The following is a 68,721-nucleotide window of genomic DNA, read 5'->3' as shown; positions in this document are numbered from 1 at the left end:
GACAACACTGGTAGTTAGGTTAATTGTATAAATATTATAAATTTTCAGTGGTCACTCTCTATTTGAATATTCTAAATATTGTTATTTAATTCACCATGCATACTTGACAATTTAAAATTCATTATGTGTATTCTTATTAACCCAACACTTGGTCACTGTGTTTATTGTGAGTGTGGTCATGTGGAAACTAAGATCTTAAAATTACCTCAAAGGCATGTACAATATGGTTTCCAATCTATACTAATATTATAAAGCTGAAGGGTTTGTTTGTTTGAACGCGCTTATCTCAGGAACTACTGGTCCTATTTAAAAAAATTCTTTCGGTGTTAGATAGCCCATTTATCAAGGTAGGCTATAGGATATATATATATTTATCATCACGCTAAGACCAACAGGAGCTGAGCAATGCGAGCTGAGCAAATGCTGAGCAAACCGCAGAGCACAGCTAGTAATAATATAAAGTATTATTTTTATTAGCTATTTCTCAAGCATACTATGAAGGCATAAGTTGGTGAGCCTTCCTACTTGTTCAATACCAATATCTGAAAATAAGTGGATGTAGAATATTAAGAGTAAAATACACATGAAACCATTATCACTCGTTTATTAAAATATACTTAGAAATAATACCTATATGGTAAATTAATGTACTATTGGTCCTAGAGGTTCTGCTTTAATATTTCCTAGATCTAGTCTGCTGTCTATTGATTCATCAATTTGGCCCACAATTGCAATATTGTCTCCTCGAATAATGTGCAATCCCAACACAACTTGTGCTACTCCTGTCGAGGACGAAAATACTCTTTCATGTGACTCGTCCAAAATAATGTTTATAGTCTGGTCAAAGCCTTTTAGCGTGCCGATAAAATTTCGCCCATCAGCAGTTATCACTGATACTGTTTGATTTATGTAATTTTCTAAGCCTGACGCCATATTATAGTAGAATCGCACGTACAAAAATATGTTTTCTATTTTGATATTCACTAATAAAGCGTCTCAACCCTCAGCACACCGTTTGTAAATTTTCAATCTTCATTTGTCAATTTTGGCATTTCTGAAATCTGAATTCTGATTTCAAGTTCTATTGTCAACTGTCATTGTCGCACAACACAAGTAGATCTGTGGTCGTACAGAAATGTGTGTGTAGAGTCCATTTCAAGAAAGAAGTCCCGCGGTCAAATAAAAAAAAATAATAAAATAAAAATCTTTATTTACCTACCAAAAAAATTTAAACATTTCATCATTACAGGAGACCCAAACTAGGCTGTTGCCTGTATCTTGGGTATCAAAACGGAGTACAGGTTTCTAGATATGTCGAGTTATACCTTAACTATAATTAAATTTAAAATATAAAAGATAAGTAAATTTAGCGATATGTGTCTAAGTGGATTACTATGTGTGTGTGTGTATTTGTGTGTGTGTGTAAATGTATTATGTATACGAGTGAGTAAGTTTGGGTGTGAGAGTATTTGTGATTCTGTGCAGATACGTGAGTGAGTGATGTGATTCTGTGCGGATACGTGAGTGTTATGTAAGCGGGTGAGTAAGTTTGTGTGAGAAAGTATTTGTGATTCTGGGCGGATACGTGAGTGAGATCAATAAGTTGATTGTACATTTTAGACCAGATCTTCGGTGTCGCTGTACGTCAATTCATGGAGCCAGGTTTTAATTATTTTCTTACATTTATGCGTGGTGTAATTCTTCAGTGATTTTGCCTTACAGACATTGTTGTAGGTGTGAATGAGTGAATATGATGGGCTTCGTCTGGCTATTTTTGAATTGTATGCAGGGAGTGGGATTCGGAAAGTTCTTTTTCTTGTTAGTTCTTTGTAATCGGGGCGCGAAGCTACAGATTTATGGGTTAGGCAGACTGCTGATAATATGTATAATTGACGAACACGTAGTACATTAAACTCCCGATATAGTTCGTTAGTAGGGAATCTATAAGGTTTTTTTAACGTCACTTTGATCAGTGCACGTTGCGCTCTCTCCAACTGCAGAATGTGAGATTTGGCGGCACATCCCCAGGGCCCAGACCGAGATGCTGTAGTTTAATACAGATTGACACAGAGATGTGTATACTTGTCTTAAAATATTAAGAGGGGTACAGTTACGAAGTTTCTTCATTATGAAGATGAGTTTTCTAGTTTTTAATGATACCTCTGCTTATATATATGTTGTTTATAGTTTAAATTACTGTCTAAAGTCACTCCTAAATACTTGATAGAGGTAGTGGCCTCAATATGATTACAATTGCATGTTGGATAGATAATTTTGTCGCTAGTGCAAGAATGAATTTTGATAGACTGATTTGGCGAAAGTTTGGTGTGTGCAGATTTTTTAAAGGACAAGTATTTAGTTTTTTGGAGATTTAAAGTGAGTAGGTTTTTATTGAGAGCTTCTACAATAGTTAATAATCCAGATTCTGCGATCTTGTGTGTGTTTTCCCAATCTGTACCATGAAAGATAATGGCAGTGTCGTCAGCGTAAGCTATTAAGTGGGAGTTTTTTATTGACAGTTTTAGTATGTCATTGATGTAAATAATAAAAAGGGTTGGACCGAGAACGCTTCCCTGAGGAACGCCGAATTCTATTTTTAGTTCGGAGCTAAGCTTTTTGTCAATTTTAACACATTGCCTGCGGTCAGTTAAATAGCTCCTGAACCAATTTAATGAGGTGTCTCTAATACCAATTGACTCTAGTTTCTTTACAAGTAATCCGAGAGATATTGTGTCGAATGCTTTAGCTAGGTCTAAGAAGACGCCAATGCAACAGTTTCCGTTTTCTAAGTGTGAAGATATGGTGTTGGAGAGCAAAGAAGTTGCATGTTCAGTAGATTTATTTTTTCTGAATCCAAATTGGTTGTCTGAAATGAGTTGAAATTTATCTAGGTATGAAGTCAGTCTGTAGTTCACGATTTTTTCCAGACCTTTTCCGAGAATACTTAATAAGGCTATAGGTCTGTAGTTTTCCGGGTGATTTTTTGTTCCACTTTTATAAATTGGTATTACAACTGCTGTTTTCCAGCAGTTTGGAAACACTCCCGATTCTAAGCTTAAATTGTATATGTATGTAAGAGGATTGATGATTTCAGGAAGAATGGCTTTTATCGTTTGGACTGTGAGATTATCTATACCAGGAGAGCTATCATTATTCATACTGATTATAACTTTACGTACTTCTGTTTCGTCGGTTGGGGGGAGGAAGAAGGATTGCGAAGCAGAGTTACTTATTTCATAGGATTTTATTAAAGCTTCTTGAGATGTGTTTAGTTTATTGAGGATTTTGTCAGATAGAGTTTTCCCGACTGAAGTAAAATATTTGTTACAAATGTGAAGGGAGCTGTTAACGTCACTATTAATTTTGAGGAGTTCGATCGGAGAGTTCGACTGATTTGTAGTTTGGCTTATATTTTTGATGGTTTTCCATAGTATTTTTGTGTTAGATTTATTTTGTTCTATAAGATTACTATTGTACTGTATTTTGACATTTCGGAGAACTTTATTGCAGAAGTTTCTGTATCTTTTAAATATGTGTTGACGGAGTAGATCGTTAGGAAAAAGCTTGGAATCTTTGTGTAGTTTATCTCGATGTCTTATGCAACGAATTAAGCCAGGTGTGATCAAGGGCGGATCCAGCTTTAGTGCCAGGGGGGGGTCACATAGACGTGGTCAATTTTCAAAAGCTATATTTTGGTAATTTAATTGATACGTAGATTTAAAAAAAATGGTCAAGTGCGAGTCGGATTGGCGAACCAAGAGTTCCGTACAAACATTTATGTTTTATTATTAAATTTATGCTTTTTGCGATTTTTCCTTTATCTGTGCTATAAAACGTAAGTTTCTATTAAATAAAGATTAAATATCAAGATTCTGTGTTCACGGGAAGTACCCTGTAGGTTTTGATTCCTGGCAACACTTGCGAATGTTGATAAGCATGAAATGTATGTTTTAACAATTTTTCCTCCATCTGTGCTGACATTGCTTTTAACCAAATTTCAGAACTCTGTGTTCACAGGGAGTAGTACAATACCTATAGATTTTGATTCCCTTGCTATAATGTCGAAATTTGCGATAATTTACGGCATAAATGGCTGTATCTTTTGATTGCGTTGGCTTATAAGTTTGATTTTTTCACAGCTATAAGGAACCGTAGATTTGAGTATTCGGTATGAATTTCAGATTGATACCTCCACGCGTTCCTGAGAAAAAGGGTCTTCACAGGCAGACAAACTTGAAAAATATATATTTTCTGCAATTATTCCTGTATATGTACTATAAGATTTTGCTTTGTACCGAATTTCAAGATTCTGAGTTTACGGAAAGTACCCTGTAGGTTTTGAGTTTTGATTCCCTTGCGAATGTCGAAATTTGCGAAATTTTTCGGCATTTACGGCTGTATCTTCTGATTCGTTGACATAGAAGTTTGATTTTATTATAGCGTAAAGGTATTTTAGACTTGAGTTTTTGGTATGAACATTAAGTTAATACATAATATCAGCGTTCATGAGTAACAGGGTTGTAAGTTAAATTTTTTTTTTAATATTTTTTTTATATTATAATCTAAGGAAAAATTCATGCTTTTCGCAATTAGTAAACAAAGTCGTTGTCTCTGTGCCTATGTCCCTATGTATGATTAAATCTTTAAAACTACGCAACGAATTTCGATGCAGTTTTTTTAAACATAGAGTGATTCAAGAGGAGTAGTATATAATTTATAAGCCGCGGGCGGTAAGCTAGTCTGCGTTATAAGACGTTTGATTGTACTAAATTTCATGACTCTGTGTACTCGGGAACTACCCTGTAGGTTTTGATTTCTTAGGGAGTGTCGAAAAATTTCAGCAATTACAGCTGCATCTTTTGATTGCGTTGGCTAACACGTTTGAATTCTTCACAGCATCAAGGGACCTAGACCGTAGGATTTCGACATTAGCAAGGGAATCAATACCTGCAGGGAGCACCCTGTCCCGTAAACACAGTCCTGAAATTGAGTAAAAAGTATCGTGTTATAGCACAGTTGTAGTAATAACTGCGAAAACCCCACAACCCTAATTATTAAATTAAATTAAATAAAAATATATTTTTAAATAATTTTAAACTTACAATCCCTTTACTCATGAACGTCTACATGTATTTAATTGATATTCACATCAGAACTCAGGTCTATAATAACTTAGATCTGTTATTTAATTCAAATTCTATGTCAACGCAATCTGAAGAAAAAGGCAATTAGAGCCGCATATTCTGTAATTCGCAACTACTTGCAAGGGAATCATCAATCAAAACCTACAAGGTACTTCCCGTGAACACAGTCTTGAAATTTGGTTAAAAGCAACGACTTAAGCACTTACAAGCACAGATAAAGAAAAAAATCCTTTAAACAAAATTGTAAGATACAACATAATGAAAAAATATGTTTGCTCGGAGTCCTCGGTGCGCGAGTCCGACGCGCACTTGGCCGATTTTTTGTTGTAATTTGACTGTATTTTATAGTGTTCATTTGAAAAAAAAAATTTGCTATTTTATGTCTTATCGACGAACTGGGATATTTCGATATTTGAGGTTTTGTGTGAAAAGTGTAACAGCAAAAGTTGTAGAAAAAAAATTAATTACATACAACTTTACCATTACACTTTATTCACAGTTAAAGTTTTTTTTTAAATCGGAAAACCTGTTATTTGTCCTTAAATTACGACCACAGGTCGACCCTAATAAACTTTTTCTATAATTTTTGTTATATTCTCTTCCGTTTGTAATTGATTTCATTGTTCTATATTATTTTTATGTCTCAAAATTCAATAAAAACATCATATTGAACAGTATTAATTTGTTAATTTAAAAAAGTTAATATTAAATTAGTGGTCCACTTAGGTCGTGGACCTAGCCCAGGGGGGGGTCATGACCCCGTGACCCCCCCCCTGGATCCGCGCTTGGGTGTGATCCAAGGCTTAAGATTTGTGAATTTGCGACTTATTACCACTTTTACCGAGTACTTTTCTATGCTTTTAGATAATATTTCATAAAAAGACGAGGATGCCTCATTAACTTGAGCGGAATAGACAGTTTCCTTCCAGTTAATAGATTTAAGTGTGTTTATAAGAGCGTCAATTTCAATTTTCATTCGCCATCGAGGTTCTTTTTGAAATTGCTTTGTCTTCACAACTTGAGCTATAACAATATCGTGATCAGTAATACTGGATTGACATATTGAGCCATAAATTTTTCCAGACGCCTTAATAAAAATGTGATCGAGACACGTTTCGCCGCGTGTAGGTTTAGTAATAGTAGGAAGTAAACAGTGAGATGACATGATACATAAGTAGTCTATGGATTGCTGAGTTGTTGGGTTGCAAATGTCGATATTAAGATCTCCAGCCACCACAGCTATGGGTTTATTGCTAAAGGTTTGGAGTAGAGTATCTAACGAAGAAAGGAAAGAATTGTTAACTGGAATGGAGGGGGTACGGTAAATTCCAACTAGTGAAATATTTTGATTTATATTTAGTTTTAAACTATCTGCATTTGCAAATGAGGAATATGGAACTAATTTAAGAGATGGGGAGATCGGCCAATACATATATATCAATTGTTTTTATCTAAATATTCGAGTCGTAGTAGGTTATAAAATGAAATTAAATGAAAGATACATACTTTCCCCCACAGATTTCCCCACATTTAACCCTGCCAAAATTATTACGCGCGCATACAGCGCTGCGTCTGCGGGACTTCTTTCTTGAAATGGACTTTACCACGGGTGTGTACAATATATTATAACCACGGATTTTATCCATTGTAGTTGTAGAAAAATTAACACTTTAGTTTAGTGCATCATAATATATTACTATTCATGTACCTATTTGTATTTTAGACAGTGCGCGCACGAGCAACTTTGTCTCCGCAACTATTTTGTCTCTCCCACCTATGGGCTAGTATGAAAGTGCGCGCACGTAGCGACGCAACTCCCCATACAAATTGATGGGAGAGACAAAATAGTTGCGGAGACAAAGTGGCTCGTGCGCGCTCGCTCTTATAATATTATCTGGTATCAAATTTCAGACAAGAGAAAATAATGAGCTATTTTCTAGTTAAGCTTATTGCATAGCTTCTATCGCGGGCCTTGAGCGCGGGGACCGAATCCAGAAATTCTGTAACGAAAAAATCTCACGCTCCCCACTCCGACGGGCGTGGAGGTGTGGCTTGAAGGCATAGCTGATAGCATGCAATAGCTTTACCGCGGCAGTGACCGAGTGCCACACGTCTTTTTTTAGTTTTTTGATTAATTTAAATAAAAAAATTAGTTGTTTTTAAAGTAGGCTTACGATCGAGATGTTTACGTGATAACATAATGCAGTGGCAGCACTCGAGATGAGACGGGAGATCGGTCCGTCTCTCTCTCGTTATACCTGCGATCGCGCTCGTGAGGTTTTGGTGTGACACAAGTTTCTGAACATGTCACCCGACTAAAACGATTTTAAAAACGTTATCACGTCAATATTATATTACGTGATTCATCAACTATATAATTGGGTTTATAATAATGCAGGGATAGAATATAATCATTTTATATTTTTATTTTTTATAAAGTTATATTTCCTCTTGAAGGTCTCTTTGTCAAATTCGCCTGTCTATGACAGTCTGTGACCCTTTCTGGTATGTTATCACTTACAGTGCGACACAAAAGAGATGAAAATAAATGAGGGCGCCACCGTCGCTCATATAGCAACACTGATACTGCGACGCAAGCGATCTTGATACTATAGAATAAAAATCCAAAAATCTATATATATAATCTAAAATAAATACCGCGATTTAAACCGTTATAATTGTTTCATTGTAGCAATAGTGTAAATTCAAGACAAAAATACATTAGTATTTTAATTGACCTACCTAGGTCAAATTTTACTTATATGTATTTGGAATTAGTTATTTTATAAAAATCGGTCAAGTGCTTAGACTGCAGAGGCGCACATAGAATCAAACATACAAACAAACAAGCATACATGCAGCTCAAACACATTACCCTCTTTCTGGGTCCGTCGGGTAGAAAAAAACAAGGCGATTTGAAAACCACATATTTTTATTTTTTTTTGTAGATAAATTTTGTACATTAATATAATTCATCAAAATCTAAATATTCTACTCCTTCAAAGGACTGATCATCACTCTGTTTCGAAGTACTGGCAAGAGGGTACGGGGCATCTTCAGTATCTGTAAATATGATACAGTAAATATGATTTTTTTTCTTATGGTTTGATTGATTAATAGATAGATAGCTGTATGAAAACAGTTATCACTATACTATGTAGTAAAATCTAAACTAGGTACTTTATTTGAGGCTGGTTGGATTGGATATAACTTCTTGACTCAAATTGTGCTGGTCGCACTATAAAAACTAGTTTTTGTTTACATACAAATAACCTCAAATTAAATTGCGAAAACGTAATAATCGCCATACATACATACATTAAACACTCGTCACTAATGGAATATTCTATTTTACGTAGTACTGAGCAAAAATAAATGGAATCTCACCGGTATATTCTGCTGTACGTTTGTAAACGTTTTCCAAATCAGTCAATAAATTTCCAGCTTGAAATTCGGACAATCACCGAATAAAAACTTTATACACCACATCACGGACACGGCTACGTTTAACCTTTTTCATGATGTCTCCTTTTTTATTTAAATTTCTTGTTCTAAATAACAATTTTATCTCAATAATTCTCCACTTCACGAAAAAAACAACAAATTTTTATTCAACTTGACAGCTACATTGCCAATTCAGGGTTGCCAGGTAATGAAAAACGAATTAGTTCCAAAATAATTAATTTCATCTCTTTTATGTCGTACTATATCTGTGTTTGACATTTGACATTGACATTTGATAGCTGCTGAGAACTTTCAGAAGTTTCAGAGCCCTCTATTTTTTTATTTTATATTTTTATCTCAATGAAATTTAATTTAATTACATTTAGGAATTATTATTGAATAAAGCTATTGAACATGATATTCACAGAACATTGAAATTACTCGTCTAAGTGATCCCATAGCCGTTACTTATAATTATACTGATCAAACTTTATATTGATTACGGAAGTTATTAAATTATGTCGAGCTCAACCGTCCAATATATTTTACTTAGGAGCGATTTACTAAAAGACTTGGGTTGGTCTATCGGTGCCCTGGTGGCGCAGGCCTGCCATGCTTCCACAGCTGTTCTTCATGTATATAGAGATGATGAAAACACTATCAATTACTTAGGTGATTTAGATAATATGCATAAAGTAGTATTAGAAGTAAGTAAATGCATATAAAATATTAAAGTTAGACGATAGTTTGTGCAGTTCTAACTGCTTCAAAATGATATGCTTGAAAATTGTTTATATTGCATTTAACTTTTATGGGCTATAATGATTTCAAAATTGCTCTTTATTTTAACTTTATTAGATACTATAACTAACATAAATATTTATAATTTTAGGTACCGAATGAAGAATCCCTTAAAAAGATTGCGGAAAAGTTAAAAGAAAATTCAATTGATCATAAGTTATGGATTGAACAGCCAGAAAATATTCCAACCTGCTTAGCGCTCAAGCCATATCCTAAAGAGGAAGTGAAGAAATATGTAGGGAAATTCAAATTGTATAAAGCTTTGTTGACCTCATGAATTTATAAGTTTATAAGTCTTTAATGATGTAAAACATTAAATATTTAATCAAAACTGCTTTATATCACTACAAGTATTGTATTGTACAATATATGTACTTCTTTTTTAATCATTTATTAACAGATTTTTATACATTTTGTTCACGGCAGCCCTATTGTAACAAACACTCTTATGTTAACAACCTAGAAACGTTAAAAATATTATTAAGTAAATTTTAAAAGAATAAGTACATAAATTGGATAGTTATTGCATTTGTAAAATACTGATAAATTGTAGGTAATGTAGATAGAGGAAAGATTTGAGTCTTTAGAGTCTGTAATTAAATTATTTTAACATGGATGGCTGTAGCGGTGGCTTCGCCATGGTAAGTCGTAAGATGTCATGTAGGTAGTTTGTAAACTACAAATGCTGCCAAAAAAAAAAGATCCAAATATATTTTAATTTTCAAAATATAATAAGAGCATTTCTATAGATACTATAAAACTAAAAATTGAAATTATTATGTTTCGAATTGGTTTTGTTATGTACAGAGCATAAGAATTATAATATTTTGTCGTCGCCATAATCAGTTTTAAAACAACTATGTACCTACCTAGTTACCGCAGGAGATATTATGTTGCTAGGTTATTTTGTAAATTATATTTAACTAGCTGCGCTTCGCGGTTTCACCTGCGTGGCTCCGCTCCTGTAGGTCTTAGCGTGATGATATATAGCCTACCTATTACATAATAGCCTTCCTCGATGAATGGGCTATCTAACACCGAAATAATTTTTCAAATAGGACCAGTAGTTCCTGAGTTAAGCGCGTTCGAACAAACAAACTCTTCAGCTTTATAATATTAGTATAGATGCCGTAAAGAAAACCGATCAGTGAATCAGGTGCAACTTCTTCACTGGCATGTATTCAAAAAGCCTTGTATACAGATCATTCGGGATTATAAAAATTAAAAAAAGAGAAACGTCAAATATTTTCAACACAATATGTCAGTTTATGTTTGACGAAAAACAGGATTTTGATGTTAAAATAATTCTCATTTTGCTAAGTTAAAATTATCCATTATCCTCTGCGGAGCAAATACTTGGGATTAAAAATATATAGATTATCTTGAATGGTACGTATAATATCAATGCTTGTACTATACTATACAATACAGTACTATCGTCATTGGTAATTTTGGATTCGTCATAATTATTATTCGAAGAAACATTTGATTTGATTTCTATTATGTTTCTGCTATCATCAGCAAATTTTTGTTCTATTTTGTAAACTATTTGGACGTATAACGATGAAATAATCCGAAATAATAATTTAAAATACTTCGCATATTTGGTAGATGACTCACTTATTGAGGACTCTATCAACTCAATTAAAGTTTGTTTAATTGTTTATTTGATTAAAGAATAGTCTTTTTTATTGAAAATGTATTTATTTCATCATTAAGTATATACTTTCAGGTAACAAAAAGGGTTTAAGATGACCTCATCCAATACCTTGCAAAAGGCCATCGATCTTGTCACTAAAGCTACAGAGGAGGATAAAAACAAAAATTACGAGGAAGCCTTAAGACTATATGAACATGGCGTGGAATACTTCCTCCATGCAGTGAAGTATGAGGCTCAAGGTGAGAGAGCTAAAGAGAGTATAAGAGCTAAATGTTTACAATATTTGGATAGAGCAGAGAAACTTAAGGAATATCTGAAGAAAGATAAGAAGAAAAAGCCAGTAAAGGCAGGTGAATCCAACTCAAAGAGTGATGAAAAGAAGAGCGATAGTGACAGTGACTCCGATGATCCAGAAAAGAAAAAGTTACAGGGTAAACTAGAAGGTGCCATAGTGGTTGAAAAACCACATGTCAAATGGAGCGATGTAGCTGGCCTCGAAGCAGCTAAGGAAGCCCTAAAAGAGGCAGTGATCTTGCCTATTAAGTTTCCGCATTTATTCACAGGGAAAAGAATACCTTGGAAGGGTATTCTCTTGTTTGGCCCACCTGGTACTGGTAAATCTTATTTAGCCAAGGCTGTAGCTACAGAAGCAAACAATTCTACTTTCTTCTCAGTGTCTTCATCTGATCTTGTATCTAAATGGCTTGGTGAGTCTGAAAAGTTGGTGAGAAATCTCTTTGAACTGGCCAGGCAGCATAAGCCCAGCATTATATTTATTGATGAAATTGATTCCTTGTGTTCATCTCGATCTGATAACGAGTCAGAATCGGCTCGTAGAATTAAGACAGAGTTTCTGGTACAAATGCAAGGAGTGGGTAATGATATGGATGGTATTCTCGTACTTGGGGCTACAAATATACCTTGGGTGCTCGACGCTGCTATCAGAAGGCGATTTGAGAAGCGTATCTACATAGCTCTACCAGAGGAGCATGCCAGACTTGATATGTTTAAATTGCATTTGGGTAATACACGACACATGCTGTCCGAGCAAGATATAAAGGTGTTGGCGACTAAAACTGAAGGTTATTCCGGAGCTGATATCAGTATTGTTGTGCGAGATGCGTTGATGCAGCCTGTACGAAAAGTGCAATCGGCAACTCATTTCAAGAAAGTCACTGGCCCCAGTCCAACTGATCCTGATTTGATTGTTAATGATTTGTTGACGCCATGTTCCCCTGGTGACCCGGGAGCTCTGGAAATGACCTGGATGGATGTACCAAGCGACAAACTAGGGGAACCACCTGTCACTATGTCTGATATGTTACGCTCGCTCGCAACATCTAAACCAACAGTCAACGATGAAGATATGATCAAATTGAAGAAGTTCATGGAAGATTTTGGACAGGAAGGTTAAGATTTTCGATTTATCGTGTTTGAGATCATTAAATGTTAATTGTTAGAAGCACTGAGCTTATATTTGTATAATATGCGGTTTATTTTTGTAACTAAATATATTTTAATTTGCTCTGCGTAACTTCATATGGATAAAAGGCCTAGATCCCTTTTTCTTTAAAGTAGATAGTCTAATACAGGTATGTTTTAAAGGTGTCAACATTACCTTATAAATATTTATAGTATATCAACTACCAGTGGGAAATTATATAAGAAAAACAACTATTGGTGTTCAAAGTGTACCTTTTAAAAGATTTTAACATTTGTAATTATTAAAGTGTTATAGCAATTAAATGATCCATTATAACATCAAAAGTAATTTACTTATTTTAAAATATACAATGCTTCTGCATGTTACTTCTATTTGCTGATTTTCAAAGAACAAAAAATAATAGATCGATGGAAAAAATATATAGTGGATATAGTTAATTGTAAATTGTACTAGCAATTTTTGTGCAGGTTTCTTGGAATTTTATCCTTTAGTGTTTAGTGTATTGTATGCATAATATAAATATGGACATGAATTTTTGCTTACTAAAATTTACAATTAAGCTTCTTTCAGAGTATTTTATTCTGTGTCCAATCCTTAATAATGCGTTTTCTTAAAAGAGCTTGGATTTAGAATTACTTATACAGTATACTATTAAAATTTGCTTATTGTATATTTTAAGAATTCTAGAAAACTGCAGGTATGATAAAAGTTATGAATTCTTGTAAAAAATAAATAATATACATTACATAATATTATGTCATATTTACATAGAAATTATTGTTCTAGAGTTTTTTGTTATTTCGACCAATGTTGGATTATTTTTATGTAACTTCTTGAAAAAATATTGTGATTTTATTTAATTTTTATTCAATCTAACAATAAGTTTGTAGATCTTAGTTCTGTATTTGAATTAAATATATTATCTCAAGTGTAATTTCCCTTATTATGTAATTGTCTTTATTTTTTTATGATTAAAATTAAATATTCAATATTTGTGACTTTTAATCCGTTGCTAAGACTTGTTAAGTTTTTATTATAATACTAGCGGTCCGCCCCGGCTTCGCCCGTGGTACATATGAAAAATAGATGTTGGCCGATTCTCAGACTTACCCGATATGCACAGAAAATTTCATGAGAATCGGTCCACCCGTTTCGGAGGAGTATGCAGACTAACATTGTGACACGAGAATTAGGTTTTTATTATAATATAATGAAATATTATGTAAAGGTATCAGTATATAATATTATGCTATAAAATAAATACAGAAACTTGCATGCTATCTACTTTAAATATAGGAATGTATGTTGAAGCTTATCTAAGAAAATATTACATCAATGCGGTTGAAGACACTTGTAAGCTGTCCACCTGAGTGCAGATGAGAATTCAAAAGTACAGGTAGAGATTTTTTCCTCTTGTCTCCATGATTTATGTACGGCGTTGCAGAATAATAGATTAAAAGCAGTATTGAAATAGTATGACACAGATGCCGTACAAAAATGGTGGTCCACAAAGTCGGAATTTATTTTTATTTTCCAACAATTGCCGGGGTAAAGGTCATTTGATTTTGAACGGCATCTGTGTCATACTCTTTCTATACTGCTTTTAATCCATTATTCCGCAACGCCGAACAAAAATCATGGAGACAAGGGGAAAAAATTCTACCGGTACCTACTTTCGAATTCTCATCTGCACTCAGGTGGACAGGTTAGAAGTGACGGCATAGTGATGAATCTTATTATTTTATGCTCTTAAATCGTTCTAGATAGGTCACCTGGTGGTTCAATTGACCCATAATTTTTTCAACATGGGCCTGTGCCCTGTAGTCTATTACCATGTCTTCAAAATCCTTTTGAAGTGCGAGTTACATACTTATATAGGATTAGGTCACGTAAATTCAAAAACATTGAGGAGGAGATGACTTTATTTACAAATTAATTTAAATTTAATTTTTACTAATAATTTTAATTAATGCATCAAGATATCTTCTGATATATAATATTGCTGGCGATGAAAATAATTATTAAATCTAAGCTAGCTTCTAGTTGTCCAGGCGATGAATTGGTCTCTGTAAAAAACAATATAAATTATTATAATTGCAATTTTTTGTTTCTATTTTGCTTATTTTACTCTCCTTTGCCATAAATAAATCGTAATTGTTCCATATTAAATTAATATGATGACCAATTGATATAAAATATTACCAATATCTGGCAAAGGAATAATACTAAGATTTCCAAAACCTTTTTCGATTTGATCTACTCAATAAAATTGAGAAATCTTTAACTTAGCAATAAAATACCACCTAAAAGTGTGATAGCTAGTTAAAATAATCTTACGGATGAAAATGGTGCGTTCCCTTTTATGATTTGCCAAGATAGCAACGCATTTCAGTCGTAAATGTGGTTTGGCAGGCGCTCGCAAACCCAAAGTCGATATAAAAAAGCCCTGGGACGTGGTTGCTGGCTCGTACTCTATCAACCATGATGGTTCTGTTACCTATAAAGATATAAAATATATTAATTATGAAAATAATGTTAAACGGTTCGTCTACTGGCACATATAGGTATAATATGATTTTATAATATGGGTTTATATGCTGTGGGTATAAGTACCTACCTATATGATAACATTAATATGAGAGAAATGCGTGTGTTAAATTTTATAATTTTCAAACTTCTAGCTTTTGATTTATTTCAAGTACTTGTGAAAGCTGAAAATTTGCAGCTCCTCAGAATTTTATTTTGAGCGACTGAAAAGTTGAATGTGAATAACCTTTTGTTTTCGTTTGCTGCATTCATCGAAATGCATTTTGTACGAAATAAAGTTCAGAATAGTTTATCGGCCAAATACATTGGATAGGTAATTTTGTAGTTTTATATTTGATAGAATATTTATTGTGCAACAAATAAACAATAATATGCACGATTAAAGATTGCGCTGTGTCATATCTATTTTCGGAAAGACCACCTATTGGTGAATTGATAAAGTTTGCAAAGCGTTGCAAGAATTTTTAATTATATGTATACTATGATTTAAGTATGTACATTGTAGAGCATTGTGAAAATGTCCATGTGCTCGTTGAATTCTCGCAATATGGGTCCCATATCCATTCCAATTCCATCATTTCAAAATTGAATTTAGAGACAAAATTAATAATACCTACAACAATACAGACACTGGAAAATTTTCATAATAACGCGAACGGTATAAATATTTTGGTCAATTGGTACATGAGTTAAAATTTGGATAGAGTTTATTCTGTAATTCATTCATTCGGAGTCCTCTTATTATTTCATTTAGGTACCTACATGATATTGCTTATCGTAAAATTTTGTAATCTAGGCCAATTTTTAATGTTCTAAGAGGCCAATGGTACCTATCCTAAAGGTAGTATTCAGAGGTTTTGAAGGCGCGCGAGTGTCAAAATACTGCACAACTAATTGAGTACCTATGTACCTACAAACAACTAAACATAATATTATGTTCCCAACGGTTGTATTAATTCAGATACAGGATCCTTGTCTTTACTTTGAACCGGCTTCGCAAGGCTTCGCTGTTGTAAAAGTGTAGCTTTCTAATAGTGAATGAATTTGTACAATAGATAGAGTAGTTTTTGAGATAAATCGTAAAAAAATCTTGCTTTTCTTTGTAAAATTAGTATAGTTTTATCGTACCAGTTGTCCATCCACATGCCATTCCAACAGTGGTGGTGGGAACGCTTTTGCTGAAGAACAATTGACTTCCAGTGGTTCATGTATTTGGTAAAGTCGGTCGTATCCAACTATACGAGGATTTTCACGGGAAATATCTGAAAATTAACAAAGCATATAGATAATTGTTTATTTTATAAGTTAAACACAGGTACATATAGTGATTATTCAAAAAATATTATAAATCTATAAAACTCATATACTTAAGTAAGTTGTCCAATTCATTATTAGTTCTATTCAATATTTATACATTTTATCACAATAAACTTTAGTTTTATATACCTATACAATGATGATTCGAGACCTGAATTTCCCGGACTAAGATTTATATTAATGTGCTCAATATCTAAATGATACATCGATCGACGTTTGAAAAGTTATTTATAGATATGTAAATGGAAATGAGTGTATAATCAAAGTAAATTCAAAGGACAAAGATAAAATCGTTTAAAAGATACAATAAAGATCTTTAATTTTCCATATTTTCATAATATTTTATTGTGATCTTTCGCTCCAAAGTTACCGAAATAAAAATAAAATTACTTATAAGGGTAAAGGTAACAATGCGTAGGTGTTCGGTACTTATAGGTATCTTTTCAATTTTGAAAACTTTATTTATAGTTTAACAAATTGTATCAATATTTACGTATTTATTTACGGAATCGCTTGCAATATTTTCATTACCAATAATAATTTATAGAAGTAAACTGTAAACGTTTAAACCAAAGCAAAAGTAACTAGAACATAATTAAAAAAACCTCTTTCACACAATACACGAGTATTTCATTTAAATTCCTTAGAACTAAACTGTAAGCTTCTATATACAAATGCTTAAGTGTTACTTACAATAAACTTCCATGAAAGCCTCTGATTGTGCTGAATGAAAAGATGGTGCCTCTTCAGACACCTCGCAGCGGTAAAGACCTCGAGATTTTAATGTTAAATCCCGCAGGTGAACGCGGCGAGCGCTTGACCTCTCCATCTAAATGAATACATTAATGGACGTTACTCTCGCTTCTATTTAAATAAAGAGATAGGTCACTTATGGGGATCATTATGGCGCAAGTAGTCTGGTTACGTATTATTTTGTGTTGGAATGTGCTAAATTAAGTTAAATTTAATTTATAGAAATATTGCGAGTTTGTGTTTAAGAAATATGTTTAAAATATTATTTTTTAGTTTGATAAGAAGGTAATTTGCATCTATATTTGTACAATCTGTGACATCTGTGACATCGTAATACATAATATATAAGATTTTAATAGTATATGTACATAAGATGTATATTTTCTTATGGTAAGTTTCAAAGTAAAAGTTTTTCAGCTTAAAGAAATGAACTTTGTAATAAATTCCATTTTATTTTCTCTCGTATTATAAAATGAACTGAAAACTGTGGCATTAGCCGAGCTAGCTTTCTTATGTAAAAGTCATATTCTAGGTACTTATAATAAGTTTTCTTTTAAGTGTTTCGAGTTTCTGCAATTCGCTGGTTATGTTTTATTTAATTTATTCTTGTTTATTACTTCTGTCCACGTGCTATAAAGAAGAATTAATATTTAATTCATCAATGATTTAGTTGTGTAACAAAGTAACTGTTACTAGTAACTAAAACATTTTTATTTATTATGTTTACTTATATTTTTTATACGTACACTTTTTATATGGCGATATTTATCATGAAATAGGTTATGTACCAGGAGCATAGCTGCAGGCATATTAAGACTAACTCATCATATGAAGGGAAAAGCTAGAGATCCCTTCCAATTTAAATTTTATGATTTTACAAAATCCTGTCTGCTCTCTCTTCTCACCTTAAAATATTCGAAATCGGGTTTATGGATTAACGTGAATGACATTACTATGCAAATCTATTTGTGTTGTTGCATAAAAATGTGAGCTTCGAACATGTAAAAGAATTTATTTTTAGCAGTCGGGAGGAATTCCAGTCTTATCCCTAGATCAAACACGGTGCATACAATATTGTAAACAAGTTTTGTGTATGAATATTTTATCCATCGTATGAATAGACTCACCGCTTCAATGCCGCAGAAATAATTCAGTATACTTACAATCAGAGGTTTAATGCTTTTTCATTTTCATAGACACGAGGGTTTAGAAATGCAAGAATTCAAACAAAGTTTTGTCTGTAATTTTATGTCGTGAATTAAAATTTCTGCGTTCATGTTTCCATTTGTACAGTTGACATATTTTATATTTAATTCAAATATATTTATATTTAACCGCAATATAAATAACAGAACAAAATATAATTTAAATAAATTGAAACTTAAATATATTATTTATTAAATTAGACGTCTTCTAGAAGCACATTTGAATCGTCATAATATAGTTTTACCAGTTACAATAAAATATATTATTTATATTTAAAATGCAGTTAAAAACTCACGTCAACTTTAACGCCTTCAACTCTATGCGAGTGTTGTGGCGGCTTCAGCCGGGGCATGTATCTGTAGAATTCTTCATTATCCTTGTACCATTTCACAGAATACAGTTTACCGCCCTCGAGGTCATAATCACAAGTCATAGTAACTGACTCCCCTCGTTGCTTTAAATTTGGTATGGACACACCGACGATTTGCAGACAAATGGACGCTAAAATAAAAGCTTAACTTTATATTCTGGTTGGGTTTAGAAAATTATCATGCAAATAAAAGAGCGTCTAAATTTGTTAATTAGTCAGGTTCTATTTCACGGTTATTGTGCAAAATCCATTTTGAATTTAACTACCACGGTACGTTAATTAAACGTTAAAATAGAACATGATTTTAAATAAAAGGTTCTAAATTGTTAGAGGCTTTACAGCATTGTTGCAATAAAATAAAAAAATTGACTTCTTTGAGAATAAATTTTCCACTAAATAAATAATAAATTAAATGCACGACTTGATAAATTCAACTGTTCCATTATTATTTTATTTTAAACAATACATACTAAAACTATATAAAAATACTGTTAACTGTGTCGAATTATAAAATACGTACACACGAATAATAAATTTAATAACTTTTGCATTTTTTTTACCTTCAAGATAAATTAGGAGTAAATAGCACACAATTATTCGTAGCTGCATTTTACACTTCAAAAATATAACTTTACATAACTTTGTAGTTAATGATAATATTATACTTTATAAACAGTTAACTTTTAACTTAACATAATAAATCATTCAATTGAATATCATTGCGCTTGTATAAGTAAAGTCTTTGTTTCGTATTACTTCGTAGCACCGAAAGCGGGTGCAGCGTAGCGGGCGTAGAGAGCAACTGTTGCTACGACGCGGTAATGCTACGGGCTACGTTACGTTCATGCAACTTGAATAATACGATTATGCACGTTCTAAATTTATCGAGTTAGACTTTGACTCGAAAACTTTATACTTTTTTGGTTTTGAATTTAATAAAAGTTTGTTTACCATATACCGTTTAAATATCGCACAACTTGAATGTTTTTGAATATAAATAAAAATCATTTTTTTATCCAATAATTTATTAATTTAATGATTTATTAGTATAATTTTAACTTTTTAGGATTTTTATATTTCACACTGTACAGAAAAGCCCTGAGATATTTCAAATATTCGCCACAAAAAGTTCTTAACTTTCTTATAACAGCCCCATAAATCTACGGCTTCTATTTTCAACCAGGACCATCGGGACGTATTAATTAATTAGACCCTTAAACATAAAACAACACACCGTAACATTAACCTGAATCTTTTAGCTAGAAAATATAGAATTGCTCCATTTATACTACTAGAGCATACATTATCAATTCCATGAAATAAATCAAAGCAAAGCTTTTCAAACATTCAAATTCTTGTTTTGCGTATACAAATGCAATTGCAATAACACATCCCTCCTTACTGATAAGGTTAATTAGTTTGGAAAACCCTTGTATTAATGTATACTTAAATTTTACGATTTTCCAATAAAACAATCTTTTATAATAAGACTTAAGAGGTCATTAGGTCGTCAGTATTCGTTATAAGATAAGCAAAGTACACATAAGTAGAGTCTACATCACAAGTAATAATTATCAAAGGTCGGAAGTAATTATTAAAGAATATCATCCTCCATTTTCGTAAAGTACCTTAATGAAAACATTATAGGCTTAAAGAGGATTCATTTGGGGTTTCGCGCCATTATCGCCGTATCAAAGTGCTGACCGCTGGATTAGTGACAGATTTAATAAATAGATAATTTGCTAATGGCGTCTTGTTATCCATTTCGTGGACGCAAGAGTAAATAAATTTGGCACTCGTTTTGAATAATTCACCACAGATTTTGCTGGATTTCTATTCTGTTTAAAGTAGGTGCTTTAAAGAAGGAATTGTGAATGAATGAATGAATGAAAATTTTATTGTACAACAAATTACAGACATTACATAAAATGGAATAGGTACACATAAATTTCACAATAGGCGACCTTATGGCTACAGAGCCATCTCTTCCAGGTAACCCAACTTGTATGTTAAAATACTATATTTAAGTTAGAATTCTTTATATTTATTGATGTTGTAGTTAGAAAGCAAACTGAAAATTACTAAATATAAAAACTGCATGAGAAAAGAAACCAACATAAAATACTATCCCGGATCTGTAATAATTTTAAAGTTCAATAATAATCACGTGCCATTTTAAAATGATACATTTAAATGTTTTTCCGCCAGAATATATCCTAGTTAATACCGAAATCAAGTTCTTCCATAACAATACCATTGCGCGCTATTCAATAAATCGTCTCGACTTCACGATTTCTTTATACTTCGTCCCACATTCAATGTAATAAAATAGTAGGGCGTATTATACAATATTTCGATACCAATGGAAAACCTCAGAAGTACGTAAGATTTATTGGTAGAGACGATTCCCTTTGAACTCGCTGGTAACGACTTCTGTGGGGACTTTGCATAATTCCCGAGATTTTCTCAAATCTACTGGAATATTCCGTAACACAATAAGACGATCTGATTAAATGTTGTCAATGAGACGGATTGATTAAAAATGCAGTTGAATCTCTTTGCACTGGCAGCTTTGATAAGATGTTTTTAGTAATTCAGCAGTTTTGCTGAGTTAAAATTTAATTACAAGATCTTAGCAAGTTAATAAAATTTGTTGTACTTCGAAATTATCTTCGTATCAAAATAGTAGTTCTAAATACTGTAGATATTGGAGTCTTACTCAGAGCTGACTTTCAAATTCTTGACTGCAAATAGTTATTTTTTTAACTTTCCACCATAAAAAAAGGAAAGAGAATATTCATGACGTAGTACTACTTCTGTTGAAAAATTGTATTTTTTTTATTTTTAAATCGCAAAATGATGTTGAGACTGAAGAATCTAGATAATAATAGAAAAAAAGCTTTTCTCCTATAGAGTATCTTAAAGGTATATGAAAAAAAATATATATAAATGAACTATAATATTACAACGCCGAGTTACACGCGCTTCCATAGATGCCACTCTTTCCATTAGCGTCGCAGTACACCAGAAATAAGATATTTATGCAAACGACAAGGATAGTTGGTAAAGTGCAATAGTAAGTTGTTTATTAGGTTTCCAACTCGAGTCTTGAAGCCTTAATAAAATCAACTTATAAACTAATTTATTTGCTTGAGGTCAATATTAAAATAATGGAAAAAAAACCTATATCTTATTCCTTTGCAAAATATATTTTATAGTAATAATGTTATCCTTGGTGTTTGTTTAAAGCTTAATTTATACCGAGTATTTTTATAATTTAAAAGTAATCTGTACATTTAAATTATTGGAATTCATTTAATTAATGACATTCAAAGACTTTAAAGTAATATACGAGGAAAATGAAAGAAGAAACATGTCTAAGTCGTTAAGAAACAATATCAACTTACAAACATTTATTAAATTACTTGTGACATTTATTGTTTTAACTCAGAATCTCAGACGCATTGATCTCCATTTAAAGTATGATTTGAGTTAAAATGTATTTTATTATTTTTTAACATTCTCTGATCGATCTTTAAAGTATGTTCGAGTGACGGAACGATTCACAGACCTATTAAAGATACTAATAACGAAAATTCTTCTTAGTCAATAGATTTGAAATATCCTTAGCAAAACATTGTGAAGGCGAAAAGAAAGAATTTTATTTATTATTATATTATATTTATTACCTTATTGACAGCACCAAATAATATTACTGTAAATTCACCTAATCCATTGAAAATTATCGATTGTTATGGAAATTATTATTTTAATATTGCAGTATAATTAAATATTCATGTTTATTCTGTAGAAATTGGGAACGCTGTAGCTGACATTTTTAATTATGTTTATCCTTCGCTTTATTATGATCGCATTAATATTTAATTAAAACGTTATCTAACGTCGCATATTCCAAATTTGGTTCAAATAATCTCTATGTTAAATATACGAAATAAATAACGTGTGCATATCAAAATTCAAATTTGTAGTTGTACGCGGGGAATAACGCAACTAATAACTAAATTATACATTCATCGGAAGCCAAATCAACTTAAATAGCTTATTATGATCGCTGCCTGAAATTGCTTTTTGGTATAATACATACATTTCGGTTTTAACGCGATATGGGCATTATGCTTTCAAGAGGGTCGAATAATTTGATGCTATCGTGGAGGACGTTCAGAGTTTTACTTACCAATTCGTTATTCAAATGTTATTAATTTTTCGTACGTACGTGTGATTAATTATCTTGACATTTATTAAAGCAATTATAATTTAGATAGATATATGTATAAATCCTCATGCTTATGTGTCGTTCATCCGTTTTTTATTACTCCGGGTTTTATAATATAACAAATACTTAGTTAATATTTATTCTGTTTGAAGGCGAGTTACCATTAAACTTCTCATTTGTCTTTTGTTGTAAAATCTGCGTCTGAACATCTTATTAGTACTACTACTACTACTACAATTTATTATTATTTAAGATTAATGGAAACACATTTTGTTTGAGTTTCATATATTGTGATTCTAAAAAATTGAAAGCGTTCGATATATTTTCGCGTACCAAAGAACAAAAGCAGTAGGAGAAACAAGATAGAAGCAAACTACTCGACAAGTGAAATATAAATTTAGTTTAAACAAAAGGTCTCATCTACATTTTAATATTCTTTCGACCATCGCGAAACTAGATATTAGATAATAACCGTTTATCCAGTTTCAATAAGACGCCTTTGTACCTGTCTAGTGCTGACTCTATCAAGTCTAGGAAGTGTTCATTTCGTACCAGGAGTTTCTCGCTACAAATTGGGCACTTACCTTACTAAATACACGTTTAACGGTCTTTGTTTAAAAACTTTCAAGAGAGGTATACTAGTGATTATTCCAAGAATAACCATATCAAAATAGGCCCAATAGTAACTGAAATTATTTTTGTAAGTACCTCTACGTCAGGATGTATATTTTCTCTTCACAAAGTATGTAAAGATATAAACATGCAATACCCAATTATACCAATAATAACTCACGTTTTATGATGTACATGAATTTTGCTGGTCAACACACTTTTAAAGTTAAAAAGTAAAGACAGTTCCTAATAGTGGGACTATATTTCAATATTTTCAACTAATTTGCAAGTACTGATACAATCAATTAGAGCATACAAATGCAATCCACCCGTGCATTATCGCTATTCAATAAACTAAATGCGATGTACGATCCGCTTCATTTCATCTAACGTCAATGGGTTTGATCGCAGTGAAAATTATCCAGTATGTTAATTCGGTAGCGACCAATAGAGGACAGTTCATTGAACTGCTGCTGTTGTATTGCACAAGTTAAACTAGTTTACAGGGTTCCTTTAGCATTGCGATGAAAATCGACCTTAATGGTTATATTATTCTTATGATCTATTTTTCTTGTACTTGTTTGGGGGCCGAGTCACCTTCGTCCGTAGGAGTTTACCCGGAGTTTGGATACCCTACACGTGGCCCCTGGGTGGTGCTAATCAGGTGACATGGTGGGAGACAATCGTCGCGGCTATAATGACCACCCATCAGCTGAAGCCGTGTCGCCAAGCGTCCGCGTTCCGACACGATGAAGCTGATGTAGCCCATGTGAAGACGGGTCGAATCAGTTGCGCTTATACAACCTGGACGATTTGACGCACACTTATGTTGTTGCACCTGGAGACTAGTCATGGAGGGTAGCGGGATCCGAGGCACGGTTCACCGCTGGCCGACCGCTAGTCAGTAGGGGGCCCAAGTAGCGTGCTAGCCACATGTGAAAGGCTGCCCCGCCAACTAGCGAAAAATCCCAAGATGCGCCATAGTGCCGGTTGGCGACCGGACGAGAGGGCCCTATGGACATCCTTGGGGGGGCTCGGGCGTCCCCGCAGTCTCCAGACTAGTCCCCATAAGTGTAGCTTCTGAATGTGCGTCTCAGGTCTAGAAGTATAGCGCCTCGATTCACTGCCGTCTTCACACCTACTTCACTCTCCATTAAAATAATGAAAAAGACAAGGTACAAGAAAAACGTTGTACAGCGGCAGCACTCCCTCTCGCTGAAAGTAGACCTCACTAACATCAGAGGTCTACACTCCAACCTCGTTGCAGTCCACTTCCACCTAGAGACTAGCAAGCCTTGTATCTTGTTCCTCACGGAGACGCAGATTAGATGTCCGTCTGATCAGGCGTACCTATCGTATCCCGGCTACACCCTGGAGCATAACTTTAAAGCTCGGTCAGGTGTGTGCGCGTACGTACGTGACGACATCTGCTGTCGGCGTCTCCGTTGCCTTGAAGACCCCCATTTCTCTGTACTTTGGATGCTGGTGGACACAGGCCTAGAGAAACTCATCTATGCTTGTGTCTACCGAGCGCACAGCGGAGACCAGGAGACGATCAGGCTCACAGAGTACCTAAGTGAGGCGGCGGATGCTGCTCAACACAAATACCCTTCCGCTCAGCTAGTGCTTCTGGGGGATTTTAATGCCCACCACCAGGAGTGGCTATACCCATACCAGTGCACTGACCTCGCTGGGAGAGAGACGCGTAAACTCGCTATAGCGTTAAATCTCACCCAGCTGGTTCAAGGAGCGACGCGGGTTCCTGATGTTGAGAGCCATACAGCCAATTGCTTGGATCTTCTGCTGACAACCGATCCAGACCGTTACTCGGTAGCGATTTCATCGCCGCTTGGCAGCTCCGACCACTGTCTGGTGAAATCTGTATCTGTCTACTCGCCGCCCGATCCCAGTCCCAGGGGCTCTCGGCGCGTGTGGCGATACAAGTCAGCAGATTGGGACGAGATGCGTTCTTTCTTTGCATCTTATCCCTGGCGGCCTGTTTGCTTTTCTTCTGAAGACCCTTCAACCTGTGCGGATGCTGTGACTGATGTGCTGCGGCAGGGAATGGAGTACTACATTCCATTCTCCGATGTAGCCACGTCCAGCAAAGCTCAACCCTGGTTCAGAGCTGAATGTAGACGCGCTGAAGCGCTTAAACATGAAGCATATCTAGCCTGGGCTGATGCTCGACACCGCAAGGCCAAGGACGTATCTGAGAAGAAGAAAGCCTTCAACCGGGCCGCCAAGTCCTGCAAAAAGGCTCTACGGAAAGCTCGATTTGACCACGTTAGCCGTATAGGGAACAAACTGGCTTCTTGTTAAAAATAATATCTAATATGTTATATGTGAACTTCTTACTGTACTGGCTGGTTTGGTGATATAGGTATATATATATGTTTCAAATAATAAAACATGTCAGTTCTGTTCTGCACTTCATTCTGTTGTTTTATTATAGGTTATGGGCCCAGAGAATCAGTAAAAAAGCAGTTTTTTTTAACAAGAATTTCGTTTTAGTACGAGTGTTAAAAAGCTTTTTTCAACACGTTTTTTCATTGTGTTGTTGGATATTCGTGAAATAAAATTTTTATTTGGAATTACGATGGCGGCCAACTACTTGATAAATGTACCTAAATTACGTGGACGGGAAAATTACAGCGAGTGGTGCTTCGCGGCAGAGAATTTCCTAATCCTTGAAGGCATGAAACATTGTGTAAAGCCAGAAGGAGCAATCGTAGGAGCTGCAGATGACGAAAAAACCCGGGCAAAGCTGATTATGACAATCGATCCGTCTTTGTTTGTACATGTAAAAAGTGTAAGAACATCAAAAGAACTCTGTGAAAAATTACAACAGTTATTCGATGACAACGGTTTTTTCAAGAAGGATAAATCTGTTACGGAATCTAATTTCGATAAGACTGGAAAACTGCAGTTCAATGACGTCCTATGTGACTCAAATAATTGACACGGCTCAAAAATTAAGTGGCACAGGTTTTGAAATAAATGACCAGTGGACAGGCTCATTGTTATTAGCAGGATTACCAGAGCGGTTTTCACCGATGATCATGGCAATAGAGCATTCAGGCATTAACATAACGGCTGATTCTATAAAGTCGAAATTGTTAGACATGGAGTCAACCATAGAGGAACATGATGAAGTTGGCGGAGCATTCGCAGCTCGTTCGAAGTACATGAAAAATAAAATGGCGTCAAGAAAAAATGTCAATGTTGGTAACATTGTCGATCCGTCAAAATCAAACGTCAAGGTGAAGACAGTGACATGTCTTACGTAGTAATTGTATACTCTTTGGTGACATGTTACCGATGTAAACAAAAAGGACACTATCGAAATCAATGTACAAATAACGAAAACGCGTCGAACTCCAAAGAAAAACCCCGAATGCAGTCTAATGCTTTTAGTGCTGTGTTCCTAAGCGGGAATTTCAATAAAAATGCATGGTATATTGACTCTGGAGCCAGTGTACACCTTACGGCAAATGAAAGTTGGGTTATGAATGCGTCTTATGATCAGAAACAGGAAATTATCGTTGCAAACAGTGAAAAGTTGTCAGTTTTATGTTCTGGCGATGTGAAGATTACAACTACAACTGGGGGTTCAGCATATTTATGTTTGAATTATTTGTTATTGTACACTTATCAATATAACATTGTTAGATATAGTGGGGGTGTTAAAAATAATATCTAATATGTTATATGTGAACTTCTTACTGTACTGGCTGGTTTGGTGATATAGGTATATATATATGTTTCAAATAATAAAACATGTCAGTTCTGTTCTGCACTTCATTCTGTTGTTTTATTATACTTCTTACCCTTCTGGTAGCAAAGCGTTTTGGTCCCTGGCAAAGTCGGTTGAATCGAATTTCTGCCGCCCCTCACTTCCTCTACTGCTGAAACCAGATGGGTCGCTGGCTCACACTGCCACGGAGAAAGCGAACCTACTAGCTACTCTGTTCGCAGAAAATTCACGTCTAGATCCCGCAAGCGCCAAACCTCCCAGTCTACCTGGATTCGAGGTGAGCATGCCAGAAATTCGCATCCGTCAGACTGAGGTTCTGAAAACGCTGCGAAATCTTGACGTGAACAAAGCTAGTGGCCCTGATGGAATACCAGCCATAGTGCTTAAAACCTGTGCGCCTGAGCTCGCTCCTGTCTTGACACGCCTCTTTCGCCTTTCGATGATGACTGGAAAAGTACCGAAATCATGGAAACTTGCCAACGTGCAGCCTGTGCCCAAAAAAGGCAGTCGTGCCGACCCCTCCAATTATAGGCCAATTTCAGTCACGTCCATACTCTGCAAGACTATGGAGCGTGTACTGAACAGCAGGCTAATGGCACACCTAGAAGCGAACGATCTACTCAGTGACCGCCAATACGGATTTCGCCGAAATCGGTCCACTGGGGATCTTCTAGCGTATGCCACCTATATCTGGAGTGAGGCCATCGAGAATCATGGTGAAGCACTCGCAGTCTCCCTCGATATCTCGAAGGCCTTCGATAGGGTCTGGCATGATAGTCTTATTGGCAAGCTTCCATCGTACGGTCTGCCTACTGGTTTATGCGCATGGATCTCAGATTTCTTGAGAGACCGGTCGATTCGAGTAGTCGTCGACGGTTGCTCGTCCGACCAATTGGCTATTAATGCCGGGGTCCCTCAGGGATCAGTTCTCTCCGCAACACTATTCCTGCTACACATTAACGATCTGCTGAAACCCGGTATCTATGGGTACGCAGACGATAGCACCGTTGTGGAGAGATATGCATCTAGCGCGCGAGCCAGTACGGCACAAATCCAGTCTCTACGGGAGGCGATGGTCGAACGCATGAACTTGTCCTTACAGGCAGTCTCCGAATGGGGCGAGGCCAATCTGGTCAAGTTCAATGCGACCAAGACCCAGGCGTGTCTATTCACCGCTAAACGGAGTCCATTCAACCTAACTCCGTCCTTCCAAAGTGTATCCGTACCGATAACTGACCACCTCGAGCTTCTTGGTATCACCTTAACGCCTACTCTCAACTTTGGTTCATACATTGAATCAAAAGCCCAAGTAGCCTCAAAAAAGCTTGGTATACTGGCAAAGGTGAGGCAGTATTTCAGCCCGGGACAGTTGCTCAACCTCTATCAAGCGCAGGTCCGTTCGTGCATGGAATACTGCTCTCACCTCTGGGATGGATCTGCCAAATACCAGCTGGAGACACTTGAGGCGATAGAGAGGCGTGCCAAGAGGCTAATAAACGACGATGAGCTAGTAGGCAAAAAACTCCAGAGCCTCGCCCACCGTCGCAGAGTGGCAAGTTTATCGGTTTTTTACCGGATACACTTTGGAGAGTGCGCTGCGGAATTGCACGACCTAATTCCGCCATCCCCATTTTTCCATCGTTCGTCGAGGCGCACAGATTCTAGGCATCGCCACATGGTTGACGTTCCATGTACCCGGACAAAGCGGTTCGGATCGTCATTCTTTATTCGAACCGCTAGGGACTGGAACATGCTTCCTGAATCTGTGTTCCCCGACGAGTACAATTTGGAGGTCTTCAAGAGGAGAGTGAACAGGTACATTTTAGGGAAGCGCGCTCCATCTTAGGCCACATCTCAGCTTACCATCAGGCGAGATTGTGGCCAAGCGCTCCCCTATTGTACAATAAAAAAAAAAAAAAAAAAAAAGTACTAAGTTAATATTATACTTAAATAACTTATATTAAGTAGTAGTTAAGTTCATGATTTTTTAAAGTAAATTAATTAACGAATACATGTCGCCTTCAGGGTATGTCCGGGAAGATGAATATTTTATTTTTAGAATGTTGTTTGAAATGAAATAGAAAAAAAAACAAACCGGCCGAATTGATAACCTCCTCCTTTTTTTGAAGTCGGTTAAAAAAAGTAAGGTAAAAATTTAACGAATAAAAAAAATCTGAAAATATAACTACTACATTAATGCTACATAATTATATAAATCGTCAGTGTGCACATATTCATTATGCTCGCTCTTTCATATTAAAATTACGGAACCCTATAAAATTGTTTTTGATATATCGTGACAGGCCGGCTCCATATAATTTACATTAATTAACCAATAATTTATTGGATAATATTATTATTGCTTAATAGTTCGTTGTTTTGATATTTTAGTTACAGTTTTAATCATTGTAAATTGACAGCTAATATAAACAATTTGTAATTATACCACATTATTTAGGTTAAACCCGCTATTTTGTATATGGACGTATTGAACCAATTAACATGGTATGATATTTGGCATAATATTATTTCATCAGTCATTTTATTGAGTTGCATATTTGTTGTTTTAAAATAATTAAAATAACAAAAGACTATCTGTTCATTGGAATTTTAAATTTATACATATTAGTCTATCATAAGCGTAATAATCTTTTAACCCGCTCTAGGGCAGCATGGAGCGTTGTGGTTAAAACCCCTTTCAGGAGGCCTGTGTCACAAGTAGGAACAATATAGGCTGATTATGATGATGATATTGTGATCTGAATCCTAAAAATCGTCAGCAGCTTTTTTGCGTTATTGATTGTGTGATTATGATTAAAATAGGGACACTATTATAATATTTATAGCTAACTAGATTTCCGCCCGCGGCTTCGCCCGCGTTTTCAAAGGAAAACCCGCATAGTTCCCGTTCCCGTGGGATTTCCGGGATAAAACCTATCCTATGTGTTAATCCAAGTTACCCTCTATATGTGCGCTAAATTTCATTGTAATCGGTTCAGTAGTTTTTACGTGAAAGAGTAACAAACATCCATGTAACAAACTTTCACCTTTATAATAGTACTAGATTTCCGCCCGCGGCTTCGCCCGCGTTTTCAAAGGAAAACCCGCATAGTTCCTGTTCCCGTGGGATTTCCGGGATAAAACCTATCCTATGTGTTAATCCAAGTTACCCTCTATATGTGTGCTAAATTTCATTGTAATCGATTCAGAAGTTTTTACGTGAAAGAGTAACAAACATCCATACATCCATACAAACTTTCGCCTTTATAATAGTATTTTAAGATATTAAGATTTAATCATTGTTTAAAATGACATGATTAATACTAAAACTAATAAACCAAAATTGCAAGGCTTAGAAAGTACATATTAATATTTAGAACAAGGGAAGTGGTGTTTCATTAAAAAAAAACTCTGCGACTCATCGTCATCGTATTGTAGATTGGTACATATTTTAAATACTAAGTATTGTACAATTTCAACAATAATTTCTACTGGTGTTTAAATGTTTCTAGAGTACATAAACATAGTAATTTGGCAGTAAATTGTAACATTTAATGACAGTAAAAGCGAATTAAACACTACAAGTTATAACGACCGGATGACACTTAACATTGGAGTGCTTAAAGAGGTTAGCTAACTTGGGCTTTGTTACGGGAACGTGTCATTCGATACTCAATTAGTTGAAGGTAGTTAGAAATTATGGCTGCAAGAGTTAATGCTAGGAAGATTGGAGATTGTACTGTAACATAATTCAAACTTTGAAAAATTCTTTTATAAGAAAATTGAATGACGCTGCTTAAAAAAGCTCTTTTGCACCCTTAAAAATATATAAAAATGAATCGCAAAATGTGTTGGTAAGCGCATAACTCGAGAACGGCTGAACCGATTTCGATAATTCTTTTTTTATTATATTCCTTGAAGTACGAGGATAATATTATGTACCACGGGCGAAGCCGGGGCGGACCGCTAGTATTTAAATAAAAATTGAGTTATATCATTAGAGAATTTCAATTTCATATCTTTTCCTATTGCATTGTTCTAGTTTTAAGTTCCGTTAAGCTTACGTCATCATCATCATGAGCCCATATACGTTCCCACTGCTGGGACACGGGCCTCCTGAGGGTACCTTCAGGTCATAATAGCTTACGTATTTTTGGGTATAAACCGAAAAGTGAGCCAAACAAACAATCAATTCTAACATATTAAATCCTGAATAAAGTAACATTATCTAAAATAAAATAAAAATACATTGAAAGCATTATAAAATATATATCGCTCACCTCCAGCGCGCCTATGACATAAAATATAGCCCATAAAATATGTTCTGAAGAACGTAAACAAAGGGGTTTATAGTTTCATGGCTATCGACAGGACAATATAATGTTATATCGTATTTTAACCCATTCGTAAATCTATATTAATACAACGATCTCTAGAGTATACTCACACACGCCTGTAATATAATATAGGTTATGATATGTGACATTGATTCACGTTTATGACGTCACGTTAAACGTTTTTAAACGTAATTTGGCTTATTACGTTCGGAATTGATATTTGGATATGTGGACCGAAACTGAAAAGGCATTATAAACCATGTATTCTAGAAAGGTTTTGCCTGCCTAAAATACAATTAAACATGGTTTTCTACATAACAGCTAATATCATACAAAAAATTTCAATCATAGTTCTAATAAATAAAGAGATAATTTTCTGCATTGTTATATGATCATTTTAAACGGACAGGATTTTTTATATTTGTAAATGTAATAGAATATGTGTTACGCGTCCTATTTTAGGAAAATAAGCGGGTAAAAAAATTTGGGAATAAATACAGTGATTGTCGCCGAAGTACAAAAACATTAGCTTTTTGTCCAACTCGTGTAATATATCACGAGAATAACAATGACATATATATAGAAAGCTGGGATACCAACCATTAACATAACTGTGGGTAATTAGAACACACATAAAATTGAATAAATCGCCCTTACACACAGAGTCTCCTTAACTTTACAAATAGAACCTTATAGCTTTGTATCAGATTTGACTATGGCTTAACACTAGTTAGGACTTTAACACATTTCGTAATTAAAGACATCACCTGTCCAAATATAAAGATATTTAATTGTATACCGTGTGACTATCACGTGAAAGTTGCATTTTGAACACCACGTTATATTAGAGGTACTAAAAGCTAAATCTAATGGATACCAATCCCATTGTAATTTAAGCTCAGTTGCAGTACATTTCTATTTATGTAAGACGCTTAGGTCAGCGTCGTGTATTTGCTCAAATATAAGGAGCAATGTATACGTAGCGAATGCGAAGTGTAGTCGAATTTTCTCATAGTGTGACGAAGAAGTGAGGTGATGTCTATTGCGGACGCAGGAGTTAATGGAGCAAGTGTTATTGAGCAGATATTACCCCAAAATTTGGTATCGCAAACTGTGTTAGTGCTACGGTACAAATGTTGTGGTTGTTCATGAGTTACACTGACGTTAGTTTGATTGTATGGAACTTTGTTAACGAGATCGGCTCTGTTTGATACTAACTGCTGATTAGAGATTTGAAACATTCCTGCGATTATGTATGTAAATGAATAGAAGTTAGATGTTATACGAAATGTACTATGCAAATGTGAGTAATAAGTGACTTGCATGAAAAAGTTAATTATTAGATATTATATCGCATATATTATATGATAATTTTTGAATGCTTAATATGTAATAATTGTTTACTCGGTTAAATACGTATTTTACTTACTTGTCTGTTTTTTTAAAAGTAACAATAAACTAACTACAGCTTTTCGAAATTAAATGTGCAAAATTAAAATTTAGCGGCAGAAGTTAAAATATGAAAGAATAAACGCTTTATGATAATTAATTCGCAAAAAATTCATTATTACATTCTGTTTCAGCTATGCAAAAATATTTCATCAAATACCTCATTCAACGCTACCGAATTCGATACTGTAAAAGAACAAGTTTTAAAATACAGCCAAAATACCTTTAGTACTAAATTCCGACATGGATATCCCGCGTTCGCAACAGAAATCGATTTTCTGGTTATCCAGGCTTACGGGATAACGTGACCATCGCGGGACGTGGCCCATCGAGTGCATGCAATACGAAGTGGACTAGCATTCGCAAGTTATATCCAACTTGGGTATTTCGATCGAAAACTTTATTGTTCGTAGAGTTTCGTGCAATGTACGGCGTGTTTTAATTCGGCGCCCAATATGCGATATTTTGTTGTTACAGACACCTGAGTTGCAATCGGACTGTAAGTCCTATATTTTATTTGTTAATTCGTGTTTCTATCTTTATTTTAGAAGCGGGCTAAATTTTTTTTTTGAGTCATTTCTATTCAACTATTCCGAGTGAAAGCTTTATTGTTTCGACAGGTTTTTCAACTTTCGTCGTGTTTTAATTCGTAGTCCAATATGTGTTATTTTGTTTTAACGGACACCTGAGGTATATGTTGTATAAATTTAAACCTTATTCATTTTAGCTACCTTAGGATATGTTGAACAATATTAAGTATTGTTTTTAATAAATCAATGTTATACTAAATAGTTCTTTGATAATGATATTTCTCGTGTCACATGTTCAACAATTATAAATTTAATGAATCATTATTATTTTTCTTTCAGAGATTAAAAAGATAACTCCTGAAAATGAGGCAGGTATTCATGTTTTAATAACCGTAAGTTTGTACTAACCCTTTACAACCGGGAGGAAAAATTTTGCCAAAACCAGTTAAAATCTTATTCTGTCCTTTCCTTATGGTCCTTATAATGTAAGAAAAATATTTAAAAAAATCCTGTTCATGCTGGTCTCCAGCAATCAGACCCTCACGATCGTGAGTCTCAGGAATAATTTGTAAGTCGCATGATCGTGAGTGTTTGTTCTCATCGATATATTTACATTTATTTATAGATTAAAAAAAGAAAATTTCATATTTTAATATATTTATTTTAATAAAAAAACACAAATTCAACATTCTTTTATAGTTTTTAATCAGTCTTCAAGACTCAATAACGATAAAATCAAACTTAATGGTAAATATTAACTTCCAAGAGATCAAAGTATGTAATTGTAAATTGTAATGTCAAGTACAATAGGATTTATAACAATAATCAGCCTTAATAGATACTAGTAAAGATAAAGACTACATATTTTTAACATGATAGGACATAAAACAATTTTTGTCACGAGACAAACATAAATACCCATCACATTTGGTACATTTAATTTTAGAGCGACTTCCACAACCTTCCATTCGACAGCATCTGGGTGCTTTAATGTCATCAAAGACAGGATAGTGTTCATATCCGTCATACCTCTGCTTCTGATAAAACATTAGCTGGTCAGAATATTTTATAATGTCGAGGAGGAACTGATGGTAAATCATCCTCATTTTCTTCTCTACGAAGACGATCTGGTATGCAGGATAAGCTATCAGCAACATTCAAACGAAAATCAAGCAGAGCCAGTGATTCTTTTCTAGGTAACTTATTGGCTAAACAATAGTTTCGGCAAAGCCTCCAAGAGTTGACCAGCGCAAGATCCAAGAAGTGTATGAGAACTTTCAACGTTGTACGTTCCATAGCGGATTACCTGTATCTTTTGCAGCCGGAGTATCAGAATCAATAACATGGAGTGCATTACGAAGGACAAGGAACCTGTCTCGCGACATAAGACGAGATACCAGCTCTCCAATACATCGGCAGTCGAGGAAAGGAAATGCAGCCCATGTTGATATGTGCTGCAAATAATTAAGCGATCTCTGCACTTGTACATTTGAGTTCACGGCCTGTAGTGCGTAGGAAATATTCGTTTGTGCATCGCGATACTCAGTGTCAAAATAGTCGTTAAAATAATCAATTGGACGCCTTGCCGGCTTTATTTGCTGAGCAGGATAGTCGTGCGCTTTCTCTGCGAATGTAGTTTGCTTCCATACTCTCTTTCTCGTTGCCCTGGGTGCTGATGCTGAAACTCTTCCTCGAACAGCTTCCAGAACAACATCTGATAAGCTGGATCTGTCATGTGTAGCAGAAGTTGAATTGCCTTGGCGTGATCTTCTAGATGCCCGAACAGTGTTTCTTGGTGTCGGTGGGATTTGTATCTCAATCAACGGAGAAAGTTGTGGCACTACTGGAGTAGATGACGTCGAAGGAGCCATAAAGGAACTCTCAGGGACAACTTCATCGACCTGCTCCCCTTCAAAGTGATTTTCATCATTAGTTTGCCTAAATAAGACATCTTGTTCGAATAATTCCAGGTCATCTTCGTCAAAATCTTCTAGCTCTGAATTATTATTTCCATCATTTAATAGGTCTGTTATCATGTCATCAGTAAGCTTAAGCCCTAAAATAAAAAATAAAACCATATTTAGGAAGCATAATACTCAAAACCAACTTAAAAATGCACCACAACAAAACAAATTAATTGTACGTACTACGACCGGTATCACACGACCGTGAGTGTTTAAATTTCGAAGAAGATTCTAATAAAACTATCGATTTAAAGTACAAAAAACACTTGATATACTTTAAAGCAACTCATAAACACACGATACACATAGAAAGTTGTTTAAATATCTGTTTAAATTACGTAAATATTAGGTACTTACGCGAGCGGGAATCGTTGTCGAAGAACGCAGCCATCCTTCTTGCGGCCTCTGGGCTTCTGACAAGTTATGACTTGTGTCTACACTAATAAACCAGTTTTTCGCGCGTTCTCAGATAGACTCACTAACGATCGGCACAGGTTGCGTTCGCAAAAATTGATTTGATTTTGGTCCAGATTTTTTTAAAGTCAAGACTCACGATCTTATCAGACCGGTTGTAAAGGGCTAAATAGTAATAAGGTTTCTATCCTCAATGCATTCCTTACATAATAGTAAGTACGTAATTATATTTTTCTCTCAAAATAAACAAAAGCTCCTATTATGAAATACTTCGGGTCGAACCCCAGTTACTTGAGTCTCGTAGTGAACTGGTTTATTTCGCTCTACATTGCCAATGTTATTGCAAAGTGGTCAAATTTAAGCAATTATTTACAACAAAAGGAGGGTAGGTATAAACAAAAGGCACGATCCCTCGTCTTTTCTCTGTAGCTTTTCTCTAGCACCTCTAAAGTGAAGTACATAAATACGTTCCACTTAAAAATGTGGCCAAGAGACTTCTTTTTCACGCGGGCATGAGGTTGATGTCAACATTCCTTGTACATATAAGTTATAGTTTAGAGTTTCTGAGAGTACACAATTGACCCAAATTGACTGTAGTTCTGTAAAATTCATAGCCGTAAAGCCCCTGTATGTTGAGAATAAAGCCTCATGTACGTACTCTTGAATTTTTAATATCAGAAATTCACTTCAACATATTTGTGAAGGTTTAATTTCAATTTAGTGTTAAAAAAAAAAAACAATTATCTTCAAACAGTATTTCATAAAGATTTTAATACGTTCGCTTCCATAAGTCTTCTCTTAAAATTATTTAATATCCTAACCCTTAATTTGCATTTTCAAAGCATAAGAAATAAAAAAATATGAACGATAATTAATCTTCAACGTCTTGATATAAAACCGCAGACATTGTAACGTTTAATTTAAGAGGCAGCTTGTGAAATAATATTAAAAGAGGTTCCTTTGTAGGGTGTGGAGCGGTGCTAGCTTTTAAGATACAATAAATGTATGCTGTAATAAAAATATAAAGAGGAAGTATAAAATTACACGGAGCGACAGTACACGGTATTGTCACAAACTTATTAAAACAGAGTTTTCCTGAAAACACTTATTTTACTCTCTAGATAATTATTTAGCATCCCACACAAAGGCGTCCGACATTCTTCTTTAAACATATATAAAGACAATTTGCTGAAACCTTCACGGAGTGCTAATTACAAATACACGAGGGGAAAATACAATAAGTTATATCATTCATAAAGCCGGTATAAACTCGTGTTTGTTAACAGCTTGTCTATCTATAATATATAACCAGCAAATCATCTTAGATCCCAGAAGACATTCTTGTTGAGTTGGTCGTGTCTCACCCGTTCTCAACTGAATAACTGAGCGCAAAGTTTTGAGTTAAGCGTTAATATTCAGATGAAAATACTTGAGCTCGCGCACTAAACCTAATCAGTTATATGCACTTTGCCGTTTATTGCACAAAGTCTTGTGGAGTGAGCATCAGAATTCTAAGTATTTGATAAAGTATTCAACTTACTTTATGGGATTGGTAATAGTATCGTTACCTATAATCTTAGTATGAACTATTGTTTAAAACATGTAATCGAAATTCGCGTCTAAACCTTAGTATGAGTACCTATGAGATGAGATAATATACAATTATTGTTTTTATCTTCGAAAAATAGAATATAAAAAGCGAACAATTTAAACACACAAAGGCAATTAAATCTTCACGCCACCTATAAATATCCGCAACAATGATGTTTATAAACGAACGAATTTATAATAAATAAAAAAAAATTATATAAATACGTAAATTAATTTTATTTCTAAGCCGTTATTTCAAAGATTACTGTATGTTTTTCCACATAAAAGATATCCAACTTTAGCAGAAAAGTTACAACTACACCTTACATATATTATATTTTTAAAACTGAAAACTAGCATAATATCATACAGTACGAAATAAATATTTGATGAGATCTTTCCCAGTGCTGATTCGCTTACTATTCGAATCAGTTATAAATACGATGGAAAGGGAAATAGATTGGCTCTATTAGTGCCCTTAGGTGGGTTTCCCTTTGACATGGCAGTGCATAATTCAAAGGCTTTCCTCAATTTCCCCTTAGGACGTGTTAGCACCTTCGATTTGCGAAGTTAGTTTAATCCTATGTTTGCATTACATAAGTATATGAATATAATTTACTATTGCTTCTGTTATGTGTAGCGAGAAATTGTATATAGAGATATATTAATAAAATGTAGAGTTAACGATATTTAGAATGAAAATACAATTCAAATTTTACCGGGAGTTCATTTAGGTACTACAAACTACTACTAAACTAAATTAAGTATAAAATCATTTTAAAATTACCTACATACCTAAAGATGTTGTTTAAATGATATAACGATATTACTATGTATTTGAAAGCAAATATAGCAATACAAACCAAACCATACAAAAAATAAACTAAATGTTTTAAATTATACAAACGGAATCTTCTCTACTCTGGAAGTTCCTTCACTTTGTTACTGTAAAAAATCAAAATTTTCAACGAGGAAAAAATCTTTATTAAAGAATAACATTGTACTTAATTTAGCCCTAGGTTATTTTTGTTATGTTCAGTCACTTTATACTGGTTTATTATTTTTTGTTACACATTTTTCACAGTCTCACCATTGGTGGTTCATTCTATAATACAGTGATAATACCTCAAAAATTATTTAAGAAATCAGTGAAAATTGATCACAATCGTATAGATTCAATACAATTTTTATGAATGTAAGTATTTATTTAATTAGTAAAATGATAAAAAAATGTGTCTTGTGCAGTTAGAAATACCGGCATCCCTAAGATTTCCGGTTGGAATCAGCTTCTGAATATCACCCTTGGTCTGAATAATTGTCAGTTCTGCCCAAGGGTTCTGCCAATAGTGATAAGGAAAATTCAGTTGGAAAATTCTAAAGATTATAATTAAATTAATTGATATAAAAAAATGAGCAAGTATTCATACTTAGCGTATGCTATCAATGTGCATTAATTAAAAAAAGTACATAAGCAGATACTCCAATTTATTTAGTTATTCAGTTCCATCCTACTAATATTATAAATGCGAAAGTTTGTATGATTGTTTATTCCTTCACGCAAAAACTGCTGAACCAATTTTATAAAATTTGATACACTTTTTGGATAAATTTTATCCCGAAAATCCTAAGGTCCCAAGGTATCCTTTGACTACACGGGCGAAGCTGCGGATGAAAAGCTAAGTTGTAGTTATATAATAATCACCCGACTCAATAGTTTCACAGTGTATTAACTCTTTGTTATACGGAAACAGCGGTACTATAATATTGATACAAAAACCCTAGTAGGATGATTGATGTGCCATAAATGTTGTAATTACAGCAAATGTCGCGTGCGGCGAAGTAATTGTGCGTACATTTTAATGGTTTTCGCTATTTTTCATTGGCGGCTCTGGCTTGATTGATGTTGTGATTTATTAAGACTTTTTACCCGTCCTGAATAGATAGCATCTGTAGCCTGTTTAAAGTGACGCTTTTTAACTTTTTGTGGACATGTTATTTCTGGATTGGATCATTAGTCATAAAACGTTTTGAGTGTAAAAGTATTTTGGTGTTTACCTAAATACTTTTATTAGGTATAGAATACGTAAAAATCCATTGAATGATTATATGCTAAATGTATAAAGCTAAAAATAGTTCAACATTTAACGATAACAAACAATAATTAAATACATATGGCAATTTTTTTCAGCCATAAACAAAAATCTGTTGCCTCTAGTTTTTGTATCAAAGTAAATAAACGTTGACAGTAACCAACAAAAACTCAACGAGCGAAGCGTCAATTTAATAAAGTAAACTATCTTCAAAGAAACGTGGAATAACTTCCTAATAATTATAATAATAATAATAATAAGGGCGTAGGGATGTGACGACCCCATCGCCCACGGTTGGAATATCTATTGTCTACGTGACAATAGATATTCCACCCGTGCAATCAGTCAACCCGCAGGACACCTTGTGGCGGGGTGTCGGGGAGTAGCGACCCCGCGGGAACCGAGTGCTCCCGGGGGAGGCCCCTGTCTTCATCTCCGGCTCGCCTTCACCGGCCGGTTGGAGTGAAGCCTGACGAGGACAGGACCCCCACCTCTGGCTTGCCTTAACCGGCCGGCCAGAGTGGAGTCGCGAGAGCTTTTAGCTCGAAGGGTGGATGCGAAGCGTAAGTGGCGAGTGGGCACGTGATGCTGGACCCTCAGGGAGCGCGTGATCGTAGTTTAAAGTCCAGGGACGCCTCTCCACCCTTAGCTGCTCACAATATGTTGCCCCCTTGTCGCACTATTGCAGCGACTTATTTCGGGGGCCCATACAGTGAGAGGGCGAGTCACCACCTGCCAACAATTTTTTGCTATATCTTAGTAGAAAGGCAGGTGCCATAGTCTTCCATAGTCCTTAATTCCGGTCCATTAACATCCCATACCATAGCCCAGTTTATTTTATTCCCTTATCTTGCAATAGTCCTACATCGGCCGCGGACTGCCTAGGGCTGTATCTCTATAGTGCAGTCATGGGCAGGCTGCGGCTGGTGTTCCACAACACATTAAAATTCTCGAAAGGGCCTCTGCGTGTTGGATCCGTGTCCCCACGTAAGCCTTCCAAAGATCCGGGTACCGTCCTTCTGGTGGTACCCGAGTATTATGGAACAGAGAAACATAATAATAATAATAATAACCCCCCCACGGGACCACCTTGTCGTGGTGGGGGGGCTTACGGGAAGGCATGATCATTAAATTGATAGTCACTGCCAACTTGACTATACCCTGTGAAAAGAAAAAAAAAAAAAAAAAAAAAAAAAAAAAAAACAGGTGAGACTCAAAATAGCCACAACATCTCGGCATTACCCTTCTCAACCAACGGTCCCAACTACCCATTTAACATTTGAGATTTTTGAATTTAATATGGAGACTAGATTATCTAAAAGAAAACGTATAGGGTCGCTGCCCGGGGGCGATCGCCGGGGCACACCTGGAGCTGACGCTGGGTGTTTCAGCATGCGAACCGTCTGCGGTGAGGAGCTGAGCAGGCGGGCTTCTACCGATAAAAATACTACAGCCGAACACTACGACGAAAATGACGCACCGACTGACAGAACGAATACCCCAGAAGAACCATATAGCCCAAGCACAATATCATACACACCTTCCGTACCGTCGTCACCATCTACTACTAGTTTAAATCCGTGTTCCCCCACACCGACTTTGGATGTTGCGCGGGAGGCTAACGCCTTCTTACCTGCGTCCACCAAAGCTGGAAAACCAAGAGTGCGCATGCGATGGAGCAAAGATGTAAACATATTTATCATGCGCACTTACTACTATATAACTAAATTAGAAACAGATTTTACTATATATAGGAAACAACTTCATGAACTTTTCACACAAGAATACCCAGAAATAAACGTGTCAGAGCAAAGAATTTCTGATCAAAGGAGAACTATAGTAAGAAATAAACTACTGGACCAAGAGACGCTGAACCGATTAAAAGAAGAAGTACAAGAAAAACTACAAACAGAAATTCAAAACACAGAAACTAATGAACCGATCGCACCAATATATACCCCGACGGACAATATGATATTATCTACTTACTCGCTATCTCAATCACCCACACAATCTTCACATATATTTACACAAACAGAAAGCACATCACTTACATTAGAAAACGACACCTTAATTCAAACAGATAACAATAATATGACAGAAAATGAACTCGTTCAAGATTTATACGACAAATTTAGAGAAGTACAAATGCAATATTCTGAAATAGACCCAACAGTAAGACCAAAACTGCCTAAACTAAGATATAGTCCTCAACTTGATCAACTTGTAAAAATATTTAACAGCCAGATACTGGGACAGTTCATTAATGATGAGTTACAACTAAAAGATATCCATACAATTATATATTGTACAGCTCTAGTAATATCAGAGAAACTAAACTATAAAATTATCAATAACCGCCAGGCCCCCAAATCAAAAAATTATAGGAAACCTCCCTGGGAAATAAGACTAGAAAAGGATATTGAAAAGTTAAGAGCAGATTGTGGCCGCCTTACACAATATATAAATAATAATAGGTCCAAAAAATTAGTTAAAAAAGTAGAAGCTATATTTAAAACAAGACTCACACATACCAGACATGAAAACAATAATAAAAAACCAGAAGAATTCTTAGATACTCTTAAACAAAAGCTAGCACTTAAAGTTCATAGATTAAAAAGATATAAAAAAGCACAACAGAGAAAGAATGACAATAAGATGTTTGCAACAAATGAAAAACAATTTTATAGAAACCTGCAGAAGCCGAAAACAGGTATACACAGAGAAGATAATCAAAATATACCCACAGTACAACAGTTAGAAGATTTTTGGGAGGGTATTTGGGAGCAGCAAGTGGAACATAATGACAAAGCTGATTGGATAACTGAAGAAACAGAAAAGTGGAGTTCAATAGAAGAAATGGAGTTTGACGAAATTACTGAATCCGAAATTAGAAACATAACAGCTAGATTACACAATTGGAAGTCACCTGGTGTAGATAAAATTCATAATTACTGGTATAAAAAACTTATCGTCTTGCACAAATCATTAGCTAAAAATTTAAGTGATATTATAAAAGGACATCAGAATATACCCGAATTTATTGTAACTGGAATAACATATATGCTCCCGAAAACAGAATATTCCCCGTTACCTTCTCAGTACAGACCTATCACCTGCTTGCCAACAATTTATAAAATATTGACATCAGCTATTACAGTAAAAATTAATTCGCATATCGAACGCTACAACATTATAGCAGAAGAGCAGAAGGGCTGTAGGCGGGGTCACATGGGATGTAAGGAACAGCTTATTATAGATTCTACAATTCATAAACATGCAACCACAAAAAATAGAAACTTACACTGTACATATATCGATTATAAAAAAGCTTTTGACAGTATTCCGCACACATGGTTAATACAAATACTAAAAATATATAAAGTAAATTCAAAACTGGTAGATTTCTTACAGAACATAATGACACAATGGAAGACCACACTTCATCTCAACACACATCACATAAATATTTCCACTAGAGAAATATTTATTAGAAAAGGTATATACCAAGGGGATTCCTTGAGTCCCATGTGGTTCTGCCTAGCCTTAAATCCGTTATCACATCTACTACAAAATTCTAAAGCTGGTTATTACTTCAAACGAAACGTAGAAGAAACTGTTATATCGCATCTTATATACATGGACGACATTAAACTTTATGCAAAATCCGACAGAGATATGAAAAAACTTGTAGATATTACGGCTCGATTTAGTAAAGATATTAAAATGGAATTCGGTTTAGATAAGTGTAAGACATTACATATAATAAAAGGTAAAGTCCGCCCTGGAGACTATGAAGTTGAAAACGGAGAAACAATAGCAGCAATTGAACCCACTGACCTCTATAAATATTTAGGATATAAGCAATTAAAAGGACTAGACCACTCAACTATTAAAAAGACTTTAATTACAGAATATAAAAAGAGATTAAGTTTACTGTGTAAAACACAACTTTCAGGCAAGGCTTTAATAAAATCCATTAACACGTACGCAATACCGATATTGACATATTCATTTGGAATAATTAAGTGGAGTAAAACTAATATAGAAACAATAGAACGTAATACGCGAACGATACTTACAAAATATAACAACTTACATCCTAAATCTGCAATAGAAAGGCTTACTATCAAAAGAGAATATGGAGGCAGGGGCTTAATAGATATCCGACATCTCTGGAAGAAACAAATATCCAAACTAAAAATATTTTTCCAATCTAAATCCCGCACCAGTAGCATACACCAGACCATTCTCCAACACGATCATAAATACACACCACTTAACTTAATTGAAAACACAGATATACCAAATATAGATGCAGATCCTACTAAACGAAAAATCGAAGATTGGCGAAAAAAAGTCTTACATGGGCGACACCCTCATGACCTGGCACAACCACACATAGATACAATAGCATCAAATAAATGGCTTAAAATAGGTAATCTTTTCCCGGAAACCGAAGGATTCATGATAGCAATTCAGGACCAGATAATCAACACAAGAAATTACCGAAAATATATCATCAAAGACCCTACAATAGCAAATGATAAATGCCGCAAATGCAACACTCAATCAGAAACCATACAGCACATTACGGGAGCATGCACAACACTAACACAAACAGACTACACTCACAGACATAATCAGGTAAGCAATATCATTCATCAAAAACTTGCAATCAAATACAAACTCATACACAACACAAACACACCATACTACAAATACACACCAGAAACTGTCCTAGAAAACGATCATTATAAACTATATTACGACCGCGCCATACTTACAGATAGGACAATTCATTTTAACAGACCGGATATAACTTTACAAGACAAAAGAAATAAAACAACTTACCTCATCGATATAGCAGTTCCAAATACGCATAATATACAAAAAACAATATCTGAAAAAATTAATAAATATAATGATCTAAAAGAAGAAGTTGTACGAATTTGGAGACAAGATAAAGTTTACATTGTACCAATAGTTCTTTCTACTACCGGTGTTATTCCCAAACATTTAAAACAAAGTCTAAAACAAATTCATCTAGAAGAAACCGTATTTATTCAACTACAAAAAGCAGTAATACTTAACACATGCAGAATAGTAAGAAGATTCCTCCAAATAGAAGAAAATGACAATACTTGACAGACAGACACATACATAAATTACAAATGCTGCATTTACTTGTTTTCCGCCCGTAAATGTGGCTGCTACCAGCATTTATGCTGAGATATAAATACGCAAATAAATAATAATAATAATAAGGGCGTAGGGATGTGACGACCCCATCGCCCACGGTTGGAATATCTATTGTCTACGTGACAATAGATATTCCACCCGTGCAATCAGTCAACCCGCAGGACACCTTGTGGCGGGGTGTCGGGGAGTAGCGACCCCGCGGGAACCGAGTGCTCCCGGGGGAGGCCCCTGTCTTCATCTCCGGCTCGCCTTCACCGGCCGGTCGGAGTGAAGCCTGACGAGGACAGGACCCCCACCTCTGGCTTGCCTTAACCGGCCGGCCAGAGTGGAGTCGCGAGAGCTTTTAGCTCGAAGGGTGGATGCGAAGCGTAAGTGGCGAGTGGGCACGTGATGCTGGACCCTCAGGGAGCGCGTGATCGTAGTTTAAAGTCCAGGGACGCCTCTCCACCCTTAGCTGCTCACAATATGTTGCCCCCTTGTCGCACTATTGCAGCGACTTATTTCGGGGGCCCATACAGTGAGAGGGCGAGTCACCACCTGCCAACAATTTTTTGCTATATCTTAGTAGAAAGGCAGGTGCCATAGTCTTCCATAGTCCTTAATTCCGGTCCATTAACATCCCATTCCATAGCCCAGTTTATTTTATTCCCTTATCTTGCAATAGTCCTACATCGGCCGCGGACTGCCTAGGGCTGTATCTCTATAGTGCAGTCATGGGCAGGCTGCGGCTGGTGTCCCACAACACATTAAAATTCTCGAAAGGGCCTCTGCGTGTTGGATCCGTGTCCCCACGTAAGCCTTCCAAAGATCCGGGTACTGTCCTTCTGGTGGTACCCGAGTATTATGGAACAGAGAAACATAATAATAATAATAATTCATTTATTTATTGAACATCCTTGGTCCACTTGTTAGTAACAATATTCTTATCCTAGGTTAGTAACAATACAAATTTTATTCCAGTTAATATGTCAGTACTTATTATGAATTATATTAATTTTCATTAGATAAAATATATTTTTTTTTTTCATTAACAACAAGAACATAAAAAAAAAATTAAAAACATAATACTACTCATGATATATTAGAATTTTACGGAAATGTTCTAATATTGGCGAATCCACCTTGTCGCACAACACTTTCAGAATGCTGTTGCTGCTGCCACGAAGTCTTTTTAGCAAAGATGCAGTCTTTTTTCTAAGGAGCGCGGAAAAGCTGTCAGTTTGCGCTTGAGCGAACATATTCGAAGCTGAGCAATATCGCGGCAGACGCAACAGCATTCTAAATCCATTATTATATTGTACTCTAATAGCCCTAAGAGCTTTATCTGTATAGTTGCACCACAGACTGCCCGTGTAGAGAGTTTGGCAATACGCCTTAAATAAAGATATTTTAGCCTCCTCACTACAGCGAGCAAATCTGTGAGCAAGCATATTACAGCGCGCCGCCAGCGCTCTACGTTCTCGCTCAATGTCTAACCGATCTTGTTGGTCCTCAGTAACATAGTGCCCAAGATATTTAAATTGCGACACCCTTTTTAGTATTTTCCCATTTAGGGTAATTACGGGTTCATATTTGACGCATTTACGAGGAGCTTTAAATATAAGGTATTCACATTTAGCCACATTGTATATGAGTCCATGCCTAGCCGCATATTTCTCGCAACAAAGTAGCAGCTCCCGTATAGAACCAGCAGAAGGACCCAGCAACACCATATCGTCGGCGTAGCTGATATTATTTACACTAACACCATCTACCCAACAACCCACTGGTTTACTGCTTAGCTCCGCAATCAGCTCATTCATATACAAATTGAAGAGCTTTGGGGAGGTCAGTCCACCCTGTCTAACACCACACTGCAGCTTATACGGCTCAGATAGCTTGTTCCCCCATTTGACGTTGTTCACTTGGCTCTCATACCAGTACTGCATAGTAAGAAGAAGCTCACGTTGCACGCCCGCTCTCTCCATCTTCTCCCATAAGAGGTCATAAGAAACTAAATCAAAAGCTTTAGAAAGATCGAGAAAGCAAGCGTACACCGGAGTATTTTTTGACGTATAATATTTTACGGTCTGCTTTAGGCTTAAAATAGCTGTTTCTGTAGACAGCCCTGTCTGAAAACCAAATTGTGCGTCATGAAATTTTAGTGTTTTGCTGAGCTCCTCATTAAGCAAACTATCCAAGATTTTCGCTATAATGGTAGCGAGCGAGATAGGTCTATAGTTGGTGTGGTCGGAGATATCACCCGTTTTATTTAAATCCTAAATACTCAAATTTAACTTTATCATGAACATATTTAGCAAACGCAAGAGGATACAGGAAGTTTAAAGTCCCATATTAAAAATGAATAAAATCCAACACATAGTTTGGTAGCGGCTTAACAAGCGGGAACCGATAGGGTTGCCGGTGCGGCATTAAATGGTACGATAGGTACCTATTGAACAGTGACACTAAACTTCAGGGTTATTAAATAAAAATAAAAAGAGATGCGTTTGAGATGCGTTTTTTTTACTATAATTTGATTTAAAAATAATGTTTAGTCAATACGTACATAATTTAATTTAGCTGTATGTATCTGTATCTAAAAAAGGATAAAGAACGAGAACTCTACATTATTTAAATTTGTTCACTTCATTATTATTTAAATAAAATTTCTTACAATATGGCAACTGGCAACCCTAACTAGAACTGTGTTAAACGGCTAGCCAAACTTAAATTGCCAGGCCAGGGCTAAACTTCCATAATTCCATACAAGTTCAGCGCATGCTAAGAAACTGTCTCAATTTTCTTTCGCTTTTTAAGTTGAAAGATTTATTCGTATTTTGCAGCGGTTGTGACTTTAGATTCTTCAATGAGCTTGGAAACTTTTTCATTCATAACAATTTTCACTATGAAATAATTTTTCAAATGACCAGTTTAAGATCATAAAGACGATATAACTTTATAACCAAGAATATAAAATCTAGTCTTTGAAAATTACGAACCCGAGCAAAATCAAAAGTGACCAAAGAAACAAACTAAATAGTTCTCCAATGCTAGATAAACTGCGTATAACCGAACAGACATGGAGTCAAGAATGAAAGAGTGCAGTAAAAGGCTTTTATTGAAAATGCTGAATCATCGCCACAGTGTCGCGAGTTACAAGCGATGACGTGCAATAACGAGCCCGGGATGTCAGGCTGTCGATAGATATCCATCGATTGAAAAATATCGTGTATTGAATTAAAAAAATTATACAGATTTTTTTTTCGTAGATATCTAAATCGGTATAGAATCCTGAATTATAAACGCGAAAGTTTGTAAGATGTAAAGCTGATGTATGTTTGTTACTATTTTAAGCGAATACTACTGAATGATTATTGTCTTATCTTATCGATGAGTATTGAGAATTTTTCATCATTAAATACAAGTCTAAAGCTAAGGAATCGCTTAGATTGAAGAAAAGTTATTTATCAGTTGAATTGAACTGCTGGCATTTTGGAGTAGACGTGAAGGATGAAGGACGAATATTTAATTATAAGTTTCATCAAGAATTTGGGGTATTGATGTAAAATAAAGAAATGAATAAATAAATACACAATATATTACATTACCGGAAAACATCGATAAATCGTTACTAAACTATTCCTTTGCTAGGAACAACCTAAGAAGTAGCGCCTAATCTTAAACGGGATCTAAAAAGGGTGGTTTGAAAAGCGCACTGGTGTCTCGCCTGATGAAAAACCACCTCAAGTGTCACAGAGTCCTTTAATATTCACCCCGTCTTTTGTTCCTTGTGATTGACGAAAATCGTATGAGCCTTATGTGCCCTCTTCACAATGGGCAGCGTTGGGCGAGTAGAGGCAATCACGATAGTGTAGAGGGCCTAAATTTTTACGGTCGGTTTCAAGGTCGCGACATGGCAAGTTTGAAATGTTTATTCATAATCGCCGTAATGGCAGCAAACATCGACGATCATTTGTTGGGCCATCGGTGCCCATTATGAAGAGAGTTCATTAGACTTTGGCTTGTCGATAGGTAAGAAATTCGTTTGTGCAGGAATACTGCCCTTAACCACAAATTTGGTCACAAAATTCTAGCCGTAAATTATGCTTAGCTGTCCCTTGAGGCACCTGAGAATGTAAGTTAGTTACATACGTTAATGATAAGTTATTTTAATAAAAACATACATTGGTTGTTTATAACCTGTATGGGAATTCAGTTTCTGTGGTATTGTATTGCAGTTGTATAAAATTACTTCTACCTTGCAATATAGAGACAAAATCGGTGGATGTAGAAGTTTTAACGTCCATCCTTTTGCATTGCTTAATGCTTATATTTATAACCTAGGTGTGTGGGTGATCCTATAAAAATCGATAAAAGATTTGAAAGTAATACATGTCATTACAGAATATGCAGTAGGTAAATTATTTATAAGGTTGATTTTGTTGTTCGCTTTGTGCTACGATAAAATTAATGTTCATAAAATATCTTCTTTGTTCAAAATGATCTCTACCATACTATTTACTGGAAAAAGTATTAAAATATTCCATAAATTCATAATAAGCTCATAGCGAAATTTAAGCTTAGCGCCAGATTTAACAAAGAGCAAGGTAGTTAATACCATCAACGCGATTGCGGGGAGCCACGGGCGATGCCACTGTGATGCGGTCTACGCCATTAATGCTAACATCCCTCGGACTGCGAAACAACGATCATTTCAACGTTTTCCTCCTGTTTAATTTTTGAAGAGAAACTTCTTTGGGCGCGTTGAGAGTAAAATTTCAAGGTCGCCTCATGGCCATACCGTCACGTCATGGAGTAGAATGAAAGAAGTTTCATTTCAAACACGTGTGCTCGGCACACACGCTCTTTTTTTGGTATATAGGTACAACGGATGTACAAGCATTTTAAGTAGGAATAAAAAAAATCCTATATAGTGTACCTACAGATATATTTTAGTAAGGACTGCTACAGCATTGAAATGAATTATTTAATTGCGTGAGACTTTAACGCCTTTTCTCTGCGTTAAGTGATTTTTTCTGAAAAATAAATACTGATTAGGTATAACTTTGATATAATATATTTATCTCCTTTTTAGAAGTCAGATTTAGGTCCGCGATTTTTGCAAACGAACATCTCCTTGGAGCCTGCTCTATTTGCATTCTGCGCCATCGTGGCCGTTTATTCGATGTGCTAAAACACCATAAAATTTAATACTAGGGAACTATAGAGATGCTTGTATTTTCCTTTAGATGGCAGTAATGTAAATCAACATTAACTGTAAATAAAACGCCATCTGTGGGGTGGAAGATACTGCAACAGAAGCTACGTTTTGAAAATATCTGTAGACCCTAGCACTGTTTGAAAGCTATGCGTAAGTCAAATAAAAACCTTTAGATGGCGCTGATATTAATTGTTTTATTTAATATAATAATCATTGAATATGTGTTCTAAAATCTAACATTTATAGGTATTATTTTCATGCCTGGAACTTTGACCTGGAACGTACTTATTTGAGTCAGTAATTATAATTCTATAATAAATATGATATCCATCACAGAATCCTTAATAGTAGCTTGTATCGGTGTTAATCTTTTGTAGGACTCCTCGAGTGAACTTGAGAGGTAAATTCTGTAACATTTGGCGGAATGCGTTATCCCGACATCAAGAAGGCACGTGTTAGTGAAGTATTTTATTTCATATCCTTAATCTTATTCTTGGAATTTACACCAGATTCCTAATCTGTTAACATATAAAGCTGTTGTTGGGGTAACTATGTTTACAGTATAGGTTGAATATGACACGTATGTAGAGATTGATAAATATATAATTGGCCATGTTTATTTATGAATTTTTGTACATTATAAGATACAGAAAACACACAAAGATAAAAGCGAAGTTATTCTTTAATGTTTTCAATCATATTATGGTACATTGTACAATTATTATTATTGTCTTATAAAAGTGATGTGCAAAGTCCATAAATCTATTCGATATCAGTAGCTCTAGGTCCGGATGGCTGGACTAACTTCCATGATTTTTTTGATATAAATCGTTCAGAAGTTCTTTGGATTACATAAATTAAATACAAACAATAAAAAAATTTGTGTCTACATCATAAGTTTCTTTTCACAGAAGTATATATGTATTTCAACCACAAAATACATTTTACAATCTCTATAACATATTCTCTAGGGACTCTTTATTATGTTTTAGTACCACATATTTCACAAAGAAGGAAGTATATATAAAAAAAAATTATGTCCAAAACGAATATCATATTGAGAGATCTCACATTGCGGAAATATTGCCCTAAAATAACAAGCCCGTGATAATTACAGCGGAAAATTAATGACGATTTTTTCTCCTCTTGTAACGTAGCGTCTCTTAATGAGGACTCAAAATTACTAAGGCTATTATTTTACGGTTCAAATATTTTAATAGACGACCCCCACTTAAGGGCACGGAATAAAGAAAAATAATAAAAACCGAGTCACAAAGGGCTCTTAATGTCCTTTTCTCTGAAGTAGGACGAGCGGCTGTTAGGCATTAAATATAATTTTCCTTTTGTAATACGAATTTTTTGTCTTCAACGCGTAATTTTTTCTTTCTTCGGAACCTTTGTAAGTGTTGTTATAGCTTATATGATCGTTATTCTTTAATTTTAGATCGTTTGAAGTTGGATCATTGAATAAGATGTTTCAATGAGAGCTATTATTCATTTTACGAAGCTTAAAGTGGGGAATATTTTCGGTAACTTTTATCATTCGGAATGAAATTTATTTTACATTTCGTAAAAGTTCCGTATTCAGTGCTCAGGGGATGTCGGATGGAGGTCAGATTTTACGTATGTTTAATTATTTATTCATGGACTTACGTGAATTGCCAAACGAATCCGTACCACAGATAACTGCAATAAATATATTATTCGCTTTATTAAAAATGGATTAAGGGTAACCCGTGGAGAGAGGGGCTTACGAAACATTATTAGGGATCATGTAAACAATGCGTTTTTAAGAGTATTAATTAACTGTTTGATTTAAGCTTAATGTATTTTTCTTTTGTATACACGAATCTGCGTGATATTTATTGTCGATAAAATACTTATTGAAAAAGACCATTTTATATTATAATACACTTTTAATGAGTAATTTCATATTACACAAACCAATTGTGAAATTCTGCCGGATATATCCTCTTTGAAGATGTAAATAAACCTGTACAAGATCTAAACTTACTTTTTGAACGCATATAAAACTCTGTACATGAACAAAATCATGGTAGCTTTATTCTTATACAGACAGGTACTGAGTTATGTTAATTATGCTATTAATTCTCCTTTTACATACCATCTACATTTAATTACACACCGCACTACTAAAAACGTGCACAACTAAAGAACTCTCACGTTTAAAGCACTCTAATTTCTATGTTAATTTGGATGCACACATAGAATAGTCTCCGCTCAATCAAGGAGCAGTAAAGAGCAGGTCAACACAGTTAATTGGCATCAGGCAGACGATCGGTTTGATTTGCAACTTGGCAACTGCAGTTTGATTTCAATTAAAGCGTTGATGAGAATATTTTGGTAGTTTGCAGACTTGTGCATTCGTGTTACATCCAATTAGGAGGATTGAATTGTAGTGATTAAAGTATTTGCTAGTTGAGTGCTTAGCTTCGTTGTAGATTGAGTGGGAGAATGTATTTTGAGCACAATTGAACCTGCAGATTTTAAAAAATGTATAAGATAATAAAAAGCTTAAATTATGTTATATAAAGTACTAATTTAGATGGAGGTTCATCAGAAAGTAATTCTATTATCTCTAGAAATGAAAAGCAAATAAAAGGAAAATAACCCATTATCCTCAAACTAATAAACAACAGCCTCCGGCGTCTAATGGAGTAAACATTTTGATTAACTAAATTATTAGTAAACAAACAAAATCCTGTTGTATTATTCCGAAAAACAGGATAGAAATAACAATTGTGAGTCTCAATACCCGCTCCGGAATCAAGATATGAATACAAGTTGGGATTAAGTAATGAAGGTTTTGTGGACAAAGGCTTTATCGTATTATCTGCAGTGATATATCTCGGTATATATTATATGGCTTAAGGAGATAGCCCAGCTTATCTAAGAACAATCTGGTAATAGAACCGGGCGTTAATAGAGATTGTTACTTATATTGAATTATACGATGGATAAAGATGTAGGTAAGATATATGGAAAGTAATTTAAAAAACAGAAAATATACCAGATTTTCACTTATATAAATTAATAACAGATTCGTTATAAATCACAGTATTTCAATGAATATAAAATCAATTCCAATTCTTTGATTTATTTTTTAAAATAAACAATTCACACTTTATTTACCTACATAAAGAAAATCGCAAACATCGCATTGTCATCTCAAAATGGAATCTCTCGCACGGCTTAACAAAATTGAACGTTACGTGGACCACCTTTCTGAGGGAATTTTGCAACGTTCCTAACGTAAGTGTGTGTAAACATGTTTTGTTTCTCCATACAGATCGAGTTCTTTGTTCGGAAAGCCATCAAGCGGCCCAATCAAGTAAGAAATTGGTGATCTCGACCCACCGTCTACGAAAAGCTGTTACCAAAGATAAGCTACTTAGGGTGTGATGAAAATGTTCCGTCGACTAGAAAATTTACGGCTAAACAATATTAACTCTTATCAGATTAGGTAAATCTGTTGTTTAAGGGATTTGTTTTTTAGCGGATGTTTTTTTCGTAATGCGATAAATTTTTGTTTTACACAATTGATACGTTTTCCAAAAGTTGAATGTAGCATTAGATTTATTTTCTCAAATTGTGCATAAAGATTTCTACAAAGTCACGTTAAAATCGTAATAATCAGTGAACACATAGAAAATATCCAGCTTTAATTTATTTTACACATATTAGCACACAAATAGTCTGTCTATTTTCAATCAGTGTGATACAAATTGGCATTCGGTAGTCCTTCATGTGTAAAATCGATAATGTTTCCACTCTCACACCTCATTTGGAATTACCAATGACGAATTTGGTTATATTGAAGAATATGTAATAGGTTTTCATTATATTATGTGAACAAAGAATATTAATTACAGAGATAAAACATGAATATACAAATTACAATTTTAGTATTTAAATTATGTTATGTAATATTTAGCATATTAATTAAAAAGTTAGCTATTAGTTATAGGTTTCGAACTCGTTATTAATAAAATAATCGCGAGCAAAATTTAATATTACCTGAAATATTTTATGCCAAAGAAGGTTCCAATCAAATAACTTTAAATCAAATTATTTTCTATCTAAAATATCTCAATTTTCGCTTCATTTATTATAATCAATCAAAGAGGTGGTACTTGGGAGGAAATTTTCAGTGTCTAATTAGTTTTCACTTGGTATATTTTGGTTAATTAATCCACTTGACATAAAATGATGAAATTCCACCATGTAATTGAGAATAATGTAATTGATTACATTATATAATGTATTCATAAATAAGTGCATTGTATTCATAAATAATACGATAATTGCTATTTGTATAGTAATTTTTCACAATTACAGAAAAAAAAGCTAATAATAATTATAATTTCAAATATATCTCAGAAGACGCAAGCTACGTGATATTCATACGTCTATAAAATCAATAAAAACAAAGGGTTACATAATAGAACCGCTGCTGGTTCATTATAAATTGTTTGTACGGAAAGTTTTCAATACTTTCCAATTGCCTCCAAATACATCTTATTGATAAAAGCAGTCGTCAGCTCTGTCCACGATGTTTTATTATGTACTCTAGCAGCGTAGACTGTGTTTAGATGATGTGTCTCGAGAAGGCAAATCCTGGCAGCGTGCCAAGACTCTTGACACGTCTAGGACGCTTCACACCGCTAGTGTGACCGTGCAAACTGAGGGTCTGCAAGCCACTACATGTTATTTTATTACCCTGACCTGGATTTCAGGGAATTCTTCTTTGTTACGGATTTAGTACTGCTAGCTTCTTTCCAGTCCAGATTGAGTATCACAAAATGGTACTTTAGTGATTGAATTCTGACTTTGTTATTTAACCTTTGAATTATGGATAATAATGTAATTTGATGTATTGGATAATTTTCATTATATTGGAGATCATTCCGTATATTTATTCTTATAATTGTAGATTTATTTTATATGCAATAATAATACTTGATCATTGATGTATGTTTTGCTATAAATATAACTGTATCTATTGCCATCTGCAAATAACCTTTTTTGTATCTCGTATTTATTTATTACACACGCATTTCACGTTTTTCCCAGTTCGGAAGTTTATCACTCTCTCGAGGGTTTAATCTGATAAAAGTAATAGAAAATGTAAACTTAACGTAAAATATAGTTTCTTTTTGTTTCTTGTAATCTAAGGTGTGGAGGTTGGCATTACCATTACCATTATACATTAGTTTCATAAAATATTAAATAAGCGGGTTTTATATCCTATTGCGGGTTTTATCGCCTATAGGTACAGGAATATTTTATAATATATTTATAATTCATTGAGTTAGAAGCACACTATTTTTCTTTCTTCAGTTTTTCTGTTAAAATTTGTTTTTAAATATAATTTGTAACATCATTTCTATTAGATGTTCACAATTGCCGTTCTTCGGTTTAATAAAAAGCAAAAAAGATACGCAAACTTCCATATTAAATCAATGTTAGGTTATAGGTTTATGAAGTATGGACCTGAGCATTACAGTTCAGTTTCTTGTTAGTTTCGTATCACGTATTAAGTTTGTTTCTAGTGTTGAAATTTATCGACGGCTTGTAAGCTTCCCTCCAAGAAGTGGAAAGTGTCGGCGTGTCTTAGTATTGGAAATCCACCTACATGTTATATATTACTAGAGGTCCGCCCCGGCTTCGCCCGTGGTACATATTTCGCAATAAAAGATAGCCTATGTCCTTTTTCGGGTATCAAAATATCTCCATACCAAATTTCATGCAAATTGGTTCAGTAGTTTAGGCGTGATTGAGTAACAGACTGACTGACAGAGTTACTTTCGCCTTTATAATATTAGTATGGATATACATTTATTTAGATATTAAGTTTCCTTGCATCAATTACTCATAAAATAGCAGTATACTTACTTTAACGAGCAAAACAAAAGAAACGAAGAAAAAATAAAACGTTAACAATAACAAAGTTCACATATCATTTATCAATCACAGGCATGGACTCAGTATATTTGTAGTAACATACACTGAAAGAAAATTCGAGATTCCCGTAATGGAATACCAGCCCCTCAAGTAACTTATAAATGATCTCGAAATGTGGAGCGAAGTCGCGCAAAGTGGCGTGCGGTAAGGCGGAACAGCCAGTACCTCCCTAAATCTAAGAAGTTTTCCGTTGACAGCACTTGTAACCTTCGTAACTTATAGCAAGGACAAGTACCTTTGGGGACGATAAAAAATTGCTTGTGTTTCTTAGAAAAATGTTTTCAATTACGTTTCGCGTACGCCCCCCGCTCGCTATACTTCAAAAGTGAATCTGAAGAATACTCTTATTAAAATCGAATGTTGTATTCTGTTTGAGAAATACAGACGCTTTGTAAATTAGAATTATTTATTTGACGTAATAAGAAATGTGATAGGGAAGAGACAAGATATCAAAACCGTATGAAATGAATATTGAATAGCCAAGATGAAAGAAGATACGTTTGTTTTCACTTTTTGTTTTTATTATAAGATGGATGTTATCATTTATGTCTTCTTCATTTTATCCTATTATTTACATTGCCTCATTCTTAAATATTATAGAACGCACCAAGAACCATAAAACCCGCATGTTGGTTTAAATATTGTATTTTTAACGACGTCATAAAGATGTCCAGTGACTACGATATGATATTAATATTTTGGAAGGGGAAAGGTCCCCAAACCACAACATGACGTCAGCAATTCATAACTGAAGAAAATACCCACCTAGCCGCAAGACAACTAAGGGACTAAATTTACTTTATAAACTATATTCGTACGTATTCTCTCTGAGTTTAGGTTCTTTTTTGAGTGATTTGTCCAGTATTTGAATACATTCAAAGGATACAACTAAGCTTTTTGGCTTTTCTATTGATAGCAGGACTGGTTTTTCGGTCTTTTGCATATACGATATGAGTATGGCCGAGTAAGCCATAGTATTTGTGTCGCTTTGCGGCGGCTAAATCCCTCTTTATATGAAAATGTTCAACAATTTGCATATATCAGTAAATACATATGAAGATTATATTGAGGTAAACTACTTTCGCCAGACTTATTCCACTTATTTACCATATTTTGTCATTTCTAGTTACTATCTATAAGTAGCTATTAACTGGATTTTTTTAGAAATAATTGATAACAATATCTTGATAATGTCTATCAAAGTTTTAAGCACCCCGTTTGGTAAAATAAACATCGTTAATCAAAAAATGTTCGAAATCTACACTTAAACTACATATGGCATCTGTTTATAGGTATAAAAAATCACGTTCATGTATCGTAATTTCCCCCGTAATCCGCATTTCGCTCCAAAATTATTCAGTCATAACGTCGAGGCCTATTGTTCACTCATAGACCCGAAAGAGCTTCATGAATAAAACACGCGTGGTGTGCGGACGCATAAGCGCTTTATTAGCTTTCAAAATATCCAACAGTCGCTAATCCAGCGGCTTAATACCTGCGAAAATATACCAATTTTTTTTTCTTGTTTAAACATTTTGTGCAAATACGTTTTGACGACTGTATTATGCATACGCTTTACACAGAGTTAGACTGATGTATGTAAGTTAATGCAATGACGATTTATATGTTTATATTTACATTTAAATAAGATAGATGGGAATTTAAATTATGTATATAGTAATAACTAAAGTTTGTTATGCATATCACATTGTTTATAGACGTAGATTCAATAGAAATTGAATATGTAAGCACATTATTATTAATATTGTATCTTCAGATATAAAGCAAATTTGCTCTTTGTTCTTATATCTAAAGGCCTACACTACATAAATCAATTTTGTAAGATGATATTAGAATTCCGAAGAAGACGATAACTTTTGCGTAAGTCGCCTAACTTTTATTTAGTAAATTTAAGAGCTTTTATTTCAATTGTCAGTTTGTATTAGTATTCTCAACAGGTAGATCTTAAAAAGTTTAGCAAAAATTGTAAGATTCTGGACGGCCATTGAACAATGTTCTTTTACCCCGGGGAAATAATATAATGAAAACGAAAGCAAAACGTACCTTTCCAATTATTTTTCTTATTTCGCTTGGAGATTTGAACATTTGTGAATTAACTGAAAATGTGCTTTAAATCTTGTTTTCCACTTTTATTTAACTGATTAACAAACAAGAGAAATTTCAAATTGTTCGCATTATTTCCTTAGATATTCCAAACATTGAATTTTCTTGTCTAGTTTGAGGTGTGTGATATTTTTAATGGTCAATGATATGCTTCTATTTCGCAAAAATGAACTTCTTCATTCATCAAGTCATTTTTGTTACCATTTAAATATTTATAAAACATACTTTTCAATCTTCTCAAGTAAGGTAAAAGGTCTTTTAAAGTACAGTTTTCTATACGATGATTACTATTTAAGAGTAGTCATTTAACTTTTTATTTCAAAGTAAAGGCCAGACAACAAGTAAACAGAGACGTTATTAATTAAAGTCTGAAGCCAGTCAAGCGATTATGTCTACAATATTTTATTTTAAGCAGCCAATTACAGACTTTAAAATTCAAATCATAAAATATTGCAAGAATGATAAGGAAGAAGTTTAAGTAATTGTTTTATTTTAATTCATCTTTAAAGAACTTAAGTAATACATTTTTATCCCACTCATCTTGATTGCCTCCGCTGGGTAAATTATTAATTAAAACTTCTGAAAAGCAAAAAGTGTATTGGGCGACGTTGAATTTACAATTAACGAGATTTAAAGGCGTAAAATGGATGGGGCTGGAGCCGCTGGACATTTACGTGACGAAACAGACGAAACATGGCCGCAAGTATCCCAATTTAAAATAACTCAGGGCAAATTTGACTCCTGAAATAAAATGTGAACAGCGAAGCTACGAAATGGAAAGAATTTAATATCCCACGCGGCGAGCGGTATGCTTGTAGCAATTTGTTTTCTTTTCCAGTACATTCTTTTTGGGCTTAACCCGCACATACTTCACAACATTGCGTTCCCAAAAAGATGGCTGTGGCTTTCCTCTCTCCGTTTCCTTACTTTTTGTCACTGTCCTCAGTAGCCAGGTTTATTAATGATAATGGTTCCTGCAATTAATAAAAGGATAAAGTGGTAAACATATTATATTACAGGGAAAATAAATAAAAATTCCAGAAATATGCAATTAACAGGTGTGAATAATATTACTTTACTTTACTACAACTATTACATAAAAAAGTGTAATGTTATCTTTTTCATAATAACTAGAATTCAATTTCAAAATATGAAGGTAATCGCTGATCATTACACTACTCAGTTGGAAAACAAATTATACAAGATTAATTAGCTTCTTTATAACTCCATCGATTAAAAATGTAAGGCGAATAAACGTGCTATATAGATTAGTTTAGAGTGAAATTTTAATTAATTAATACTGTTTGGAATCAATTTAGAACTTACATAGTAAACAAGTTTGGTATCGGTTCGATATGTAGGGATACAATAGATGTTAATATTAACAATGTTGATCTTGGCGATTGGTTTGGTAAAGTACATGTTGATCATTTGAATTTATAGTTGTATTGAATTTATGTTTGAATTTGCAGTTATAATATTTAAAAAATCCATTTTCCAAGATTTTGTTTTTGCCTTGTTCTTTTGCTTGAAAATGTATTTTAGGGGTTTAAGGATACTTACTGATTGTTTATTTATACCAATATATACCGATTTCATAGTGTATTATGTATCGGTGTTGAACTTTCTTCTTAATTAATTTTTAATAGGTTTACTATAATTAAAAATTTCATCAAGCTTTTGATACATTTTTCTTAAATTCTTGTTACAAACTTCATTTAATATTAATACAAAAATTTTAATTTACCATCAATATTAATTTCTCTTGTAAAATTCCGCGTATTTTTCAAAACAAAAGCTTTATGGTAGTTTAATTTGCTAAATACTAGATTCTAGAATGGTTTTTTTTATTGTTTAGTATAATCTTTTAATAGGAGATAAGTAAAGCAGATAAGGGGCACGTTTTAAGTCAGTGAAAGATAAATTTGTTTAGGAATAATGTGGATGGTTTTAAGAGCGTGTTTTCTATTTAAAGTGAAGGGTTTTCGACATTTTATCATTTTATTTGAACAAAGATTTTTTTTAAGTTTATATTTATATAAAAGTCAAATCAAAATACGTATACTGATTTTGAAATTAATTTAGTAATATTTATTTCATGTTATAAAATATCTTCTTATTCTTCTTTTTCTACAATAACATTGCAAACACATAGTTTTATCCTAATTAATTACAAAATGTTTTACCTATACCCAACCCTGCGTGCGTTTTGAACATGAAATCGATACAATATACGATGTTATCACAACGAGCATAGAAACTAATCTGAATAAGATCCTTTATGATGTGATCTGTGTGTCAGGATCAAAAGACTAAGGTTATGAGTCTATTAGCAAGGCGGGAACGTAATGGCATTGGAAACATATTGGATTGTAGGGATCAAAGACTGATAGACGATATCGGTTCGTTACATTATGTAACGTTCAAACAAGTTTTCTTAAGAGGTTTCTTCAGAATGTGGCTTAGAGGTTGCTAGACGAGATTGGAGTACGTAAAATAGAATTTTATGTTTGAATATCGGTTTTAAGATAGTCTAAAGGTATTGTTTATTTTGAATAGAGCTGTTGATATTTATTGTTTCATATTACATTGTTATGGGACGCTAATTAAACACTGAATGATTTATTAAAATGTACTCCTGAATAAATGTTTTTAACAAAAGAGTTTTGTAGTTTTAGTTGTTTCTAATCAAATAATAATTAATATCCTTTTCTGAATGAGAAACGTTATTTAATATTTTCATAATTGAAGTCAAATTAAAGGATGAAACTAGCTAGAGAGTGAACCTTATTGTCTACGAAATAAGGGTTTAAAACAATTAATATTTCCACAAAATCTTAGCAACGAACTTAAAATGTAAACTCTGTTGTTACTTTTAGCAACTTTACTCATTAGGCCTACTAATTGCGAGTTACAACTGAACTAAATTAATTCAGATTTCTCGCACGCAACCTGTTTTATGTGAGACACATTTAAAATATTCCTTATCGCACGTTTATAGTTTTTTTATGGCTTACAGAAAGAAATTATTCCTTACATTTTGTTAATGTTCTTCATATTTCTAGAATTAATTAAAACTGTTGTAAGTATTACTAATGTATCCTGTCAAGTAACACGACATTGGAATTTCAGCTCTATTTAGAAGGGCTTATGGCCGTGATGAAATTAGAGATTTAATCATACAAGGTTCTGGAATAATCTATAGAATATTATAATTACCAATTTATGTAGGCTCAAATATTATAGCTATAATAATATTCGAAAAGCTTTACTTAACATGTTTGATAAGGTTTAGTAATTGGAAGATGAGATTAAAGAGTTCACAAAATAGAATTTGGTTTAGATTACCATGCTATTTAAGAAGTAATGTGTAAGATTTAATGATTTAAAAAATAAATAAATGTTTAAATTATAGAATTCTTAAGGATATCACTGACGGTATCAATTTGATGGGTGTTATTCAGTTAGATCTGTAAAACATTGTGTTAGGTAAATATAAAACAAATACTTCTAGAAAAGTCTCAGAATGTATAATAACAATTAAAATTATTTCTAACATTTCTTAACACTATATTGCTCTACTTTTAATTAGGTCAAAAACATAGGCCTATGTGTTACAAACAAAAGAGCTGCAAAGCCATTGTTCGGTGACATCAAACGAAAGAAACGTCTCATTGTCGAAATAATTTCAGCTAAAGAGCAAGTAAAAGCGTGAAATGTAAACAACGTTGAGCTTGAGGCTCTAGAAAGAATTCTTACATTTTCTATGCGACACTTTGTATGCCTGAGTTTCACTCGCACGACCTTACGGAGTGTAAATTAAAAACAATTTCTTTAAGCGCACGCTAGAATTTGAAATGAGGAATGCTTGTAGTTGGTTGTGCTGTTGAGTTTCTAAGTGTCAGAAAATGTTGCATCTTTGATAGCCGCAGCAGACTATGTTAGTTATTCATTTTCACTTTGTCGATAATATGCTCGACATTACTCGTAGCATCTTGTCCTGTAGCATCGTGTCTCGTAGCATCTTGTTGCGTAGCATCTTGTCTCGTAGCATTTTGTCGCGTAGCACCTTGTAGTAGCATATTATCGCGTAGTATTTTATCGCATAGTAACTAGATAAACAGGGTGTTTAACTATTTTAAATATGAGATATCTTATTTCCTTACATTTTCTTTTGAAAGGAATGATTATTTGAGATGTATATGTATTAACTTGTCATAAATGCTTAATTTAATAAGGTGGTAAAATAAATTAAAACATGTATCTTGTCTCCCACTTAGTAAGTTAAATAGCCATAAAATAAAGGCATTTAGTTAAACTAAATAATAACTTAGCCATTTCATAAAAAATCACGTGAAAAGTTATTCACCGTTAATATAGTTGATATTGATAAGATTTATTGGCGCCCTATGGCCAGCAATCGTAATAATCCCTAACATTAATCCGACGGTCACTGCGTGTCACTTTATGACTCAGGGTACGGACCGTAAACATTTCAAACTATTAAGGTCACATTGCCATATCTAACGCGATATTGTGTCGATTTTTCTAGCTTGGAAACAATGTCAGCGAAATATTATTGAGAGTTCACCGACCGGATGTATATAATGTTGGTGTTAGATTTTTTTTAACCCGATAAAGTAATTATAAGGAAGTTTTAATTTATTGTGTGTGTATTTTTAGTATGTGTATTTTTTCAGTAATTTATTAGCTATAAAAAACGTTTTTATATGTGATTTAAGTGAATTTAAAATGTGATAAGCGGTAAGGAAAAGGAAAGGTAGTCTTATCGTCTACCAGGAATCCCTTTCAGACTGCTTCGAGATAATGAAAAACAAAAATATTAACACGAATGGCTCAGGTGGTTTATACGAAAGTAGAATGTATGAAATATCTCATATTCATGTTTAATTTTCTTGTTACTGTGAATTTTTTTCGCACTTTATTAACCAACGTTCCCAGAAGCGGTTCTCAATACGTGGCGTATTTTTTAATAAACTTAAATTTAAATATTCAAGTAAAACACGTCCTTTATAATTGAAGGAAAATAAATAAAGTATATATTTACGTTCTCATTCGTTGAGCGTGCATTATTTGTAAAGAAAATAAATGGACTATATCATCGAAAACCTATTCAAGCGATTGTAACCATTATGTAGTGTGCTTTAAGACCACTTTACCCCAAAATAGGTTGACAGTATAGGCAATGCGCAATGTATCTGTCACGGACCAATGATTTGAGAAGGAAACACGCAAATGCAAACCGCGATATGAATATACCAAGTTAAATATGTCTTTTTCTTACATTATTGCAGGAAAAAAGAAATAGTGGTTCGACAAAAAATATGAGATGATATTTTATCTCTGAAGCTGAAGCCGAATATATAAGCTAAAGATGTGAATATACCAAAGATAAGTCTATTTACGACTAATTAATGTAAAGGACGATTTTTTAGGTTCTTTTTTGTCTGCGATGATATGATTTAGTCAAAGTTGGTCTTGGATCTGTATTTTTTAAATAAAATTAAATAATAATAAACGTAGTCTTATTAGCTCCATAAAACGAAATATACGCTACCAACCTATTAGTTACAACAATGTTGTTGTAGTCACAACAAACTTGTTTCAATAAGAAGACCCTTGTTCTTTAGAGAGGCGCTTGACCTATCACTTACGCCACTGTACTAAGGTACAAGGTTTCTCCTCTTATATAAGTTCATTTGGAAAATCATAATATAACGAAACAGTGAATTATAAAGTTCTGTCTCCAAGTGCGCTTCATATAATTTGTGGTCCTTTCTCATTTAAATGATCTTAACTTTACTTTCTATAGATATAAAGCTATGGTACTCCAAAATGCAAATGGAATCCTTATGATGGGTGTTTATTTGGGCGAGTTTCCCTTTGCCAACTTTGTCGCCTCAAACTTTGATGAGCTTAATGTTACGACTGCAAAAGCCGCTTATTCCATAACTTTATGTTACCTCGCTGTAACAAGTCGATAATATATTTAATTGAATTCAATTTATTCGATATATACTGTGGCTTTTGATATGTTCAGAGAAATATTACACACATTCAAATATGCAATAAAAGCAGTAAGATACATTTTACAATTAATTATGTTACACTTAGTTTTGTAAAACACAGTCATCTATGTTTTGTATGTTCAATAATTCATTATAAGACACGTAAAGTACTAAAATACTTTGGCGATAATAACTAAAATATGAATCTAAGTAAATTGTCTTTTTTATGTCAATTTTCTGAACTCGCTACTTATTAAAAATGGAGACTAAAATTTAATAAACAAAGAATTTTCCTCTCTCCATTTAATATTCATTTACGTGCATTAAAAACGCCGACAATTTAGTAAATGCAGAGTAATGAACATCCATTCGACGTTCCGTACATAAAATAGTATTAAGTGTGCAATATTCATTAACTTCTAAGAGCTTTCTCTTAAATATTCAAAAGAAAAATGCAGCGGGCCATGTGGAGTACAGCGAACTTGTACTGAGAATAATTTGAAAATGTGACGTCCTTTTCCTATAGTGGGATATGGTGTATGTGAGTTTATTGATTGATTGCACCGACAGAATATAAGACAAGGGAAAAATACAGTTGTCACGCAAGTTTCAGGAAAGTAACACGTAGTATTTATGTAGTACTTATGGAAGTAGCATGAAAAGTTAACTCGTATTGGACGTACTGATTACTTCGCAAGACAATAATCTCTCTGTATAAAATATTACAGGCATTTATTATTATTTGATATGCCTAATTGAGAAATTATAAGCGCTAATTTATTTTAATATACTGTATGGATACATAGCTATGTCATACTGCATACACAACGAATTTTTTTTGTATATAAACTAATTGTTTGTTGTATAAAAATTTCATTTAATTATTACTTATCATTTGATGCGTTATAATTCGTGTTTATTAATACAATATTTATATAATAAAAACCTTATTTTTAACATGTTCGATAATTTGATATGTTAACCACGTTGATTAATGTATGCCATTACAAATTCAGATAGCACATTATCTATGCATAATTGAATAATTAATTCCATAATCTGAATACGATTATAATAATACTTTAGTAATATTCCATAAACTTGTATAAACCAAGTGTAGAACATTAAACTGATATCAAGCTGTTACGACATCTGCTTTCATATTGTGTTCAAGTTTATAGCGCTGTCTCTCTCCGATCTATCGTTTGAATTGCCTCCGTACCAAGATGTTGAAGCAATATTATTCCCAGAGTGGAAAAGTGACAGCGCTATACAGAGCGTCTAGCGCCATCACTTTCCCACCCTGGAAATAATACTGCTATACGACAACATGGTAAACTGAACTTAATAGTTGTTGCAAACTCTTCTACGATCAGCGTTTCCTGATTCAGATTCCGTTCTGCACTGAATTGTTTGAGTTTTAATAAGTATCTTTGAGAACTGTATTGACATAGAATATAATGCAAACGTTTCTGTTTGTGATGTTCTTTCTATAGTTTACTTTAAACAGTATGAATCTTGAATAATTAATAACACAACAGCAAATATGAATTACAAACAGTTCATTAATGTATTAAAATGATTGAAACGGTTAGAACGCAAGGTTTCAGTCTAATATATTTATCCAAATTAAATGTTCATGAAATATAAATCTTTATGAATATATATTTTTCTTTATATTATATACGTTTATTTGATCCGTAATATGCTAATAATTAACATAATACTTGTTAGTCTTTACTTTACTTTATAGTTATAGTATTCGTGAAGATTCCTAAACATTTATAGTCTAAAATATATTTTGTTCCCAATTAATATTATTTTAGGTAACTCAAGTGACTTCATTATGGTGCAGAACAGTTGTTTATACTGTTTCGAATTAAGTTTCATAATTAAATTTTCGATATAATAATATTCTCCTGTATAATTACTGTCTAGACGCGATGCAACATAATATTTAATGAAGCTGCGAGTGCTTAAAAAGTAATATTCTGAGTGCTTTGTAATTAAAGCTTTCGCCTTATGTGATAAGGTTATATTGGAAACTATGGAGACATGATTTTTTACTCTTATTAATAAAATATGTGGATGGACATATATATTATTTCATAATTAATTAATTTTATATAACAATAACTTGCTCAAAGGAGTTAATAAAAAATCACAGTCAATTAAATTTCCTCTTTTTATAAACGATGATTTCTTTGTTTTTAATACTCGATCGAGAACGATAATATAATTTGAAGAGATGTAATAAAGTTTTCATTTCAGAAAATTTTGATTAGCCAGGTGCTGTGACGGGATTTTAATAAAGAGAGAATTGATGAAACTCAATTTCACCGAAACTCTATTCTAATAGGTATATAGAAAGATAATAGTCAAAAGAAAGCAAAAGCAGTGATCACTTTATTTATTGAAACATTAACTATTGTTTTTCTTTAAAAATAATGGAATAGTGGAAGATTGTACATAATATCGGAGCTCCATCTTAAGATTAAATTAATTTAGGACATATGCTATTCCATTATATACTTAATTTATCTCTGGCTATATATTTAACCAAATGAACCTTTTTCGCTGCATTTCCGTGACAATAGTCATACGATTATAACAAATACAAACTAACACAAAATTATTTGAATATTTAATAACTTGAATTATAAAAATGCCAAGAGAAGTCTCACTCAACCATCTCGGACGCGGATAACAAACGAAATTCATAAAAAGAAAATTTTACTTTTTAGCAATTATGATTCAGATTGAATATTCAGTCTTAATTCACAGTTTCAAAAGCGAGGGCCGTTTCAAATGATAATTAATTCGTATAACATCCTTTGATGTTTCGAGGGTTCACTAGAACTTTGCGTTTCGAAACCATTGAATAAAGTAAATAATTTTGTTTGTGAATTATTTGCTTGGTATTCAAATGCCGTGGAAAATTCACTAAATTGTCGTTATTACACAAAATTACTGCGGATAAATTAGAATTTTATTTAGCATTTAAATGCGCCTGCTACAAGGTAAGTTATTCCACAAATTCAGAAAATATAATTTATTCCTACAATATGTTGTGTTAAAACTAATCCTGTAAAAAATCATTTCTGCAAACATTCAATTGATGATTACTTTTAAATATGAATGTGATACTTAGCGCTGCCTGATATAAAAATATTAATAAGAAAACGAACCATTTAACTACAATAATTCACAAAAAAGCTCAACCAACATTTCAATAATAATTCATCAAAGAGCTTTGTAAATTGATAGGTACTAAATATCTCTACTATGTCCTAGAATGGAAAGTACCAAACTCGCCTGGACGTCGAACAAGCCAAATAAATTACAACTTCGATATTTAACGGATAGTACGGATTTGATTTATCTCGTTACAGGATCTTAACTCGGGCAATAAATAATAGAAACGATGCGAACATTCATAAAACAAACACTAATTCCGTAGTTGCATTATATCATAGTAGCATGTAATTAATCCCCTCAGCTTGCATGCATGTCTTGTAGGGTTGCCTGCAAATTAGCTGGCTTTTGCAGTATTTTAAAATTTGAGTTCTTAAATCGTTACAATAATATCTCATTCCCATGTTGTCCTCAGTTTATTGGGGAGTCTAAAATATTGATAAAGAAGTGAATGTTTTCTTTATTTATTTTAAGTGCGTGCGTACAAAGTACACATGTCAGAAGTGAAACTTTTATGCTACGTCCGCCCTTTCTCAAATTGCTCCTTCCCTCTTCCTCGAAAAAAAAAGCGCTGAACATCCTCGTGATGGCAAAATTATTATTATTGCGTTTCATCCGTAAAAATTTACATGGCATTTGCTTAAAATAGTTTCACTTCGAAAGAATACAATGAAAAGATGAATAACATCATACTTACAGACAAATATTAAGAAAGACAATGTTGACGAGACAATATTTTTGGATTGAATGGAATCCAATAGTCATATTGTAAGAAAATCTACTAGTTTTTTGTTGTACTTTTAAATTCATCTAATAAACTAATAAATAATCGGTTCCTGGAAATTAAAATATAGGACAAAATATTAACGCGCTACATTTCTAAATTATATATCATGGAATAGGCGCCATTAATTTAACATGATTTATAAATTTCTGTATCTAATTATACATAATTGGTGTAGGTCATTTCGCGCTTTAATAGGTAGGTAAAGGTCACCTTTGGTGCTTGTACTTATTTACACAAAAGAAACATACACGCGTTATTGAAATTAAATCGTTAGCCTGATCTTCAGACTTCAGCAAACGTATCAAAAGAAATATGAGAACTGCCATGCTAGTGTAGATGTAAAATGATACAATGGTAGCTAATGGTAATGATACAAAAAAATGGACATTACCATTTTTTTATTTGACTAACATCTCAACCTAACATTATATCACAATAATTGACACTAAGCATCGACTCTAAAACTAAATATAACATTCATGGTTTACTATCCACATAATAAAAAGTCTAAAAAAAGGCAGCTTTTAAAAATA

At 33.9% G+C, this 68,721-nt stretch overlaps 5 protein-coding genes across 5 annotated transcripts; 3 read left to right on the top strand and 2 right to left on the bottom strand.

Annotated features, from left to right (window-relative positions):
* Nucleotides 1-413: 413 nt before the first annotated feature.
* Nucleotides 414-1,075, bottom strand: LOC149908536 (U6 snRNA-associated Sm-like protein LSm8). The gene is made up of 2 exons (XM_090102017.1): nt 631-1,075; nt 414-542 (listed from the first exon to the last, which is right to left on the bottom strand). The coding sequence occupies exon 1, from the start codon at nt 931-933 to the stop codon at nt 643-645; it is 291 nt and encodes a 96-aa protein (XP_089958143.1). The 5' UTR covers nt 934-1,075; the 3' UTR covers nt 414-542; nt 631-642.
* A 7,853-nt stretch (nt 1,076-8,928) lies between these two features.
* LOC149908535 (putative peptidyl-tRNA hydrolase PTRHD1) lies at nt 8,929-9,720 on the top strand. Its single transcript, XM_090102014.1, has 2 exons — nt 8,929-9,295; nt 9,481-9,720. The coding sequence occupies exons 1-2, from the start codon at nt 9,107-9,109 to the stop codon at nt 9,664-9,666; spliced, it is 375 nt and encodes a 124-aa protein (XP_089958140.1). The 5' UTR covers nt 8,929-9,106; the 3' UTR covers nt 9,667-9,720.
* A 928-nt stretch (nt 9,721-10,648) lies between these two features.
* Vps4 (vacuolar protein sorting 4) lies at nt 10,649-13,484 on the top strand. The gene is made up of 2 exons (XM_090102013.1): nt 10,649-10,778; nt 11,122-13,484. The coding sequence occupies exon 2, from the start codon at nt 11,141-11,143 to the stop codon at nt 12,461-12,463; it is 1,323 nt and encodes a 440-aa protein (XP_089958139.1). The 5' UTR covers nt 10,649-10,778; nt 11,122-11,140; the 3' UTR covers nt 12,464-13,484.
* A 934-nt stretch (nt 13,485-14,418) lies between these two features.
* LOC149908533 (uncharacterized) lies at nt 14,419-19,332 on the bottom strand. Its single transcript, XM_090102012.1, has 6 exons — nt 19,247-19,332; nt 18,612-18,817; nt 17,051-17,186; nt 16,169-16,302; nt 14,831-14,990; nt 14,419-14,559 (listed from the first exon to the last, which is right to left on the bottom strand). The coding sequence occupies exons 1-6, from the start codon at nt 19,293-19,295 to the stop codon at nt 14,468-14,470; spliced, it is 777 nt and encodes a 258-aa protein (XP_089958138.1). The 5' UTR covers nt 19,296-19,332; the 3' UTR covers nt 14,419-14,467.
* Nucleotides 19,333-40,875: 21,543 nt separating this feature from the next.
* LOC149908532 (uncharacterized) lies at nt 40,876-45,773 on the top strand. The gene has a single exon (XM_090102011.1). The coding sequence runs from the start codon at nt 40,963-40,965 to the stop codon at nt 44,809-44,811; it is 3,849 nt and encodes a 1,282-aa protein (XP_089958137.1). The 5' UTR covers nt 40,876-40,962; the 3' UTR covers nt 44,812-45,773.
* The last annotated feature ends 22,948 nt before the right edge of the window (nt 45,774-68,721 follow it).

Source organism: Colias eurytheme, chromosome 5, assembly GCF_061535395.1.
Source record: "Colias eurytheme isolate Ceu_HAF_F1 chromosome 5, ilColEury1 Martin Lab GWU primary, whole genome shotgun sequence".
NCBI lineage: Eukaryota > Metazoa > Arthropoda > Insecta > Lepidoptera > Pieridae > Colias > Colias eurytheme.
Note: the sequence above shows the minus strand (reverse complement) of the source record. Positions and strands in the feature narration are given on the sequence as shown.

Bases quoted from the DNA above. Each gene is read 5' to 3' on its own strand.
- LOC149908536 (XM_090102017.1), bottom strand. From the start codon at position 933: ATGGCGTCAGGCTTAGAAAATTACATAAATCAAACAGTATCAGTGATA.
- LOC149908535 (XM_090102014.1), top strand. From the start codon at position 9,107: ATGTCGAGCTCAACCGTCCAATATATTTTACTTAGGAGCGATTTACTA. The intron at 9,296-9,480 runs GTAAGTAAATGC...TTATAATTTTAG, and splicing joins TGCATAAAGTAGTATTAGAA to GTACCGAATGAAGAATCCCT.
- Vps4 (XM_090102013.1), top strand. From the start codon at position 11,141: ATGACCTCATCCAATACCTTGCAAAAGGCCATCGATCTTGTCACTAAA.
- LOC149908533 (XM_090102012.1), bottom strand. From the start codon at position 19,295: ATGCAGCTACGAATAATTGTGTGCTATTTACTCCTAATTTATCTTGAA. The intron at 16,303-17,050 runs GTAAGTAACACT...GTTAATTTTCAG, and splicing joins GGCTTTCATGGAAGTTTATT to ATATTTCCCGTGAAAATCCT. The intron at 14,560-14,830 runs GTAAGATTATTT...TGTTTTTTACAG, and splicing joins GGAACGCACCATTTTCATCC to AGACCAATTCATCGCCTGGA.
- LOC149908532 (XM_090102011.1), top strand. From the start codon at position 40,963: ATGGAGACTAGATTATCTAAAAGAAAACGTATAGGGTCGCTGCCCGGG.